The sequence below is a fragment of the Triticum urartu genome, chromosome 2, assembly GCF_003073215.2.
Source record: "Triticum urartu cultivar G1812 chromosome 2, Tu2.1, whole genome shotgun sequence".
In the NCBI taxonomy this organism is placed as follows: Eukaryota; Viridiplantae; Streptophyta; class Magnoliopsida; order Poales; family Poaceae; genus Triticum; species Triticum urartu.
This window is the reverse complement of record NC_053023.1, coordinates 707,144,233-707,214,417: the sequence shown is the minus strand read 5'-3', so window position 1 is coordinate 707,214,417 and position 70,185 is coordinate 707,144,233. Positions and strand designations below refer to the sequence as shown.

Here is a 70,185-nt window from a genome sequence, read left to right as displayed (position 1 = left end):
AGCTGAGGATCGAGAGGAGCGAAGCAACAGAGGGTCGATCGGAGTGAAGCAGCAACAGAGGATCAATTCGAGAAGGACGTACGATGGGGACGGACCTGGGGCTCTCGATTGGAGCGGAGGAAGGCGGCCGGCAAGGGAGCTATGGAGGGGGGATGGACGCCGGAGGTGCAGCGGAGGGTGAGGGAGCTGCGGACGGCGGAGGGGCGGAGGCTTGCGGAGGGGACGAGCGATGGAGGAAGACGAGGTACTTTTCCTCGTTTTCACCTAGTCGGAGAAATGCCCAAGCGACAAGTATTGTGGTACAGAGGAAGTAGAATGGTGACCACTAATTAGAGCATAATTATTTCCACCGACTCGATTTTGTATATTGTAATTAAAAAAACAAAAAAGTTTATGTACATGTAACTATGGAAGAAGTCATCGATAGTCTCGTTGATTCGATGCGGAAGGAGAACAAAACATCATTGATACCACTGCTCACCCCTCTCGGGCACAACAATGTGCGCTCTCCGCCGCCATAGCCTCACTCCAAAACACTTTCGGCTAGCCGTAGTGGAGCCAGAATTCAGTCCATCATCAGCCTCCCCCACCTTGGTGCTTCTCCTTGCCTTACCTTCATATTCTTCCAGCGTGGAGCGACTGCGGTGTAGGCAGGTGGAGCACGTAGTGGTGTCAAGGAGATGATTGGAGGAGAATGCAACATGGGCCAGCCTAGCATTGCCCAGGGCAGAGGGGCAGGCGGTGCACAAACAGTTAGGTCGATGGCCTTGCATGATGATCCAACAGAGGGAAGGAAAGCGGCACCATCTGATAGTCAGGGAGCGGTGAAGATCCTGAGAGGGTCACAATCTCCCAACCTTGACTCTTTGAGGGATATGTATGATGCATTGTCAAGGACCCCGAATCTGACCAAGCAGACCCTCTAACGGTACCGTAACTCGGCCCTGGGTTAGCACCTCCTCCTCACATAAACTCCGCACATAAGTATCTAGGAGGAGCACCCATTACAGCTGACTGCCTTGGTTGAACCACCTCCTTGAAATGAGGCCAATGTAGTAAGAAATTCTGAGAATGCAAACAATGGCATACACTCCCCTAGATCTACTTCTGTCGCATCCACGTTCTCTACCTTTAGCAACTAGAGATATAAGTCGGGTATCCTCACTGAGGAGCGAATGAGAGAGGAATATACCCGATCGGATGACCACCTTAAGACTACAAACGGGAAAGCCAAGCTCCCACTCAACCGATACTAGAACCCAGTCCAACACCATCCTAAGCAGTCCCATACGGTTATTTGTTCAAGTGTATCAGACACTGACCCTGGTAAAATCTCCCTAAGCATGTGATCTCCAAAATGTGGTTATTGAACATGCGCATACGAGGCCATCAATGTTTTTTTAACATTGATGGGCCTCGTATGCACATGTTCAATAGATGAGCTTTTTTCATGTCCAGGAACGAATTTAGGAGGGTGGGGGCTAGCCCCCCCTCCATTGGAGCTTTTGCCATCTCCATGAGTAAACCGCCCCCTCTATGCATGAATCTCACTAACAATATACTTGGCCTTATTACCCCTTTCTTTGCAAGAAAACTTCTGATCTATTCATCATCAATCATGGCAGTATACCGAACTCTAGAAATAATAATAAAATACATTTAGATCCGTGGACCACCTAGCGACGACTACAATAACTGAAGCGAGCTGAAGGCGCGCCACCGATCGCCCCTCCCACACCAGAGCCGGGCAGGACTTGTAGTAGATAGTCGGGAGGTCGTCGTGCTAAGGCCACATAGGACCTCATCAGAACAGCAACCTTCGCCGATGACTAGTAGCATAGACCGGAAAGATCCAACCTGAAGACATACGAACGTAGACGAAGACACACCTACACACGCCCGCCGATGATGCTAGACGCAGCACTAGGACGGGGACTAGGCGGGGAGAACTTTATTCCATCTTCAGGGAGTTTCCACCCTCTTGTCTTCCTGAACGGAGTAAATTACATCTATAGTACCTGAACTTGATCCTAGGGTTCACTTTGGTCACTGTATTTAGGAAAGGTTAAAATACGGTTACCGAGGTTACCAGGACGTGTCACTCTACGGTCACTAGTACCGTATCCTTTGTATTTCGCTGACGTGGCAAATACTCCTCTCTCGCTCTCTCTACTTCCACTCCTCTCTGAAATTCTGTCGAACGTCTTATCTGCATTCACCGTTGAATAGCACGCTGAGCTCCAACCGCTGTTGTAGCTCTCCAGCGCCGCGTTCTAGAGCTCCCGAAGCCTCGTGTGGTCCATGAACGATTCTAACTTGAATCCCCAACTCCCGCGCCATGCCCAACTTGAAGTTCATCGGCGTCATTGGCCGACTGCCGGCGCCATATTTGCAAGTGCACGGGTGCGTGGCGCCGATCGGCCCCATGTTTGCGATTTCGTCAACACAGGTCGTCCACCCTACCATGCTCCTTCGCATATGCTCAACCTTCATCGCCGGTCTGACGTGGCTGTCGACATGTTCTTTCCCCACCTCTCGTCTAGCTACACCCCCACACCTCACAGGCATACTCCCGGTTGGTGTAGTAGTCGGCACGCCGGATGCCAAGTTGGGCGGCGTCTTTGTTGAAAAGGGATTACAGAGCGTGATGTTGTACATGCGCGGGGACTTGACGCGGAGAGCTGCGACGATCTCGGACTTCTCGCGTATGGCTTCGCTCCGCGGAACATCATGTCCGCCTGTTCTTTCTTCCGCCGACGGGCGACGGTGTCGAGCTCCACGGGTTCGGCGAGGCTAACCATCGTATGCCTCCCATTGAGCACGGCGGCTTGCTCTGTATTCTGAACACCACAGATGAGTTTGGCAACGCTGGAGGGGACGTAGATTGCGGCGACAGCGGCGACATGGCCTACGTGAGTGATGGCCGCTCGCAGGAGGTTCCCGGGTGGGAGAAATGCTCTTTGTGGCGCACTAGCTAGGCAAGCAGATGAGGTACATGTGAGGGGAACCGGCTTTCCAGGAGGCGGAGGCGCGCAGGAGGCCGAGGTGCGAGCAGACCTCGTAGTCATCTCGGAGCATGTCGAAGAAGGCGAGCTCGTCCGGGTGCAGCGAGCCGCCGTACTGCTTGAGGAAGAGCGAGGCGTCGCACGAGAGGAGCTCGAGTAGGGCGGTCTTCCGCCTTAACAAGGATGGCGCGGCGTGAAGAAGGGCGGTGGGGAAGTAGAGGCTGTTGACAGAACAGAGCCGAGCAGCCATGTGGTACATCGTCACGGGCTCCACGGCTGGTGGACATACGCGGCAGCCAGTGCTCAGGTTCATTCATCGGATGCGAAGAGAGATGAGAAGGATGAGCTTGCCACGTAAGCAAGTCAACCGTTAGGACAGGTGAACATGTATCACATCAGTGAAATACGTTGGATACGGTAGCAGTGATCGTAGAGTGACACATTTACGCAACTTCAGTGACCGTATTCTGACACTTCCTGAATACAGTGATGAAAGTGAACCCTAGTGTCAAGTTTGAGTACTATAGATGTAATTCACTCTCCTAAACGGGACAGAAACCCTAATAAAACTCAAAGAAATTTCTAAAAACGAAAACCCTCCCTCCGGCAAGGGCCGGGATCCACCGCGCCCCCATGGCCCTAAGGCCATCGGAGACGAGGCGGACCGGCGGCGGCGTCGGTGAGAGGCAGAGGAACCCCGATCTCCTTTTTGGGAGGAGGTAGCGGCTGCGTCCGAAATCACTTACCCGATGACTATCCTCATGGTTTTTTTAGCTTCATACAGCATTTAGAGGTAACAAAACTGATTTTTCAAAGCTCTTTATTTGCACCAATTATTGTCACTAACCAACATGGACATTGCAAACCAACATGTGGTTGGATGATTAGGTGGACTGTGGTATCCTCAATCCATCAGGGTTTAAATCCTGGTGTTTGTATTTATCCTGAATTTATTTCAAGAATTTCGTCGATGCGTATTCAGTGGGAGGAGACGCTCTCATCAATTACGAGGCGCCTACGATGACTTCGTAAAATCTATATGCCGGCTCAGTCTGTCGGACGTGCTCATACGAATAAGGTGTGTGCGTATGTGCGTTCACAAGGATGAGTGTACGCGCATATATATGAGCGTTTCCGTCTATACTGTGCTAAAAACCTACTCCCTCCGTTCCAAATTACTCATTGCAGAAATGGATGTATCTAGAACTAAAATACGTCTAGATACATTCATATCTGCGATAAGTAATTCGGAACGGAGGGAGTACGTGACAGGTGTTGTACACTTTATATACACACGTGTTGTACACTTTACATACGGACGGTGAATGCCCGCCTAGTATACATATAGCTATCAAAAAGCCCGCTCCCTCCGGCCGGCCGGCCGGCAACATTCCGCGCGTGCAACGAAGCAAGATCATGAACGAATGACGACCGTCAGCTAGACCGCACAGTGACGGCTACCGAACCCCTCGTGGCCAACCACCGTCCCTTGGCCAGTCACGCCGGTCGGTGCACCACAATCTGCAGCTCAGCCTCACCGGCGTGGAGCTCGGGGTCACGGCGAAGGCACCCTCCTTGCCGTGCCGTGCGGGTTCTCATGCATGGTGACCCGGAAATGCATCCGTGGAATGCCGCTCCCTCGGTTGGTCACGCCGGTCGACGCACCACGATCTGCATCTCCGCCTCGCGGGCCGGATACCACTCCGCGTCACCGTGATCCGCGCCGGCCTCCAGCTTGGGGATCACGGCGAACGCGTCCTCCTTGCCGACGCGGCGGCGGCAGACGGGGCACGTCGAGTGCGCCTCCAGCCACGTGTCGACGCAGCCCGCGTGGAACGCGTGGCGGCACTTGGGCAGCACCCGGAGCAGCTCGTCGGCGGCCGCGTCGAACGAGCCCAGGCACACCGCGCACTCCGGCTGCGCGGCCGCCGCGGCGCCGCCCATGTCCCCGAACCTGACGATCGGGAGCGCGTCGACGACCGAGAGGCTCAGGCCGGAGCGGCACCGGTCGCACGTCGACGACGCCCGGAACCCGAGGCCGAGGCGGCCGGCCGCGCCGCGGGCGCCGCGTTGCCTGCAGTGCTTGGCGTAGATGAGGAAGAGGAAGAGCCCCAGGAGGACGCCCGTGAGCACGCCCACGATGACGGACACGTCCGCGCCCGGCGGCGGCGGCAGCGGGGGCGGCACGCCCAACACGTCGGCGGCCGGCGTGAAGGACGCCAACGACGGCATCGCCATCATCTCGTGTCGGTCATGGCCGGCGCGCCCAGGTCAAACCATTCGAGGGAAAACGAAAAGGTTGTTGCCTGGCGCGGCGTACGAGCGGTGCAGGGCGTGCGAGCTGGTGGCGCCAGGGAGGTCAGCCGGCGCCTTAAAAATAGAGGAAAGCTATCTTTGATCTGTAGCTAATTTTCGGCACTTCCTTTCGGAAATTGGATTGTGAAATGGTGTGATCAAATGGTTGTATCGTCTATCTACCACGCTAATTTCCCAATAATAATACAACTCATTATTCATGCATCGAAACTACCCGATGTGCACTGCAACGTCGAGCAACTGTACTATAATAATGACGAGCGAATCAACTGATAGAGATGTAACGAAACAGTGTTGACAGTATGTTCGTTTGGCATTGAAAATGTGCAGTGGCTGATGTTTGGAGGGCGTCGAAAGGGGTCACAGAGAAGCTTTATGCTGAGAAAATAATGAGGTGAAACGGCACCAAGGTATTCAGAGGTGCAACGGAGGTATCTAGGGCTTAAAAATAGATGGAACTATATTTGATCAGGTTAATTTTTAGTAACTGTTCTCGAATTTCAATTGCTTAGTGCAAGTAAGTTTGCCGCGATATTGGCTTCGGAGACTGCAACAACATGAAACTTCTTTCACAGATTCCGCGATATTGGCTTCGGAGACGGCAACTACATCCATCTTCAGCACGGCAGGTCACTGGATCATCAGACCACTTCTTGCAGCTATTCAACAGTCTGCGGTTTTTCATCCAACTAGAATAGATCATGTTAACAGGTGCTTCAATGTAAAAGCTCATCATCAGGCCCAGTTAGCTGTCAAAATTCAGTCTACCGGTTAGGTGCCTCACTTCAGGTTCAGGTCAATGTCCAGGGAGAGATGTTCTCCCATTATTCAGTGTGAATCCCTTCACACTCCTCTCTGTAAAATGTTGCTAGATGAATAAAATCCTTTTCATGTTAAAAAAAATAACTCAAAGAAAGATACTGTAACAAACTAGCTTTTCCCTATCATTAAGAATGACAACGAGACTATGATTTTGTCACCAGCAGCACTGAAGCTCAGGCTGAAACAACACCCTGCAATGGCAAGCAGTAATTTTGGAGGACTGAAAGTTCCAGCTCAGAGATGATCAGCAACAGACACAGAAATTCGGCGCAATCTTAGACAAAAAGTCTGAACACGGAAAAGACAATGCATACAATTGCTAGTCACACGACTGATACAATAAACCGACACAATTTAGTCACCAAATTCAACACTAAGCTTGTGAGTTCTGAATGTAAGATTACATAGGTACTCCACCGTTCACAAATATAAGATGTTTTTGATATCTCAATATGTACTACATACAGACTGAAATAAGTGAACACAATAAAACGTGCCTATATTACATCCAATTCAGAAGAAAAAAAAGTTAAAAGAACTTGTATTTGTGAATGGAAGGCGTACATCCTGGCCTGAGTATTTGACAAAATAACCAAAGAAATTATTGTTCATATTATCCAAGTAATGCAGTCTGAATTGCAAGATGAACTTTACAGGTGCAGATTAAATTTACCCTAAATTGAACCAAAAGTTGCAGAAGCTATCTAGTTCCTCATTCTTTGGGACCAGATCAACACAGATGCACGCCCCTTAACAGTGATTAAACTACTTACCACAAAAAACTCATACAATCAGGGGAGGGGGAAAAGTGGAAGGAGAGGGGAGGGGGGGGGGGGGGGGGGGGGGCATCGCCCAAGATGCATATGATTGTTAGTCACCAAATTTGACAATGAGCTTGTGAGTTCAGAATGTTAGATTACATAGGAACATCCTGGGCTCAGGGTATTTGAACAAAATAACCTTACTACCTAGACATATCATCATTCATACAATCCAATTAACTCATATTGAATTGCAGGACGAACTACACAAGTATATAGATTTAAATTACCCATGAATTGAACCAAAAGTTGCAGTCTTGCAAAAGACATCTAGTTGGTCACCAGGTCGAAACAGATTTACGACCCGTGAGTGATTTAACTACTTAACACAAAAATCTCATTTAAGAACATACATCCAAATATATTAGACAGAAGCAAAGTATAATGACAATCAGGGGATATGGCAATTAAAGTATATACTGACAGAAGCAAAATATACTGACAATCAAGGGGCATGGCGATCAAAGTATACTGACAGAAGCAAAACATACAGACAATCAGGGGCCATGGCAAACAAAGTATACTGACAGAAGAAAAACATATCAAGGGCTATCTTCATCATGCAAGGCTTCTAGATTGTGACGTCTAATCTAACTTAAAAGGAAACATCAAGGCACAAAGAGAACAATCAGCCTGATTCACCACTACCAATACAAGATTGCGCCTGCAGACTGTAGAAAGCAGCCCATGAGTATTGCCCATCAAAGTATACCGACAATCAGGGGGGCATTGCCCATCAAAGTATACTGAAAGAAGCAAAGTATATCAAGGGCTATCTTCATCATGCAAGGTTTCTAAGAATTGTTATGTCTAACTTCATCCAAAGGAAACATCATGGAACAAAGGGAACAATCAGCCTGTCTTCAGCACTAACAATACGACATTGCACATGCAGTTTGTACTTTGTACGAATCAGCCCATTATAAATCATGAACTGCACTAAGCCATTGCTGCCATGATGCAAATGAAGTTAGAACCAAACGGGGATTATCAGAGAGCGAGAAATCAAAAGGGCTCTGCTACCACAAAACAATAATTATCACAAGATTATCAAGAATGCACTATGACAAGACACATAATTAAGCAATCCATAAATAATGCAAAGGTAGCAGCAAGCCAACAGTGTATAAGACTACCTAATGGAGAAGAATCAAGTTACGATGAGAGCACAATTTAAAAGGCAGAATGGTACGGCCGACATGCCATCATACATTCAAGAGTTTCACGCGGAGAAGGTTTGCAACTTCCGCAAGCGCTTCACAGCAGAGGAAGGGCTCTTCTTCAACAACTTCTTTGCAGACTTTGCTTTTGCCTTGGCCTTCTTCACCGGCGTGGAGCTTTCCTTTATAGGCCCAGGCCGAACTCCACTTTTTAGTGCACTCCCTCTTGGAGTAGCAGATGGTGGGAGCCTCAAGCACTGTGGTGGTAAAGGAGTAGGAGGGTTCCAAACTAGATTACTCTTCATTGAGAACCTCACTTTCTTACCACTCTTATCTCCATCCTGAGCAGGAACATTACCTTGGCTGCCAACACCTCCACCAGAAACTTCTGATGACCTATCGGAAGATTTTGAGCGCTTCCTCTTCTTTGCCACTTTAGCAGTAACTGGTGTCACCGGCATCCCGGCTTCTGCAGCAGCCTTCTCAAACTGCTTTTGAAGATTGGACATCAAAGCCTCATCAAATGTAATGGCATCAGTGGCATCGCCCATCTGCTGGTCCTCTGATGTGGCATCTATACTCTGCTCACTGCTATCCCCTCCATCACTATCCTCAACCTTATTTTTCTTCTTCTTTTCTTTTTTCTCCTTCTTGTTCTTGTCTTTCTTCACCTTCTTCTCTTGCTTCAGAGCCTTGACCTCCTCCTCCTCCCCACCTTCAACTAATGCAGCCTTCTTTGCCTTCTTCTTCTTCCTCTTCTTTTCCACCTTTGCCTCATCCAAATCCATGCCATTTTCTACCACTGCCACCATTGGCACCTGAGTGCCCTGAAACTCTGGCTCAGAGATCTTAACACCAGACAGCTCCAATCCCTTTTCGAGCTTAACAAACGCATCCCTCAGCCCAAACACCACCTTCCGATTTCCCTGCACGGTCTTAGCACTCGCCCCGATATCCAGGAATCTCTTGCTGAATCCAAACAACAGCCCGACCTTCCCAAGCTTCTCCTCCACGCTCCCCTTCTCCATCTCTTCACCTTTCCTCGTCATCTCAAGCAGCTGACTGCCGCTCTCCAGAAACCTCTCAAACAAGCTGGACCTAACCTTACTCACCAGCACCCTGTCGGTCGACTTCTCCAGCACAGTGAAGAAGGGGGCCAACAGCAGCTCCATCGACTTCAGGCTAACCGGGAGCACGGGCAAGATCTCGTCGAGGAACACATCGGCGACATGGTACCCGAGTCCACGACCGGTGGCGTTGTCGGCCTCCGGTAGGACGGCCTTCTCCGAGATGACGGAGACGATCTGGGCCGTGACGTCGGGCGCGAAGGAGCGGGCGCCGAGGAAGAGGAAGGCGTGGTGGAGGAACCGGCGGTTGAGGAGGTAGAACTTGTCGAGGCGGTGGACGTCGATGGCGGACCACTCGCGGCGGATGGTGGCGAGGTAGGCGGCGAGGAAGTCGGCGGCGACGGCGGGCGTCGCGGCGGCGGAGACTGCGGCGGCGAGGCGGGAGGCAAGGTCGGCCTGGTAGAGCGGCTTGTCGGCGTGCCAGAAGCAGAAGAAGAGGCCCTTCCAGAGCTTGAGCAGGTCGGTGGCGGAGAGGTGCGGCGCGGAGGCGGGGAGGAAGTCGGCGAGGAGGTGGCGGACGGCGCGCTCGCGGGCGCCGGCGTTGCAGGAGGCCAGGCGCCGCGTGATGGCGGCGGCCTCCGCGGAGGCGGCGGCGGCGGCCATGGGGGCGGGCGGGGGCGGGGGCCGGGGGTGGGGAGGAAACAGGGGACGGTGGAAGGAGCAAACCCTAGCGTTCGATTCGGGGGAGGGTCTCGGCGTTTGAAATGACCTCGTTTCGTTTTTTTTATTTTCCGGTCCGGGCCGGGTGCCCGTGTAGGTCGGAGTCTGACAGGCGGGCCTGGACGTGGGGTCAGTTTAGGAAAGAGGGGACGTCAGGCGGGGAAAGGATATGAACCATGGATTTTTCGGTGCACCCCCTTTCGGCTCTAGACCGCTTTAATTTGATTCGGGTTTGGCTCCCTGTTCATGCGAATTTCCTTTGATTCATATATAAACCATCGTCCTATACAAAGTTACCGTTGCCACACCGTCTATCGAAAGAGAGAAAATGTCGGAGATTTGGACTATATACATATTTCTGTTGTTTTCCTAAAGCTCTCGAAATGCAGATTTCCTCAAAGATTTTTTTTTATTTTTTGATAAAATTGTGTTTAATTTGAGCAAATCTTATAAGAAATGAAAAATACCGGTAGGTGTTTGGTTCTAGCGGTGGTGGCCGGAAAAGCATCAAGAGTTTGTTGTGCAGTGATGTGTGAGAGGTGGGAAGGAACATAAGTACTTGTGCCAGGTTACATGTAATACCCCCTTTGTTCATATATATAGGGTCTAAAGTGTTTTTTTAGGCTAACTCTTTAATCACATATTAAAGCAATAAATATATGACATATAAATTACACAAAGCATATCAATAAATTTGTACGTGAAAGAATCTTTCAATCAATTATATAATTTACACATTATACATATCATATACTATTAATCTTATTAAAAGTCCGTCACTTGTGTGCAAACAATTAGAGATGCTTTTTTATACTTGCGCTTGTCCCTAATGCCTCAAATGAAAAATATTAATATTATAGATGTTTTTTTATATGAGATCTCATTAGAATCTACTGTCTTCGATTAAGAAGTTTCAGCTAAAAATAGAAAAGGTGCTTACGGTGGAGAAGGAGAAAACTAATTGGAGAAGACATACCTGATGATTGAAAGTTATAGCTAGCTGGGCAAAGGATCAATGGTCAAGACCACCACCACTATTGTGATTATGGGCCTTGACATGCACATCTATCACGTCTGAGTTCGAGGTCGACATGTTGCCCGGCGTGTTGTCCCGCCACAAGCATGTACAGTACCGCATCACGTCCGGCTGTGTGTGAGTGTGCCATCATATAGCTGAGTGTATTCACGACGGTAAAGACCGGTGTCACGGTTGGAGAACCTGGTCCATGGTGTACATATGCGTAAGGCCATCTAGTCTGGCATGATGCTCACACAGTCACACCAAGTAATCATGTGCTTTTCACGATAGGAAAGACCGGTGTGCAGTCCCATGTCGAACACCTCAACGGCCATCTCAAATAGCTCGATGACAATCTGGATGTCACGCTCATAGCTTTGATATGCAATTAAGGCCCGAGGCGTACATGGAGGAGGCGATGGCATCATCGGCCTGAAACGCCTGGAGCGCGTGGGGAGAGGCGGCGGTTAGGGGACGATTGGGTCGAGGTTATGGGTATATATTAAATATAATAGCTAGCCTCACTGGTTGATTATTTCGGTCCAAGCCAGACATGGAGGACGTAAGTTTCGGTAGCAATGTTTTGCATGCATCTGTTACCAATGCGTTTTGATGACTCGATTACTTTTTGCGGGCACACGACAGCTCACATGGGACTGTTGACAATTTTTGAAAAAAGTGATCAAATTTTTGAAACACATGAAGAAAATTTTCAAATTATGAATATTTATTGATTTTTTATATATGATGTGCAATTCTTACATATATATATATTGAAAAATTTTGTAATATACACTGAGAAATTCTAAAATACGCACCATTTTTTGATATACACTGAAAAATATTTAAATACACACTGAACATTTTTGTGATATACACTGAACAATATTCTAATACATATTGAACATTTTAGTGATATATGGAGAATAATTTTAAAATACAAAATGAACATTTGATGAAATGTGATGAACATTTTCATAATATACGGTGAGAAATTCCTTAAATACGATGAATATTTTCGTCTATAAACACGCAATGAATTTTGAATAATACACAAAAATAAGAAAAATAGAAAAGAAATAAGGAAATACGGAAAGCAAAAGGAACAAAAAAGATAAAGCAGAACAGAAAAGAAACAACAGAGCATACGTGGGCCAGACCAAATTTGGGCGTCTGGAGGTCAGCCCAGTTAAATTTTATCTTTGCCTAAAAAATGTTAAATTATAGCAGACCAATCTGGGCCTGAGGCTGGACTTTCCTAACTTTTCTCAAAAGCATTGGCTGGGTGTGAGTTGGCTCGTGCAATGCGTCGCATGGCTCACCATCCTTGTTCGACTCCCGCTGCGTGCAATTTTTTTTTTTTTGAGGTAATATCAGTGACAGTCATATAACTTGCATTTAATATTCAGTTTGGTGCTAAAAATCGTAAAATACGTCATTACGGTTACATAACTTGCCTATGGGTGCAGATACGGTCACTTCTTTCATATTCAGTCGTATCTTGTGGTCACGTGTTGTGTCAGCATGAATACATCCTACATGTCCCGGTGAGGCGTTTGGTGAGCCATGCATTATATTTCTTTTGCAAAAAACATCCTTATTTTTTATTTAATTACGCACATGTAAGCACATAGTATCTTTCAAGACCGAGGAATAAAAAAATAACGCCAGTGGACTAGAACGGACGTCCTGCAAACTAAGAGATAACTGCACTAACCACTCGAGTACTCGACCAAGAATAAATTGATATCAAACTTACATATGTGTTCACTCAGCCCAACAAAGGAATAAACGAAAACTAAAAACTTGTTTGTGTATTCCCTGCAGGAATAAAATGATGTAAGAAAACAGCTTATATTTTTTTGTTTGTGACATTTCAAAAATGTTCATACGTTGTAAAAAAAGTAATCATTTAAAAATATATTTGTGTAACTAAAAAAGTACTAAGTTGCATTTTAGAAATATTCACGCATTTCAAAAAATTATTCATGCGGGGAATAGAAATGTTCGTGTGTATGTTGTTATTAATCTTGTTCTATTTAAGAAAACTACGCAGGTAGAAATTTATGCACATTATCACGGGGAGAGTGGGATCATTCTGTTTGAGCGATCAATTTTTTTTCAAACATAAGTTTTTTCAAATTTTAAAATTCCTTTGGGCAAATCAGCTGAACTATTTTTTATCTAGATTTTCAAATTTAAAATTATTTGAATTCAAAAAAACCTCACTAATTTGCCTGAAAGAAATTCACGTACATTTATTCTTCACTATATCTTCTTTTATCTAGATTTTTAAATTTGCAATTATTCGACTCCTGAAAAAATAGTTCATTTGTCCGAAAAATTTACGTACAAGCATTCTGACGTATATTTTCCTTTATCTAGATTTAAAAACTTAAAATTATTTAAATTCGATAACAATTTCTGTTGATTTGTCCAAAAAAATACGTGCATTCATTCTGCACTAGATTTTTTAAGTTAAAATTATTCGAATTTAAACAAAAATTTAGTTGATTTGTCTAAAAAAAATGTGTACATTCATTCTGCACTGTATTTCTTTTATCTATATTTTTCAAAGTTAATATTATTCGAATTCAAACAAAAGTTTAGTGATTTGTCCGAATAGTTTATCTAGAATATAAGCTATTTTCTTACATAGAAAAAAAGAAAGAAGAATACAGAAGATAAATTTTGTATATCTCTTTAATTGCACATGCGGCGAGCTAGCCAGGAGGTCATAGGTTTGAACCGGGGCTATATCTGTTTTGCACAGCTTTTCCCGTTTTAATTTCTACTTTCTTCGTACTGTCCATATTATATGCAGGATGCAGCTAACTGTGCGTAGTAATCACCAAAAATCAGGTTGGTCGAGTAGTTCGAAGCCCAGCATGTACCAGCGTTTTCAATTTCATTTAAGAAATGTCCGTGTAAATAAAATGGAAGGGTTCAGAAAAAGTTTGGTTTTAATTTTATTTGAGATTTTTCTGCATAAATAAATAAAATGCAAGGGTTAAAAAAACACTGACAATGGGCCCCCACAACGTTGGCACGCCACATGTGTGTGTGGGATACGGCCAATGAGAGGACAAGTTAGATGACCAGAAACACGTATTTTACAAGTTTATGCACCAAATTGAACGTCGCATGCAAGTTTTATGACTCCCGATGTATTTACCTTATTTTTTTTATAGCAGATGAATTTTTTCTGAGTCTATTCATAAGGAAACAGTGGATGAACCAAAGAGATTTCAATCTCAGCCGTCAATCTCTATAATTAATATAAAATCAAGGGATATAAAGGGATGATGTATGGAGAACTATGAACGCCTCTGTCCTTCAATATTACGCGAGAATCACAACTTTGCTTTCACGGGAAGCACATGTTATGCTTCTACGATTTTCCAAAAAGAAAAGCGCATATATGCTTTCATCGGAAAATATGAAAAGCACATCTATAATAAGAGTAAAAATACCCCTAGGAGTTGTTACTGTTTGAGTTGTCATATCGCATTTCAACTTTTATCCTTTATTATTCGTAAAAAAACGGTCATCCTTTATTGTCGGCTAGGTTCTAGCAGTACAACCTAGAGGAAAGCACAAGGCTACATCTCCAGATCCATGATGAATCAACAGGTTTCCAAACAAGTGTAAATTGGCATACAATCCACCAATAAGATGCTCCACCAATAAGCTAGAAATTCCAAAGTAGGCTTACCTAGCTCAACAACAACACCATATATGTGCATAACAGCAATATATACATAGGCTTTGTCTTGTATCATAGTACACACAAGACCATAGTTAAGAAAAACGAGCATATACTAGTGTTGTACTCCCTCCATCTGGAAATACTTGTCGCTCAAACGGATGTATCTAGGTAGTATATCATAGTACATGAATTAGCAGACAAGTTCACGATGGAACAGTAAACACGATATCAGATGCATGGCTTCATCATCACCGAGGGCCTCTATAAAGCTTCATGACGGGTAAAGGTGGAATTAATTCTTCTGCGTAAGGCGCTATATATCCCATCACCGAGATATCATGCTGGTTTTCAACAAGGAGGGACCAAGCAACAGTTATCTCCACTTCACAATCACCAAGACGACATCTTTCTCGACTTATGCTGCTGTCTTCAGCTTTGAAGACGACACTTCCACTGATTTTCCGGCCTGTATGAGAATTTCAAGTCTTCCTCTTGATTTTACGGATACAGCTTGCCTTGACAGATCTAGATAACCACCCACAGGCACTGTCCCAGCTTGTGAACCAAGCAGCAAAACACGCCCAGATGGGCACTTGACACTGCCTTCAGTTTTACCTTCAGGTAGAACGGGGCAAGCGACCTTGATGCCATTGCCACAACGCAATGGGCCCTTTACAACACGAGCACCGACGATAGTGGCTTGGACTGACTGTTCAAGATGCTCACAGCATAACTCTATTGAACAAAGGCCCTGGAGAAGACGCGTAGAAATAACATCACCACTACCAAGATCATCTTCGTCATAAACGAAGGCTTTACTGATCAATGTTCTATCATTAGACTCCACTGTGTCCTTTAGTGTTAGGTGGACTTCAATAGTAACATTGTTCTCCAATATGCCACCAGACATAATTGCACGAGAAGGGCCAGTCAAGTGCAAAAAAGAATCCTGCAAACATCAGTATTCTCCATTAACTTGTTAACAAATATGCAAGGAATAAGAAAAGGAACAGGTGCATACCTTTCTCGTGAGGATTTGGCAGTCATCCCTAGCGCGAAGGAAGAGAATGTTGCGACGATAGTCGACAACATCTCGTGCAGCGACTACACCGTATACCTTCAGTGGCCACTCAAGGGCATAGCCTTCTGTTTCTGTGACTTTAATAGAGTAGACCTGCATAGTCCTCCCGACTTGAGCACCCAGTTGGGTGTGGCCTGGTATGTAGTGGGTAAAGAGCAAGGGGCTCAATACCGCTGCATGCAACCAAGTGAAGTATGTGTTAGAAATCTAACGTGAACTAACTAAAGAGTGCACAGATTGCTTTTACTATACATTCAAGAAGAATAAAGAAGAGTCAATCTGAGTAGAGTAAATCCCTATGCTTACAGAACGAATTCGCTTGCTTGAGACATGCAGTAAGTGGAAGAAGAAAAGCATACTAACTACGACCATATCACTAGCACATTTACTCACTTGGGTCTTCAAAGCTGCCAAAGTTGCTGCAACTAAATTCCCAGTTTTCACGGTGGGCATTGAAATAGAACTCCTCAGCCTTCTTCTCCTCCTCATACTCATTCACAACCTTCCTATCCTTATCCCCGTCCTCTATCTCCTTGTGTTCCCTTATCGATCCCATTGCCGATGTCAAATCTGGCACCCATTGACAAAGCCGGTTGAAAACTGCAGAGATAAACTTCAGTGTGGAGCAATAGCATGCGAAGGGCTCATGAATAAGCATGCATATCGCTAGAAATTTTGCTTCTGTTGAGACTAGCTGGCCCATGTTGTCCCACAACTCATCAAACTGCCTGGAGAGCAAATGTAATTTGAAGCCGACCATCGGCACCACCCCTGCCGCCTCGGTCTCTACCTCCTCCTCAATCATGTTTCTGACAGATCTGGCTACAGACATTGAGAAATTGACCAGCGGCTCCATGAACTGCTTGGAGACCAATTTGCCCCCGTCACCAATCTTGCTCAGTGTCTTCAACATTCTGCCTTCGTTGCCAATCCTCAACAATTCAACATCGCCACTCCTTCCCTGCAAAGGCTTCTCCTCCCGGGCCTGGACCCAGCGGATACTCTCCTGCATTAAGATTCCAGCCTTACATACCTCCTCACTTAACATGGACCCGCCAGTCCTTTCCTTTGAATATCGTCCGGTCACCATCCCACTGTCCTCACGACTGTCACCTGACTGTAGCATCGTCGAGGGAATGAGGGACCAAGCAACAGTAATCTCAACCTTAGAGCCATCAGGGAGGTAACATTCACCTTTACTTATGTTGCATTTTTCGGGTGTGAAGAGGAATTGCGCAGCAATCTCAGCATTTTGTGATGGTGATTCAGCCATTATGAGGACTTGCAGCTTTCCTTTTAACTCCACAGAAACTACACATCTTGCCAGACTAAGGTAGCCATTACTAGTCAGAGACATTCTTCCACCTTCCGAATCAAGCAGCAAGACTTCCCTAGATGGAAGCCCAGCGATATCTTCATTACCATCCTGAGGCAGTGAAGAGCAAATAACTCGGCCACCATATGGAAAAGGCAATGATTCCTGTTTGGGTGTAACAAACACACCCATGATAGTGGCCTGGACCGACTGTTTAAGTTGCTCATAGCATAACTCCACTGTGCACAAACTGTTTTTCAGGAGATAGGTACCAGAACTGTCACCATTGTAAAAGCCGAATGTACTGATCAATGTTGTATCTTCAGATTTTGTTGCGCCCTTTACTTTTAGTTGGATTTCGATGTAAACAGTATCCGTCGACACAATTGCACGAACCGGGCCAGTCAAGCGCAAAAATGAATCCTGCAAGCATCATCATTTGCCATAATCAACAAGGATGCAGGCAACAAACAAAGGATCAAGAACACGAAAATACCATACATACATTTTCTTCAAGGATTTGGCAATGTGTTCTTGAACGAAGAAATAGAGGGTTGCGATGACGGTCCACAGCATCTCGGACTGCGACCACTCCATACACCTCCAGTGGCAATGTGAGCTCTTTTGCTGTTGAGATTTTGATGGAGTGGATCTGCAAGGTACTCCCGGCGACAGCTTCACTCGGGATGCGGCTTGCTGTGCAATGTGTAAAGAGCATGGGGCTCAATAATGCTGCATCCAAGTTAAGTATGAGTTAAAGATTGAACATGAAGTAACTATATAGCGGCCAGAATCCTTTTACGCATACAAGAAGAATAAACTAGAATCAATATGGTACTACAAGTGGAGTAAATTCCAACTTTTAAGGAATCAGCTTGCTTGAGACATGCAGTAAGTATAAAGAAGAAAACTACTCCACTTGAAGTATGCAGCTTGCTTGAGACATGGAGTAACTAAGAGTAGATAAGTAGGAGCATGCACGTTTTACTCACTCTGGTCTTCGAAGCTGCGGTCATTGCCCCATAAACGTTCCCAGCAGCGGCGGTAGGAAGCGAATCTCTTCTCCTCCATCTCCATGGAAACTTCTTGGTCTCCACGACCTTCTCCGGCGATTCCTTCCCTACCGCTCTCCTCCTCCTCCTCCTCCTTCAACTCCTCCATGGCTAACAAGAAGGATTCCGATTTCAGCTTGATGATTGTTGACTTCACTTTGGAGTCGAAGTCTGGGTCCATTCGCTGGAGCATACTGACACGTTCAGAGATCCACTGCAATTTGCAGATACGGCCTAGGTACGGCTCGGAGATAAACTTGATCATGGTGCTCCTTATATCTTTGTTTTCCGGCGAGAACGATCTCAGCAACTTGCACATCTCGTGCCGCAGCTCGTCGATCTGCTTGGAGAACAACTGCAGTCTGAAGCCGAAGCTCAGCGCCGCCAGTGCCTCTTTCCGGGTCTCCTCTGCTTCGAGCACTGAAGAGACGTCGCCGACCTTTGCTTCGAATTCCGGCATGATGTCGCTAACCAATCTGTGCACGGTCTCCTCCAGGATGAACACCGAGTTCTCGTCGGAGTCGCCGGTGGTCCTCCACTCGGTCTCGACTGCGGCGGCAAGATGCAGGGACTCGCCGCTGCTCCTTCCCGTCGAAAGCTCCCCTCCGGTTTCCATCTCGTCGTCCTCGTCGCGAATCTTGCTCTGGGGCTCCATCGATTCCCCTTTATTGCCGATCCAACCGGCGGACTGCAACGCGCGGATCCTCTCCTACATGCAGATTGCGGCCTGATAGAGCTCCTTGCTTAACTCGGACTCGCCACTCCCTGTCTTCGAACTCCCAGCGGTCGTCATCTCACTGCCCTCACCGCCGTCCTTTCTTCTCCGGCTGCCGCCGCCGCCGCCGCCGCTATTTTCCTTTTTTGGGGGGAGAACACGCTATTTTCCTTCTTTTTTTTTTGAGCAACACACGATATTTTCCTTCGTTGGGGGGAAGGCAGAGGACCCAACTCTCCGCTCAGCCCGGCCCAGTAGAATCGCAGGCGCACCGGACCTCAAAGCCTTATTCGGCACGGTCCACTAACAGCACAATGTTTTTTCATCACAAACTCCAAATTTATATTGACTTTGTAATAATTTTACAATTTAGTTAGAAAATGAAATTATTGCTGTAAAGAATAATGTTCATGCATAACAAAAAACTAAATTCATGTATCTGAAAAATGCTCATGCATTCGAGACAAGATCATGTGATAATTCTACTATCTACCCCATCCACCACACATATGTTCTATTCTCTTTTTTCTCCATTCCTACCCGCCGAATGCTTCTCTTCGTTCCACACACATTCGGCGGGGGCTTCTTGGAATTGATTTCTCAAATGAGGAACTGGACAAAGCGGAGACGAACCAGTGCCCCAAAGGTAACATCTGTTTACATGCTAGTACCTCGCATTCGTTTCTTAATATATTTTTCTCTCTTTATGAGGTGATCAATTATTAGAAGTGGAAGGCAGCACTACTACCTTGTGCATTCATTCTCGCCATTTTGCTAAGATGGGTGTGTGTGTGTCACTACGTTTGTATATCTCCATCCATCTCTATAATTTTTTGGCATGGTCACAGTTGGAGTAATTAGCTTCTCGTAGGCATATCCATATGGTATTAAAAACATCTTTTATTCCTTTGTATTGATTGATTTTTTTAATCTTATGATTTTTTTCCTCACAATTATCAATGGTCTTCATCAGTATGACAAGAGTTAGTTATCTGAAATGTTTGGTAAAATACACAAGACACCGAGTTTCCAGAGTATGTTCAAAGGAATAAAATAACTCAGCTGTTCAGTACATCTAGTTGCCCTTTTTGTGTGCAAGATGCTTATATATTAAAGTTTTCAGTTTCTTGAACAAGAAAATTACATGTCATATCTAATGAATTATTAATAAAATTTATTTTATTTATTTATTCAGTAGCAACACGCATGTTATCCTTAGTTTTCATGAGGTGGTGTGTTCCTCCGACACAACGATGCGGTATTTTACCCTGATAGCAATGCTTAACCGCAATGGCACGGGTGCTTGTGGCGGCAGACTCAGGTCATTGCGGATCTGGCGTGCGGCGGCTCGCGAGGCGGGCGGTGGCTTATTCGATTGTGGCAGTGGCGATGCGATAGCAGCGGCAGCAACTCGAAGCGGTACATATGGGACGAGCGTATCCTATTCCGCGCATAGGTCGCCACGAAGCGACCTAGTGCGTACCTCGTCAAGCGCAAGTTTTTGAATGGGCCAACCCATTTCTGAATCGGGGTTTTTGTTTTTTCCTTTCGATTTTTATCTTTATTTTTTCTTATTTTCATTATTTTTTTTCTATTTTTTCTTATTTTTCCTTTTTCCTTTTTACTATTTTTATTTTTTCAATTTTCGAACATCTTTTATATTCAAGAATATTTTTTAAATCGTGAACATTTATTCAAATTCATGGACATTTTTCTGAAATCTTAAACATTTTTTAATCCACGAACATTTTCCCAAATTCGTGAACATTTTTTAAAATCATGATTTGTTTTTCAAATTCAAGATTTTTTTTAAATATTCAACATTTTTAAAATTCACAATTTTTTTCACAAATTCGTGAAAAGCGAATTGCAATTATTTTTTGAATTCATGAAGTTTTTTTGAAATTGTGTACATTTATTGGAACTCGTGAATAAAATTTTACCGTCAAACATTTTGAAATTCAGGAACATGTTTTGTTTGACAATCATTTTTTGAATTCATGATTATTTTATGATTTTTTGAACATTTTTTTAATTTATGGAACATTTTGTTGAAAACCCTGAACATTTTTTTGGAATATTTTGAACATTTTGCAAAAAATCACGAACTTTTTGTATCCGTGGGAATTTATCATTTCCTGAACATTTTTTGAATTCGAGATTTTTTTCCACATTTCACAACTTCTTGAAATCCTGAATTATTTTTAAAAAGGAAAAACTTAAACTTAAAAAAACAAAGGGGCTTCCCGCCCCGCACATGGCCCGGCCTATGAGCACGCACGGAGGAGGTGCGGGGGGGGGGGGGGGGGGGGGGTGAGTGCTCCACATTTTTCTGACGCATAGGTCGCTATATAGGAGGTCTCTCTAGGATGGCGTGGTCATGGTTTGCCACATCTTGACACCTCTGTCTTGGCAGACTCTATCAGACTGGCTCTAGACCACATGCACACAAGATGTTGAATCCATTGATGATTTTCGGCGCTCTTCAGAGTATCATGTCTCAAGGAGGGATATTCAACAGTTCGATCTGACGGAAGGGAGGTTTTCCTTTCCAAAGGCATTGTTTTTGGAAAACATTTCTTGTAGTTCCTGTGTTGTCAAGGGCGACATATGGTGTTGTTGCTTGTTGTGTGTCGCTGGGCATGTCAGCTCTCCTTATTTCTTTATCATTGTTATTTTTATATTCTTTTGGCACCGGGCTAGGTTCGGATACTGTGTCGTTGCAGGGACAGACTGTAATTGGTGCGTGAAACATATTGTGCCTGCCTTGGGGCTGAGCATGAGCTCCACATTCACCCTTTGGAACAGTAAAATTAAAAAAAATAGTAAAACGAATAAAAAATGAATTATTTGGCAACAAACACCGATGTGTGCCTTACATGCATGCAAAATTTCATGATTCTTGGAGGTATGAAAAAAAGGTGCTCTAAAAGACTATTTTTTAAAGCATTTTGGAGCTTCCATTTTTTTTGCCGGGACCTCCACAAATGTCATTCCATCGCGAAATTTTGCGCGCATGTGAAACATACATCATTGTTTGTTGCCAAAAGTTTTATATATTTTTTTGAATCGTTCTACAATTTATTTTAATTTTACTATTCCAAATGTGATCTCGTGCTGACACGAGTACTTTCACTAGATATCTTTAAACTCCATGTCCGATATCTAGCTCCTTCTGTAGTGAACAAAAGTACTTCCTCCGTCCCATAATATAAGACATTTTTTAACTCTAGTGTAGTGTCAAAAAAGTCTTATATTATGGGACGGAAGGAGTAGCAGATAGATGAGAGGCGATTTGGATATTCGCAGACAGAGAGCCTGACGATACAATTCCATGTACTGCTTCACTATATTTTCTGCTTCTGTATTAAGTTTTTCTATTGATAAGATTGATGTATAAAAAAATGATTCTTCTTAATATGTTTATACCTTTACAAGGCTGGCAGCGCAAGTTGTATCCAGATTAAGATGCCCATTACAAGCATTACTTTTCAAGGAAGACTGGGCTGTGCTGTGCGATTGAATTTTGCCTGTGCTGTGCTATGTGCATGTGCTGCTAAAACGGTCATGCGAAAGTAATAATTGGAGCATTATTTTTAGCAACTGGAGGAGTACCAGCCCTGGGATCATATATTCATATGCTTGTCAGGCCAAAGGACGCTAGCATCTTCTACACAGAAGATGTAGCGAAAGGCCCTGTTCTTTGCAAACGGAGCAGAGATAATTGTATCAGTAAACGATATTCTTTCTATGTATATACAAAGATACGGTTAATTGTATTGAAGAAACCTACGTACATGTTTGGAATGCAGAATGGTCGCTCATAATCAGGCCTAGCTAGACTTCAATCCTACTGACATGAAAGACTACTCATCCAGTGTGTTTTTCATGGTCCCTATTCTTCCTGTCAAATCCGAATCGCATCCCGGATTATATACTGCTTATATCAGGTAGCACGGTGATTATCTCTGCTTTGCCAAAAAACATTTTCAGAAACTGAACCAGCATCTGACGCTGCCTTGTCTTGCCCATACCTTTTCAGATTACTGCTAGTAGTACAATTAGCTAGCATGCCGCTGCAGAGGATGACTTCATCTTCACCAAGTGAACATCTTCAGCAAGCGCCAACAAGCTTCATGGTAGGCCTACGTGGAATTGATTCCCATGCATAAGGCTGTATGGCTCCCATCACCGAGATATCATACTGGTTTTCAATGAGCAAGGACCAAGCAACAGTTATCTCCACTTCACAACTACCAAGCTCACAACTTTCTCGACTTATGTTGCTGAATTTGGTTGGGAAGACGACACTTCCACTGATTTCTCCAGCCTTCATGAGAATTTCGAGCCTTCCTCTTGATTTTACAGATACAACTTGCCTCGACAGATCTAGATAACCCTCTTCACCCACAGGCATATCTCCAGCTTGTGAATCAAGCAGCAAAATACACCCAGATGGGCGCTTACCACCGCCTTTGGTTTTGTCCTCAGGTAGTGCGGAGCAAACGATCTTGATGCCATTGCCACAAGGCAATGAGCCCCGTACAACACGAACACCGAGGATAGTGGCTTGGTGTGAATGTTCAAGCTGCTCACAGCATAACTCTATTTCACAAAGGCCACGAAGGACACGGGTGGAAATAATATCACCACTATCAAGATCTTTTTCATCATAAAAAAAGGCTTTACTGATCAATGTTCTATCTTTAGACTCCAGCATGCCCTTAAGTTTTAGGTGGACTTCAATCGTAACTGTGGGTTCCATTATGCCGCCAGACATAATTGCACGAGAAGGGCCAGTCAAGTGCAAAAAAGGATCCTGCAAGCATCATTGTTTACCATTAACTTGTCAACAAAGATGCAAACAACAAGAAAAAGAACAGGAAAATACACATGCATACCTGTCTTCTGAGGATTTGGCAGTCATCCCTCGTGCGAAGGAAGAGAATGTTGCGACGATAGTCCACTACATCTCGTGCAGCGACTACACCGTATACCTTCAGCGGCCACTCAAGGGCATAGCCTTCTCTTTCTGCAACTTTAATATAGTAGACCTGCATGGTCCTCCCGACTTCAGTACCCACTTGGGTGTGGCCTGGTAAGCTTCGGGTAAAGAACATGGGGCTCAATAACGCTGCATGCAACCAAGTCAAGTGTGTTAGAAATCTGACGTCAACTAACAAAAGATTGCACAAATTGCTTTTGCTATCCATTCAAGAAGAATAATAATCAATGATTAAAGTAAATCACTATGCTAACAGAACGAATTAGCTTGCTTGAGACATGCAGTAAATGGAAGAAGAAAAGAAACTAACAACCATATCACAAGCACATTACTCACTTGGGTCTTCGAAGCTGCCAAAGTTGCTGTTCCTACGTTCCCAGCCTCTACGGTAGACATTGAAATAGTACTCCTCAGCCGCCTTTGCCGCCTCATGCGGATTCACAACTTTTCCACCCATATTCTTGTCCTCATCATCTTGCCTCATCGATTCTATTTGCTCTCCGAAATCTGGCACCCATTCACCAAGCCGGTTGAAAACTTCAGAGATAAACTTCAATGTGGAGCAATAGCGTGCGAAGGGCTCTCTAATAAGCATGCATATCGCTAGAAATTTTGGTTCTGTTGAGACTAGCAGGCTCATCTTGTCCCACAGCTCATCAAACTGCCAGGGGAGCAAACCTAATTTGAAGCTTACCCTCGGCACAACCTCCTCCGTCATGGTCTCAGCCTGCTTCTTCTCAATCTTATTTCTGACAGACTCGGCTACGGACATCAAGTTACTGACTGGCAGCTCCTTGAACTGCTCCTGCTCATTGAACTGCTTGGAGACTGATTTGCAACCATCACCAATCTTGCTCTGTGTCTGCACCGTTCTGCCTTCGTTGCCAATCCTCACCAATTCAAACTCGCCACTCCTTCCCTTTGACGACTTCCCTCCGGTTTCCATCTCTATGTCGTCGCCAATTTTTGTCTGGGTATCGGTCAATTTCCCTTTATTGCTGATCCAACAGGCATTCTGCATCGTGCTGATCCTCTTCTGGGCCTCACAGTCGACCCGACCGAAGATCTTATTCGACAACTCATACATAACTGATTTCAACCCTAGAAGGTTCTTGTATTCCTCGGAGCCGTAGTGTCCAAACTTCCCCATCTTCTTCTCCAGGGCCCGGGTCCAGCAGATACTCTTCTGCATGAAGATGGCAGCTTGACAGAGCTCCTCGCTTAACATGGACTCGCCGCTCCTTCCCTTCGAATTTCCTGCAGTCGCCATTCCACTGTCCTCACGACTGTCACCTGACTGTGGCATCGTCAAGGGAACAAGGGACCAAGCAACAGTAATCTCAGCCTTAGAGCCATCAGCAAGGGGAAATTCGCATTTACTTGTGTTGTATTTTTCGGGTTTAAGGAGGAATTGAGCAGTAATCTCAGTCTGTGATGGTGAACCGGCCATTATGAGGACTAGCAGCTTTCCATTTAATTCCACAGAAACTACATGTCTTGTCAGATAAAGGTAGTCATTGCTTGCCATAGGCATTCTTCCACCTTTCGAATCAAGCAGCAAAACTTGCCTAGATGATACTTGCGCAGCGATATCTTCATTACCATCCTCAGGCACTGAATAGCAAACAACTCTGCCACCATGAAAAAGCAATGATTCCTGTTTGGGTGTAACAGCCACACTGAGGATAGTAGCCTGGACCGACTGTTTAAGTTGCTCACAGCACAGCTCCACTGTGCACAAGGCGTTTTTAGCGAGATAGGTACAGGAATTATCAGCATTGTAAAAGCCAAATGTACTGATCAATGCTGTATCTTCAGATTTTGTTGCGCCCTTCACTATTAATTGGATTTCGATGTAAACAGTATCCGTCGAGACAATTGCACGAACCAGGCCAGTCAAGTGCAATAAAGAATCCTGCAAGCATCATCATTTGCCATAATCAACAAGGATGCAGGCAACAAACAAAGGATCAAGAACACGAAAATACCATACGTACATTTTCTTCAAGGATTTGGCAGTGCTGTCTTGAACGGAGGAATAGAGGGTTGCGATGACGGTCCACAGCATCACGGACTGCGACCACTCCATACACCTCCAGTGGCAACTTTTGGGGTTCTACTAGTGAGACTTTGATGGAGTAGATCTGCAAGGTACTCCCTGCGACAGCTTCAATTGGAATGTGGCGTGGTGTGCAATGTGTAAATTGCATGGGGCTCAATATCGCTGCATACAAGTTAACAAGTTAGAGATCTACTACATCAAAGTCTCACTAGTAGAACCCCAAATCGTGGAGTAAACTTTAGTAAATAAATAGTCCATTTAAGAATCAATCTGGTTGAGTGGTGTAAATTCCAAAATGCAAGTAATCAGGTAAGTAGCATGCATGCAAGTTTACTCACTCTGATTTTCGAAGCTGTGGCCATCCTTGCCCCATATACGTTCCCAGTAGAGATGATAAGCAGTGAATCTCTTCTCCTCCATCTCCACGGAATCTTCTTTGCCTGCCCTGCAAAACTCGTCCTCCATGGCTGACAAGAAAGATTCTGATTTCAGCTTAATCATCGTTGATTTCACTTTGTAGTCGAAGTCCGAGTCCATTCGCTGGAGCATAGTGATACGGTCAGAGATCAACTTCAATTTGCTGATACGGGATAGGTACGGCTCAGAAATAAACTTCATCATGGTGTTCCTTATATCTTTGTTCTCTGACGAGAAGGATCACAGAAAGTTGCACATCTCGTGCCTCAGCTCATCGATCTGCTCAGAGAATGCCGGCAATCTGAAGCCGAACCTTAGCACTGCCATTGCCTCCTCCCGGATCTTCTTGTTTTCAAATACCTTAGCAATGTCAACGACCACTTCTTCAAAATTCAACAGGATTTCGGTTGTCAATTCGGGCACGGTCTCCCAGCGGAGTTGACTGTCTGACTGGCTAACGATCCACTCCTGGGTCTCCATTGCGAGGAAATCAAGCAGCTCCTCACTGTCTGCGCCTCCGCCTCTGTCTCCGTCGGCAAGGATTCCGGAACGGTGGAGCAGATTCTCGAGTTCGAGGGATGCGGAACTCCTGCTTCCCTTCGACGACTTCCCTCCAGCTTCCATCTCTCCGCCGTCGCCAATCTTGCTCTGGGTCTCCATCGATCCCCCTTCATTGCCGATCCAACCGGCCCTCTGTACCACGCCCATCCTGTGCCACAATTGGAAGATCCTCTCCGTCAAGACGACCATATCCATTCTGAAATCCGGAAGATTATCATAGTCAGAATCGCTATGTGCAATCTCCTCCATCTTGCCCTCCTGGGCCTCGATCCACCGGATACTCTCCCGCATGCAGATTCCAGCCTGATAGAGCTCCTCGGCAAACATGGACTCGCCACTCCTTCCCGTCGAACTCCCTGCGGTGTCCATCTCACCTCCTCACCACTGTGCGGTGTCCTTTCTTCTCCCCGCCGTCGCCGCCGCCGCCGCTCTCGTTTTTTTGTTCGGGGGAAAGTAAAGATACCCTAAGGCCTCCTTTGGTTTAGAGGAATTTTAGAAGATAGGATTCTTATAGAATTTTTTCTTTTAAAGCCCTTTGGTTTATAGAAATGAATTCATATTCCTATATAGGATTGGTTTCTATCCTCCACATTTCATAGGAAAATAAAAAAGAGGCTAGACTTAATGGAAAAATTCCTTTGGTGTCAACCAAATGACATCTTGTTTCCTATTCCTACTCATAGGATTTGAGATACATGTCATCTCATTTCCTACAAAATTCCTATTTCTATGACAATCCTATTCTATGAACCAAAAGAGGCCTTAGGGTTTTCAAGATACGGTGCAGACGGGCGTGCGCCCATATATTTTCTCTCGGGCGTAGCCAGGCCCAGTAGTAGATCGACACGGACCTTCCCAGCACGCACATGGCCCAGGCCCATCCCAGTATCAGTGTCGTGAATTCAAAATAAGATCACGATTTTGGAAAATGTTAGCAAATTCAATAAAGAACATTTCTAAAATTCTGTAAAAAAGGGAGAAAATATTAAAACCCGAATTCTTATAAAATGAGGTCAATTATTGGAAAAAACGAATATGTTTTAAAAAAAATGTTTCATTTTTTTACGATAGCGAAAATTTGTTGAAATTTTGATTAATTTCCGAAATGCAAACAAAATCTGAAATCATCCGGTTGATTAAACGAAAACTAAAGCCGCCCCCACGACCGTTAGATGCGTCCATCACAACCATCGCTCAGATCCCGTATCGCTCGCCCATAGTCCGCATCACACGCCTTGCCCTCAAGCATCCTCCCCCCTTCACATCGGGCAGTCGGTCACCGCTTGTCTCCGACCGCGTCCTCTATTGACTGTCTCGCCGGTGATGCTGCAAAGCAACACGCATCACATCTTCTTGTGTGCAGCAACGGCCGTCGGCGACTCACCGGGACGCCGCCAGCGACCGCTCGATTGCAACAATAGGACCTCCATTGCAGCGTCAGGAGTCGTCGGGAGCGCTCCATTGCAGCGTCGAGGGTCGCCGGCTACCGCTCCATTGCAACGCCGGGAGCTCCGTCACAGCGCCGGCAGCCGCCGCTGAGCGCTCCATTGCAGCGCAGGGAGTCGCCGGAGTGCTTCATTGCAGCGCTGGGGGTCGCCGGTGACCGCTCCGTCACAGTGCCCGGAGTCACTAGGCGCTCCATTGCAGCGCTTGGAGCCGCCGGCGAGCGCTCCTTTGCAGCGCCCACAGCCGTCATCGCAGCTCCGCGAGACGCCGACGAGCGCTACATCCTCGATTGTTGCCCCCTTGCAGCATCTACGTTGCCTCCAGCGACCGTCGTTGCCACGTGCAGCAACTGTGACAAGCAGTGGCCATCCTTTTGCTTTGCAGCAGCGGGCAGGAGTAGCGGATGCAGAAAACAAAACGGTGGTGTTCCTCCTGAAGGTGCACACGAATGAGGAGCAAAAAGCTCCCAACAGGGGCGGCCGTCGACTTGCTGGCGCTTGCCCTGATCTAGAGGGAGGGAAAACGAAGGACGAAGGCGAAGGATAGGGGCGAGGAGAAGAAAGTGAGTGGTTGTGCGGTTTGCTGCGTGGGGATAACGAAGAGGAATAGCGGCACGTGGGCCCAGGCCATGGGACGCGTGTCGATCGCTCGAGCCGACTTACACGCCGTGTAGATCAGCCGGATGAAAAAGAACGTTTCCCTTTTTTTGGAAAACATGAACAAATTTGAAATCCCAAACATTTTGCAAAACCAAATAATTTGTGACATTTTGAATTTCTATAATGATTTTGAAAAACTTTGAGTAAAAAAAAGGAAAATGAATATATTAAAAAGTGAAAGAAAAATACAAAACAGAAAAAATGTAAACCAAAACCAAAAATAAAAAAACGAAAACCAGTAAGAAACAGAAAAACTGCTAGGAACCTTTTGAAAAGTTCCCAAAACCGGCTTGGGACCATCTAGGGAACCCAGTAAATGTTAATATGTAACAGTAGTCCGACAAATATATAAAAGGTCTCATACCATTCAAAATATGTTATGTGTATTTTAGAAATGTTTAACATTCATTTGAAGAAATGTTCAGACATGGAAAAACTGTCATCATGTGTTAGAAAAATGTTCTTGACATTTTACAATAATATTGCCCAATGTACTAAAATCATGTAGTTTACAAAAAAAATTGCGTGTGGGTGTTTTTCATGGTCCCTATTCTTCCTGTCAAACCCGAATCGCATCCAGGATTATATTGCTTGTACTATCAGCTTGCACGGTGATCATCTCTGCTTTGCCAAAAAATACATTCAGAAACTGAACCAGCATCTTTTTTTTTCTTTTTCTTTTTTGAGGGAGAAACTGAACCAGCATCTGACGCTGCCTTGTGTTGCCCATATATACCTTTTCGGATTACTACTACACTAAGAAGTACAACTAGCTAGAATGCCATCTTCACTAAGTGAACCTCTTCAACAAGCGTCAACAAGCTTCATGATCGGCCTATGTGGAATTGATTCCCATGCGTAAGGCTGTATAGCTCCCATCACCGAGATATCATATGAGTAGTTTTCAACGAGCAAGGACCAAGCAACGGTTATCTCCACTTTACAATCACCAACCTCACAACTTTCTTCACTTATGTTGCTGAATTTGATTGGAAAGACGACACTTCCACTGATTTCTCCGGCCTGCACGAGAATTTCTAGCCTTCCTCTTGATTTCACAGATACAACTTGCCTCAACAGATCCAAATAACCCTCTTCACCCACAGGCATATCTCCAGCTTGTGAATCAAGCAGCAAAATACACCCAGCTGGCAGGGGTGGAGGCAGAAAATTTGGCCATTGGGTTCACTCCAGGGCTACATTCCGTCTAACTTTATTTTGGTTTGCCAAAGTATGTACCAACTCTCGAAAAATTTCCTTATTTTTTGACTCTTCTAACTCGTCATGGCCTTGGAAAGTTAGGCCTTAATGCAACAAGTATCTCAGGGAATCAATGAAAGCATTAAGTCAAATTCGATTTGCTTTTTTGTATGATCAGTTTGCTTATCAAGAGCAACCTGAATTGACTGAACTTGATTCATCAACGCAACACATCTTTCTACTATTACATTATGAAAGCTAATAACACTACCCTTACCCTCATGAGTATATAGTCTGCTTTTCTTGTTCCAACTGTTCTAGCTGTTAATTGCAAATGCACCAGTTCCAGCTTGTCCCTCGTCGTAATTTTTGAAAAGGTAGCAGAAGAAGGCCTAATTCACTTTATCATTATACTCAAGTCAAGGACCATACTCATCAACAATCTGGATTAAATCTCCATTGAGTATCTCCAATCTCCCCCTGTGGATAATCAAAATTAGACGATGGCCTATAAGGTCCCCTCGTTAAATATTTGCGCCTTCCCTCATCTTGCTTCTTTGGATTTCTCGTGTACTCCAAAATTCTCATCCGATCATCCGGATCATAAGGCAACTCATCTAAGTTAATTTCTGTATGAATATTAGGCTTTAGGAGACTTAACTGAAGTGAGATTCGACGCACTTTGCCTAGGTCTAATGGGTGACCTCGATGTGCCTGTATCATAATCTTGATCTAGTGACCAAGTTCCCTTTGAAAAATACCGCTCCATAGACTAGATCAATTAAAGTGCATGGATTTCTTTAGAAGACTAGGGCAAAACAATCACCGTTGTATTAGGCTATTAGAGAGAGAGAGAAGATGCGGCAATGTAATCTAACTACCTCAACTTTTAGGATTTAATTGTTGCCGACGTCGATCTGCGGCCGCCTGCTTGCCGCGGTCATGAGGCGGCGGCCGAGTCGCCAAGCAACACGAAGAGGCGAGATGGGAGTCGAAGAAACGAAAAGACGAACAATGAAAAAAAAACAGACGATAGATGAGGCGTGCCGCGTGTGGCTTCATGTTTGCGTGACTCACGGACTCCTGGTTTTTTTTTTGAACATCAGTACAGACGCAAGCGCTCATACATACGCGCATACACTCACCCCTATGAACGCACACACGCACACCCTACCCCTATGAGCACCTCCGAGAGACTGAGCCGGCATGTCATCTTGAAATTTACGAAGTCACCGTAGGCGCCTCGTCGTCGACGGGAACGTCTCCTCCCACTGAAAGCGCACCGCCGGAAATCCTGAAATAAATCCAAGAATAATGCAAGCACCAGGATTTGAACCCTGATGGGCTGGGGATACCACTGTCCCTCTAACCATCCAACCACAGGTTGGTTTGCCGGACTCCTGGTTTAGGCATGTGAATGGATTAGTGGGCTGTTGCTTTAGGGCCCTTTGTTCCACGTGAGGTATTTGTTGGGGTCAGACAAGATATTTTAGTGGATTCACGTCACGTAAATACGTATATATACGAACGTACCAAGCAAAATCCATTGGGTTCACTTGATGCCATTGCAAACAATCTTGATGCCATTGCCACAAGGCAATGAGCCCCGTACAACACGGACAACAAGGATAATGGCTTGGTGTGAATGTTCAAGCTGCTCACAGGCATAACATAACTCTATTTCACAAAGGCCCCGAAGGACACGGGTCGAAATAATATCACCATTATCAAGATCTTTTTCATCATAAAAAATGCTTTACTGATCAGTGTTCTATCTTTAGAATCCACCATGCCCTTAAGTTTTAGGTGGACTTCAGGGTTATATTGAGGCTTTAGTGGGGCTGTTGTGGGAGGGGAAACCCACCATTTGTTTGTCGACTATCGTGATTAGATCCGACGATAAAAATGAATTGACCAGATGTCGATAGTGTTGTTGCACGTCCTCTCGCGCATCTTCTCCCTTAGAGAATCCTTTGCATTGACACTCAGTCTTTCTAAGACAACTCTTTGCACTTTGAGAGTCCAAATTGGCTCCTCTCATGCTTTAAGCAATAGACCCCTTAATGATGAGGCACTTACGAATTGAATCCTCCCACTTAACCTTATCAACATCATAGTCCTTTTCAGGATATCATAATTTTTGTCACTAGGCACTACTATCCTCCCATTTTACCTTCTCAACAACATTGTCCTTTTTCAGGGTATCATAATTTTCACCGCCTTCTTTAGGTGTTTTCGGAGGATTATTAAGAAGAGCATAATTAATATTCAGCAAAGCCAACGTGATCTCAAGCTTCTCCTTATTTTAATTGCTACCATTTAAGTGCATGCCATTGAGCATTGCAACATGATGAGATTAAGAGACATTAAATGTTACTCCCTCCGTTTCTAAATAATATAAGCCTTTTTATTGATATAATCAAATACAAACTTTGGCCAAAGATGGATAAGAACAAAAAAATTATGGGCATGCATTTATGAACCATCTTTGGCCAAAAAAATAAATAGAAGCCACTTTATTAAATACTCATATATAAATTTCTTTATCAACCCGGTCCACATGAGCTTGGGTCAGAAATTGACAAGATTAATAAAATCATGTGGTCAAGATGCCCGTCATTCAACATGAACATAAGCCGCACTCAATTTAGAGGATTTGTAAATTTAATTTTGCAGCGGCGACATTATGGCATGATAATGATAATCATCATCATAACAAAAATGCCATCAAAGAAATAACTAAGCATAACAAAAAGTGTTAAAACAATTAAGCATGGCACATAGTTGCATGAGGAAGAATAGAAACGCTAGAGAATCATCTAACATTAATAAGCATGCAAGAATCCCTAAAATTTATACACATTAGCACTAAAGTGCCATCTCAGTTGTCGCTGTTTTTTCTTTTTTGAGAAACCACTGTTTTTTTTTGGTTTTTGAGGGGGAACCGCTGATTTAGTGTTTTTGAGACAATGGAACCGCTGATTTAGTATAAAGTTGCCAGAAATTGCATTACGGTCCATTACTATAATTTATTTATTTTTGTTATTATTGGACTGAAAATTCCTCCCGAGATGGGCCAGACAAACCGCCTGGGCCTGGGCTAGGAATACGAGGCGCCAGTGGCCCGTCCGCTGGCTACCGCGAGCCGTTGGATGGCGATCGGACGGTCCACAGCGTGCGCAGCTGGAACAAAATCAGCGCAGAGCGGCTGCCCCCAGCGAGCCCTCGATTTCCCCCCTCCCTTCTCTTCTTCACACCCGTGACGGCGACGAGCGAGCGAGAGAGCGGCGACAGCGAGCGCCTGCCGCAGTGGAGGAAGACAACGGCGCCGGCGAGTGTCTTTCGCCGGAGTCGCGTGCGGATTTTTCTAGCGCGCAGCTCCGGCGAGCGGTGCTCGTCGGTGACCTCTGCGACGCGGCCGAGCGCGTGCAGGCGTCCCCGCAACGACGACTGAGGCGCGTCACCAGATCCGTTACGGTGGTGGGTCCCCAACGCCTACAAGCAAGCGAAGGGCCACGGGAACAGCCCGTGCAGCGGGCGGCGTTGCTCCGGCGCCGCCGTGGCCAGCGACGACGGCGAGGTCCGTAAGGTTAACGTCGCTACCTTAATTGTAGGGGGATAGGGTTCTTAGGGAATTTTGTGGATTTTCGCACGAATTTTAAGGACAGGGTTTCGGATCAGCGGATGATTAGGAATAGCACACATTGATCCATTCGCCTTGGAAAATTTGACCCCTAGGGTTTCAGAATAAATGTATACCAGAGATGGTACTGAACTGTATATGTGAAGATATTAGATGAATCATGAATTATTGTCAGATTACATATACTGTACCAGAGTACAGAAGGGCAGCATTACAGTCTTACTTTAATAGATCTACAACTTCTGCTCCTTCCAATTCAATACAAATCACACTGAGTAATAACATTAATAGATCTACTTTAATAGTTTTACTTGATGTACCACAATAATTTTCTCTGCTTACTTCATCATAATAACATTTTTTATTTTGATATTTGTTCTTATTAAATTACTTAAAATTGACGCCCCTGCTCATGCCTCCAGTCAGATCTGACTCAAAGTAGATGCGATGTCGAAGCGGGACAGACACAGGGGAGGTGGAGGAGCTCCACTTACCCCGGAGGAGCAGGAGGACCAGGACATCGAGGATGCGGTGCAGAAGCGCCTGAAGACTGAATTCAGCAAGCTCAAGGGGGCGGAGAATAGGTGCAAGCGCGCTTTCACAGAGGCGGGTATGAGAGGTACCCTTGTCGCAGAGGAGCAGAAAACTATTGTTGTGAGTTATTTTCTACTTATTTCCTCGTAAATTGCTGTGGGCTACCTGTTTCTAGTTTCAAGCCCCGGCTTGCTAAACCTCTATTTTGAACAGAGTCAAAGTCTTCCAAAGTTTGAGCTTAAAGTTGATTGTTCTGCGCAAGAATTTACGGCGTACATTGAGAAAAGGAGAACACACATTAGAAAGGTTGCCTCATACAATTTTGGGGAAAGAATTGTTTCAACACCACCTGATCATATTGTAAGTCAGTGAACATGCCTTGTGTTTCTATAAGTGGTCTACATTTGAATGTTGCCTTGTCTGTCCATGAACATGGGTTCTGTGTATGATTGTGCAGGTTACATTCAGTATGACCGAAATGATGGAAACACCAGACCCAAATTCTCCAGCAGTATCAGTGTTGCAATTGCTTTGCTGTGATTGGAGTGGGTATTTCACCCTCTTTAGAGAAACCCCCGACTACTCACAGGATCCTAAGAAGAGGTATGAGAAAGGTGGTTTCCTGACATTTGCTGGAATGACAAAGAAGATGCAGTTCCCAGATATTTTTGGACCCATCACCGAGTTGCAGCAATATAAAGAATCATACACAGATGTGTAAGTCAACAGTACTTATTTATTGCAAGCTTTATTTTTTTATTTACTGCAACAAGTACTAGCTGAAATAAAAAAGCATGGGGGAACACTCAATAGGATGTTCTCTTTTGTGTGTTTGAAGAAAAATGTTACTTAATAGAATACACGCCATGGTAGTGCTCATGACATTGTTCAACTCTGTGATGCTCAATGCACTCAATCGCATTGCCATTTGTTGTGGTGAACATTTCTGTATTAACGTCATTTGCTCCACAAAGTAATTACATTGTTGGATGTCCAGTACGCTATAAAATGCTCAGTCAGGGGTAGTTAATTGTGGATAGAAAATTGTGTTAGTCTTGATCCAGTACAGTGTTCAGTCTGGCCCCTCATCTTATTTTAAACTTGGCAATACAAGCTTTAAATTTATTTTAAAGCTGTCACCAATATCTGTAGCGGACTTAATAAGAAACCATCGTGCGTTGTTAACTGATTGGATTCATTTTGTTTCTTGTACTTGATGAGTCCTCATGTCTAATTCCATGCTGAATATTTAGTTGAGTATCTATATCAGCTCACTGAAGATACTGATTGCTCCTGCTCAAATAATGAATTTATCAATAAGAATCTCTTAGCCCTTCACCGAACATACATGGCAGTTGAGGCCGGCATGGAATGCAGGTTACAGTTTCTGTGCTTTAGGGTCGCTCATAACTTCTGTAACCACATGATGATGGATGAATCACAAATGAGCATGTGCTTTGGCACATGGGTTGCGGGAAGGGAAAACCTACGGGACCATTTTATGCGCAACACCAGGTCCATTTTATGAGTGTAGGACCTAGGCCCCAAGGTACATACTACTATGCAGTTTATTGGGCTGGTGGTTGCTATTTGAACCCTGGCAAGCTTGGATCAATAAATTACCTGTTTGTGTGAAAAAGTATCATAGCTGCTGCTCTGTTTTCATGAATTCTTACTAATCGTAATCATATTCTTATCTCTAACTAGCAAAAGTTCATTGAGTTCTAATGTTGTCTTTTGTTTCACACAGGACAAAGGTTGAAATATTCAAGGGCTTTCTTAAGAGAATGACCTACGAAGTCAGAAAGCTCAATGTTCTCAATTGCCGAAGCTATTAAAGTTACCTTGTTCCTTTGCTGAACCTGTTGATGTTCATCCTTGGGGAGTGCCCGCGCTTCCCTGAAAGTGAGGACTTTGTGGTTGAGAACTGTGAGTTGCCTCGTTCTCATCTGAAAATGGTGACCCCAAGGCTGAGTGAATTGATCCGTGAATGGTCGAAATTATCAAAACTGGCGTTCATGTTTTTTATTGCTATTATCGAGTTCGACATGGAGTTTAGGGAGAGTCGTGTTAGTTTTGACGAAGCTAGAAAGGAGATGCACAGTCAAATTGATATGAGGGGGGGTGATCTAGTGCTGAATTTTTGCGGATCAGATGGAAACTTCAACTTGAGAACCTTGTTGGGAGGTTATCTTCGTCTGCTAAAATGTGAAAAGGAGGACATTATTAGGATCATCATGCGGACTAAGCATCAAGTCACTAACATTATCCATGAGCACAAACCAAAACTTGAAGAGCAAGACCTGACAAAGATGACAGCAGCCAAGAGGAGTATAGCAGAGCGCAGGAAAGCTGAAAACAATGCTGAGTATGCTCGCTGGGAGAGAATCAGGGATGAGGATGGGCAGAAGGTTCTAGATGTCCTATTGAATGATTTGCCCATCGTGTAGTTGCTGTAAAATGCTTTATATGTTACCTAGCAATTGCCATGAATGTTGTTGCCTGTCACTGAAGCTGGAGAGGATGAGGAAGAGGCTGGGTCTGAGAAGTGTGATGACCAGTGATGTGAAGATGACAGAAGTTGTTTTCTGGAGGTCAAAATGTCCAGTTGATGTTGTCTTGTGGCAATGTGTTTTGGCCCTAGTCTTGATTGATGGGCGCTGAAGTTGTATATGAATGGCAGTTGCTGCCTGTGTAGTTGTTGTCTTGTCGTTTTGGTATTATTATTTGGAACTCGGTTACTTGCTAATTGTGTAGTTGCCTTTCCGTTTTGATATGGTTTGGAACTCGGTTACTGGCTTACTGCTTTTTGTTTTGGACCTTGTTCTGTTAACGAGTACTATAATGGAACCGGGCTCCCAGTTTGGAGCCGTATATGGAGAAACAAAATACTACTGTATTATGTTTGTCTTTCCTTCCGTCATTATCCTCTGCAATATCTTTCCTTTCGGTTACAAGGGCACTGGAATTCTGGAACCGCAAGCAGGCCATCTACCACCTCAGGCCTCATTTGGTTTCAGGCCCAAGACACCTGCGCATTTGGAAGCCCACGAGTAAACCCAGGCATGGGCAGCCCGGCCGACCCGGCCCGAGCTTGGCCGAAAAACCTGGGTCGGGCCGGGTCGAGCTTGACGTTCGGGCCGGGCTTGGGCCTTGTTTTGCAGCCCGGAAGATAGTTCGGGCCAGGCTCAGGCTTGAAAATAGGGTGTATTTCGGGCTTCGGGCCGGGTCCAGGCTTGGGAAATGAAGGTCGGGCTTTTACAAGCTCGGCCCGAAACCCGGCCCGGCCTGACGTTTGCCTGGGTTTACCCACGAGACAGGGGCAGCTCAGCCCTTTCCGTGAAATCACTAATTGAGGAGTATTCGTTGCAAAGATCACTCTAATCCCGCTGGTTGCGACAAGTGGTGCACATGCAGCGTCAGTTATCGCAACCTGTGAGTTTTTCCTTTGTTCGTAGATCCGTTTATTCAAAACGTTTTATCTCTCAAACTGTGCGTCCAAATCTCGAACCGCTTTCGTCGTTGGATTCCTCACGTCGAGATCTTCAAAACTAGATCCCATGTTGATAGGTTTTGACGAACTTTTTTCACGAAGAAATCGGACAAAAAAATCGGATGAAAAAACCGAACCGGGAGCACAAGTTTTTTCTCTTTCCAAAAAGGCACGCCCGTGCCTCTCGCGAAAGCAAAACCGTGACTGTCGCGGAAGGAAAAAAAGAGAACGCGTTTTTTTCGTTTCCGAGGAGGCACGGCCGTGACCCTCGTGAAAGCACAACCGTGCCACTTTACGGAAGCAAAACCGTGACTCTTGCGAAAGAAAAAACAAAAAACATATTTTTTCCTTTCCGAGAGGCGCGGTCGTGACTCTCGCGAAAGCACAACCGTGCCTCCCGCGGAAGCAAAACCATGACTCTCATGAAAGAAAAAAAACAGAAAACATGTTTTTTTTCGTTTTCGAGAGGCACGGCCGTGACTCTCGCGAAAGCACACCCGTGCCTCTCGCGGAAGCAAAACCGTGACTCTCGCGAAAGAAAAAAAAGAAGAAAGTGTTTTTTTCGTTTTCGGGAGGCACGGCCGTAACTCTCGCGAAAGCAAAACCATGCCTCTCGCGAAAGCAAAACCATGACTCTAGTGAAAGGGGAAAAAAGAAAACGCGTTTTTTCACGCAAATTTTTTTTCAAATATATTTTGGTTGAAAAGCTAAGGAAGAGCGGTGGAAAACCAAAACGTCGAGAAAGCACGGAAAACCCGTTTAAAAAACTGAAAACATGTGCGGAAAAATAAAAAAACAAGATCCGGGAGAAGCGCCCAGAACGCGACACGTGGCGAATGGCTGAGAGCGCGTCAAGTGGCGCTGATCGTTGCGAGGCTCTCGAAGGAGCGCTCGTTAACTAGTTGCTCTCCCTTTCCGCGGCGGCGAGATCGAGCGCTCCACCTCCCTCCACCTCCACGCTCCGTCCCTCTAGCGGGGGTGATGGCGACGGAGGTCATCACCTTCTGGATCTCTCTCCCCTGCCTTTAAGTTCCTCACCTCCGACGAAGACGCGGCCGGGAGGTCATCCTCCTCTTTCACCAAGGTATGCCCTCCTCCTCCTCTTCTACCCGAGTGGTTTTCTTCTCCATGGTGATGCCTTCACTGCCACACGAGGACACGAGACCCAAAAACCTCCTCTTTGGTCTACTTCTTTTGTTTGCAGCGCCCCCGAGCCCCTAGCGTGATTGGTTTGTTCTCATGGCCCCAACAAATTATTATGGAAGAAAAATTCTTGTTCCTTGCCACTAGATGATTGGTGTTTTTCTTTCTGCCATCGTAATGACAATTGGGAGCAGCAAGATTAGATAATTATATTTAGACATACTAGTACATAGATTGACATAACTTGGAAGAATTAGTGATGGGTAATCGCTGCTAACTTGCGTTCTGGCGGATTGCCAAAGTGGAAGTGGTAATTACTATGTCGTTCAGGACATGAAAAATTTAGCGTTGAATGCCAGCTTTGTGTAGGTCTAGTTCAGTGAGCTTCCTATTGGTTTGTTTTTCTCTCCCTGCATAGCTAGCTAGCTTACTGTTAACATGTCATCTGCTGGATATTATATTTTTCCATGGCAAGATTAAAAATATAGAACTATCTATGATTACCTGGCACATATGTAGCTTATGTAGTTTCTTGTGCACTCTGTACTACCAGCATTTGATAGGTTGTACTTGGTGTGAAATTCATTGATGTTGATTTACACACACAAGTTTCATATGCATTGGTTAATAGTAGTTCTTCCCTAGTGCAGAGAGAACTAAAATGTAATGTAAGTCATGGTACTACGTTTATTCTGTTTCTGAGAAGTATTTTATTGTGTGTCAAATGCAGGTGCTCTGACATTAGAAGTTTGCCTTATCCAAAAACGCCGTGTTCAGTTGTTGGGTGCCTTTTGGTTCGTCGATCATGGAGAAGATTTCACCCGGAGCAAGAAAGGTATGTGAGCCATTCCCTTGACACGAAACTGCTGTAGACATCGTATTCATCAAATCTGATTCAATGCCACCAAGCAAGTACCAACCTGAAATAAATTGCTTGATGCATATAGCAACTTGCCTACTGCTGATCATTATGTCTCATTGTTCATTGATAGTTGCTCATATAGTGCTCTTCTTTGTTAAAACTGATTATCAGTTGCAGCGCTCTGACATTAGCAAGTGTTTTGCTTGATTTTAGTCTATGAGAAAATGTTGCTCTTAATTTTGTAGAATACCACTATGTTTGTATTTACTCTATTCCTAGGCTCCTACCTACTGGTATTGTTATTGCTTAGCAATATGTTCTGTAATATGTGGTAGCTAGTGCATATTCATGCGCTTCTTGAATGTATTGTGTGTTCTAAAATTGTTTAGCAAAAATACTATATGCATCTTTTGTGCCATAAACTGATAAGTATTCATTCGTGTGTCGAATGCAGGTGCTCTAACATTAGAAGTGTTTTGCTTTACCCGAAGAAGTTGTGTTCAATTGCTTGGTGCCTTTCGATTCGTCGGTCATTGAGAATATTTCACTCAGAGGAAGAAAGGTGTATGACGCAATCATCCCTTAGACACCGTCATTGAGGAAGCTTAATTTCTGCAAAACTACTACTCTTAACTATGTGTTTGTTCTGTTACTGTTATGCAGACTGTTCTTAATTCTGTTTATACACAATGAAATCTATTCAGAATACTCTTTATAACAAAACTACTACTCTTAACTATGTGTTTGTTCCGTTACTGTCATGCAGACTGTTCTTAATTCTGTTTATACACAATGCAATCTATGCAGAATGCTCTTTCTAATAAAACTACTACTCTTAACTATATTTCTCTGCCTAGTATTGACAGTGGTCTTATTTCAGTATATAAGATTTTTTTTTTGAAAAACTACTACAGAACTTGGTTCCACAACCATGTGTCCACGGTGATGGGTTGGATGAGACTTATCATGTAATCGAGTTAGTTTTGTTACGGTTTGATCCCTAGTATCCACTATGTTCTGAGATTGATGTTGCTATGACTTTGCTATGTTTAATGCTTGTCACTAGGGCCCGAGTGCCATGATTTCAGATTTGAACCTATTATGTTTTCATGAATATATGTGAGTTCTTGATCCTATCTTGCAAGTTATAGTCACCTACTACGTGTTATGATCCGGCAACTCTGGAGTGACAATAGTCGGGACACTTCCCGGTGATGACCGTAGTTTGAGGAGTTCATGTATTCATTAAATGCTAATGCTTTGGTCCGGTTCTCTATTAAAAGGAGGACTTAATATTCCTTAGTTTCCATTAGGACCCCGCTGCCACGGGAGGGTAGGACAAAAGATGTCATGCAAGTTCTTTTTCATAAACGCGTATGACTATATTCAGAATATATGCCTACATTATATTGATGAATTGGAGCTAGTTCTGTGTCACCCTAGGTTATAACTGTTGCATGATGAATGCCATCCGACATAATTATCCATTACTGATCCATTGCCTACGAGCTTTTCACATATTGATGTTTGCTTAGTTATTTTTCCGTTGCCACTGTTACAATTGCTACGAAACTGCTACTGTTACTTTTGTTGCCGTTACCGTTACTTTCATACTACTTTGCTGCAGATATTAAGTCTTTCAGGTGTGGTTGAATTGACAACTCAGCTGCTAATACTTGAGAATATTCTTTGGCTCCCCTTGTGTCGAATCAATAAATTTGGGTTGAATACTCTACCCTCGAAAACTGTTGCGATCCCCTATACTTGTGGGTTATCGTCACTGCATGATTCCATTGGAATGGTTAGTTTTGTTAGAAACAAGGTGCCATCTTCTATACAATTTTTTCTGCTTGTTCTTTTTTTTTGTGGTCATCAGCTACAGTCCTAGTTGGTTTTCGCCTGGGCATCTAAACAAAGTGCCATGTATTGGTTTGTGAACTGGTTCTTAGGCTGCCTTCCCTCTTTTTTTTAGATAATAAGACTTCACTTTTCATAAATCTATGTTTGTTTTATCCTTAGTTTTCCAATTATACAATTCTCTTCCCAGTAATTATTACTGAAATTTATGCCACAGTAATCGCAAATAGTAGTTTGTTTTGTGTTTTTATTCTTTTTATCAACAATTCATGTTGCTCATTACTAGAAATCCAAGCTCTGGTCATACACTTGTCAATTGGATACATGATTCTAACTTTCTTACTTTTTTCATAGTTCAGGCAACATCAAGCTGTGTTACCTGATGTCGAAGCCAAGTGGGGAGAAGATCGCCTTGCTTTATCACCTTGCAGCTCATCTTATTTAAAAGTGTCTTTGCCTCGGACATCACAACTCCTTGGACATCACAACTTGATAATTTAGAACTGTTTGTAGTGACCAAACTTGAGCAATGATGTATCAATGCCGGCTGTAATTATTGCTTTCGTGTCGGCACACGAAAACAATTTTGGTCCACAATTGATCGCCGTGAAATGTGAACCGATCAATATTAAACCTTTTTGAAGTGATGGATTTCAGTTCTAATATTTTTCAAACTTCTACTTTAGATGGATTCTGAATTCTCTTGTGTTTGTATTTTATAGAATTCTTTCAGAATTATTTGTGGAATATTTACCTATGACCTGTGTCTATTTCATGTAAATTCTTTGTTATATTTGCATTAGCATGTGTGGGGGTTCTCCTTCCCTGCCGTTACCATTTGGGCAACAGGGACAGTGGGGTTATCTTCCCCATGGTGAGAGGGATCGGGGATGCACAAGGAAAATCCACGCTGGGGGATTGGTGGCCAGGGCTGTATTCACCTGGGAACGATAATCCCCCATGGAAGTGTGGAGAAAATCACACCCGTGCTTATTTTTACCCTGGAATTTCTCTCCCGAGCAACCAAACATAGCCTAATAGGAAAAGTGGTCATTGCCCACAACGGGGTAAGAATGACTTCCCATCTGGCTCGACGAGCATGCACAAAGTGTACTGCAATTTCACCGCCAAAAACAATAAGCAGCTCCACCAATAAGCTAGAAATAAGATCTACGTATATCTCCACCAATAAGCTAGAAATGACAAAGTTGGCTTACCAAGCACAACAACATAAATATGCATAACAGGAAGATGAAATATAGACCTTGTCTTATACTACATCATAATAGTACAGGAACAATTAGCATAGACACAAGACCAAAGTTATCAGAGAAGAATGCCTTGTATCATAGTGGTAGGAACAATTAGCACACACAATAAGCTAGAAGTAGCAGACAACTTCACCAGGCAACAGTTCACATGATATCAACAAGCGTCAGCAAGCTTCATGATGGGCATACGTGGAATTGATTCCCATGCGTAAGGGTGTACAGATCCATTCACCGAGATATCATGCTGGCTTTCAATGAGTAAGGACCAAGCAACAGTTATCTGCACTTCACAATCACCAAGCTTACAACTTTTTCGACTTACGTTGCTGAATTTGGTTGGAAAGACGACACTTTGACTGATTCCTCCAGCCTGCATGAGAATTTCCAGGCTCCCTCTTGATTTTACAGATACAACCTGTCTCGACAGATCTAGATAACCCTCTTTACTCATAGGCATTTTTCCAGCTTGTGAATCAAGCAGCAAAACATGCCCAGAGCCACTGCCTTCAGTTTTGTCCCCAGGTAGCGTGGAGCAAATGACTTTGATGCCGTTGTCACAAGGCAATGAGCCCTTAACAACACGGACACCGAGGATAGTGGCTTGGTGTGATTGTTCAAGATGATCATAGCATAAATCAATGTCACAAAGGCCACGGAGGAGACACGTAGAAACACCGTCATAATCATCGAAGGCTTTACTGATCAATGTGGTATCTTTAGATTCCACTGTGCCCTTTAACTTTAGATGAACTTCAATTGTAACAGTGTCCTTGGACATAATTGCACGAGACGGGCCAGTCAAGTGCAAGAAAGGATACTGCAAGCATCATTATTCACCATTAGCATGTAAACAAAGATGCAAACAATAAGAGAAAGAACAGGAAAAATACCCATGCATACCTCTGTCGTGAGGATTTGGCAGTCATCCCTAGTGCGAAGGAAGAGAAGGTTGCGACGATAGTCCACAACATCTCGGGCAGCGACTACACCGTATACCTTCAGTGGCCACTCAAGGGTGAAGCCTTCTCTTTCTGCAACTTTAATAGAGTAGACCTGCATGGTCCTCCCGAGTTCAGCACCCACTTCGGTGTGGCCTGGTATGATTTGGGTAAAGTACATAGGGCTCAATAATGCTGCATGCAACCAAGTTAAGTATGTGTTAGAAATCTAACGTGAACTACCTAAAGATTGCTTTTGCTGTCCATTATGAATAAAGAAGAATCAATGATTAAAGTAAATCACTATGCTAACAGAATGAATTAGCTTGCTTGAGACATGCAGTAAATGGAAGAAGAAAAGGAACTAACAAAAACCATATCACTAGCACATTTACTCACTTGGGTCTTCGAAGCTGCCAAAGTTGCTGCGCCTACATTCCCAATCTCTACGGTAAGCATTGAAATAATACTCCTCAGCCACCTTCGTCGCCTCATACACATCCTCAACTTCCACATCCTTATCCCTGTCCAGGTTTAACTTTATCAATTCCAATCCCTCTCTGAAATCTGGCATCCATTGACCAAGCCGGTCAAAAACTGCAGAGATAAACTTCAATGTGGAGCAATAGTGTGCGAAGGGCTCCCGAATAAGCATGCATATCGCTAGAAATTTTGGTTCTGTTGAGACTAGCTGGCACATGTTGTCCCACAGATCATCAAACTGCCGGGAGAGCAGAGCTAATTTGAAGCTGACCCTCGGCACCACCTCAGCCCTAACAGTCTCTGCCTCTGCCTCCTCAATCTTGTTTCTGACAGATTCAGCTATGGGGATTGAGTTATTGACCGGCAGCTCATTGAACTGCTTGGAGACTGATTTGCCACCGTCACCAATCTTGCTCTGTGTCTGTACCATTATGCCTTCATTGCCAATGCTCGCCAATTTAAACTCGCCACTGCTTCCCTTCGACGACTTCCCTCCAGTATCCATCTCAATGCCATCGCCAATTTTGCTCTGGGTATCTGTCAATTTCCCTTTATTGCTGATCCAACAGGCATTCTGCATCGCGCGGATCCTCTTCTGGGTCTCATAATTGAAAAGACCAAAGATCTTATTCGACAGCTCATACATATCCAATTTCAACACCTGAAGATTCTTGTATTCCGCAGAGCCGTAATATCCAATCTCCACCATCTTCTTCTCCTGGGCCTGGATCCAGCAGATACTCTTCTGCATGAAGATTGCAGCCTGGCAGAGCTCCTCGCTTAAAATGGGCTCGCCACTTCTTCCCTTCAAATTCCCTGTGGTCGCCATCCCACTGTCATCTGACTGTAGCATCTTTGAGTGAACGAGGGACCAAGCAACAGTAATCTCAACCTTAGAGCCATCAGCAAGGGAGCATTCACATTCACTTGTGTTGTATTTTTCAGATTCAAGGACGAATTTAGCAGCAATCTCAGTCTGTGAATCGTCCATTATGAGGACCTGCAGCTTTCCATTTAATTCCACAGAAACTACATTCCTTGCCAGATCAAGGTAGCCATTTTCAGTCATAGGCATTCTTCCACATTTTGAATCAAGCAGCCAAACTTGCCTACATGATGCTTGCTCAGCGATATCTTCACTACCCTCCTGAGGCAATGAATAGCAAACAACTCCACCACCATGTAGAAAAGGCAACGATTCCTGTTTTGGTGTAACAGCCACACTCAAGATAGTGGCCTGGACCGACTGTTTAAGTTGCTCACAGCACAACTCCACTTTGCAAAAGTCATTTTTGGCAAGATAGGTACCGGAATTGTCAGCATTGTAAAAGCCAAATGTACTGATCAATGGTGTATCTTCCGATTTTTTTGTGCCCTTTACTATTAATTGGATTTCAATGTAAATAGTATCCATCGAGACAATTGCACGAACCGGGCCCGTCAAGTGCAAGAAAGAATCCTGCAGGCATCATCATTTGCCATTGACTGTTCAACAAGGATGCAGGCAACAAGCAAAAGATCAAGAAAACAAAAATACCATACATACATTTTCTTCGAGGATTTGACAGTGCTCTCTTGAACAGAGGAATAGAGGGTTGCGACGACGGTCCACAGCATCACGGACTGCAACCACTCCATACACCGGCAGTGGCAAAAAATCGGGTTTTACTAGTGATACTTTGATGGAGTAGATTTGTAAGGTACTCCCAGCGACAGCTTCAGTTGGAATGTGGCCTGGTGTGCAATGCGTAAATTGCATGGGGCTCAATAACGCTGCATGCAAGTTAAGTACGAGTTAGAGATCTAACATGAAGTAACTAGTCTATTCAAGAAGAATATATCCGAATCAATCTGGTTACATAATAAAGTGGACTAAATTCCAATTTGGAAGGAATCAGCTTCCTTGAGACATGCAGTATGTCAAATAACTACCATCGGGTAACTAGCATGCATGCATGTTTACTCACTCTGGTTTTCGAAGCTGTGGCCATCCTTGCCCCATATGCGTTCCCAGTACAGACAGTATGCAGCGAATTTCTTCTCCTCCATCTCCATGGAGTGTTTTTGGCCTTCCCTGGGGCTGTCGTTCTCCAACTCCTTCATTGCTGACAAGAAAGATTCTGATTTCAACTTGATAATTGTTGATTTCACTTTGAAGTCGAAGGCTGGGTCCATTTGCTGGAGCATGCTAATACGTTCAGAGATCAATTGCAATTTGGAGATACGAGATAGATATGGCTCAGAAATAAACTTCTTCATGGTGCTCCTTATATCTTTGTTTTCTGGGGAGAACGATCTCAAAATGTTACACATCTCATGCCTCAGCTCATCGATCTGCTCGGAAAACAACGACAGTCTGAAGCCGAACCTAAGCACTGCCATTGCCTCCTCCCTGATGGTTTTTTCTTCAAATACCTTAAGAATGTCAGCACCCACCACTTCTTCAAATTTCAACAGGATTTGGACTGTCAATTCTTGCACAGTTTCCCATCGGAGTTGACTGTCTGCCTGGCCAACGATCCACTCATTGGCCTCATTTGCAAACAGATCAAACAGCTCCTCGATTTCTGTGTCTCCGCCTATCTCTCCACCGGTGAGGATTCCGGCACGGTAGAGCAGATTCTTGAGCTCTAGGGATCCGGCACTCCTGCTTCTCTCCGACGACTTCCCTCCGGCTTCCATCTCTCCGCCGTCGCCAATCTTGCTCTGGGTCTCCATCGATTCCCCTTCATTGCCGATCCAACCGGCGCTCTGCATCGCGCCCATCCTGTGCCACAATTGAAAGATCCTGTCCGTCAAGACGGCCATATCCACTCTGAAATCCGGAAGATTATCATAGCCAGAGTCGCTATGTGCAATCTCCTCGATCCTGGCCTCCTGGTCCTGGGCCTCGATCCATCGGATGCTCTCCCGCATGCAGATTCCAGCCTGATAGAGCTCCTCGGTAAACATGGACTCGCCACTCCTTCCCATCGAACTCCCTGCGGTGTCCAACTCGTTTTTTTGCTCGGGGGAAAGCAAAGATCCCCCAGCATAGGGTTTTCAAGATACGGTGCAGACGGGCGTGCGCCCAGATATTTTCTCTCAGGCGTAGCCAGGCCCAGTAGATCGAGACGGACCTTCCCGGCAGCCCAGCCCAGTATCACTGTCGTCATTTCAAAATAAGACCACGAATTCACCTAAAAGAATAAGATCACGAATTTGGAAAATGTTAGCAAATTCAATAACGAACATTTCTAAAATGCTGTAAAAAATGGAGGAAAAAATTAAATCCCGATTTTTTTATAAAAATGAATATTTCTTGAAAAAAATGAACATTTATTTACGATAGCAAAAATTTGTTGAAATTTTGATTAATTTACGAAATGCAAACAAAATCTGAAAACATGATTTTTTTTGGAAAACATGAACAAATTTTAAATCCCAAACATTTTGCAAAACCGAATAATTTTTGACATTTTGAATTTCTTTAATGATTTTGACAAACTTTGAGTAAAAAACAAGGAAAATGAATAAATTAAAAAGTGAAAGAAAAATACAAAACAGAAAAAATGTAAACCAAAACCAAAAATAAAAGACCGAAAAACCGCTAGGAACCTTTTGAAAAGTTCCCAAAACCGGCTTGGGACCATCTAGGGAACCCAGAAAATGTTAATATGTAAAAGTAGTCCGACAAATATATAAAAGGTCTCATACCATTCAAGATATGTTACGTGTATTTTAAATATGTTTAACATTCATTTGAAGAAATGTTCAGACATGAAAAAACTGTCATCATGTGTTAGAAAAATGTTCTTGACATTTTACAATAATATTGTCCAATGTACTAAAATCATGTAGTTTACAAACAAAAATTGCGTGTGGGTGTTTTTCATGGTCCCTATTCTTCCTGTCAAACTCGAATCGCATCCAGGATTATACTGCTTGTACTATCAGCTTGCACGGTGATCATCTCTGCTTTGCCAAAAAATACATTCAGAAACTGAACCAGCATCTTTTTTTTCTTTTTTTTTTGAGGGAGAAACTGAACCAGCATCTGACGCTGCCTTGTGTTGCCCATATATGCCTTTTCGGATTACTATTACACTAAGAAGTACAACTAGCTAGAATGCCATCTTCACTAAGTGAACCTCTTCAACAAGCGTCAACAAGCTTCATGATCGGCCTACGTGGAATTGATTCCCATGCGTAAGGGTGTATAGCTCCCATCACCGAGATTTCATACTGCTTTTCAACGAGCAAGGACCAAGCAACGGTTATCTCCACTTCACAACTACCAAGCTCGCAACTTTCTCGACTTATGTCGCTGAATTTGGTTGGGAAGACGACACTTCCACTGATTTCTCCAGCCTTCATGAGAATTTCAAGCCTTCCTCTTGATTTTACAGATACAACTTGCCTCAACAGATCTAGATAACCCTCTTCACCCACACGCATATCTCCAGCTTGTGAATCAAGCAGCAAAATACACCCAGCTGGGCGCTTACCACCGCCTTCGGTTTTGTCCTCAGGTAGTGCGGAGCAAACTATCTTGATGCCATTGCCACAAGGCAATGAGCCCCGTACAACACGGACACCGAGGATAGTGGCTTGGTGTGAATGTTCAAGTTGCTCACAGCATAACTCTATTTCACAAAGGCCCTGAAGGACACGGGTGGAAATAATATCACCACTATCAAGATCTTTTTCATCATAAAAAAAGGCTTTACTGATCAATGTTCTATCTTTAGACTCCACCGTGCCCTTAAGTTTTAGGTGGACTTCAATCGTAACTGCGGGTTCCATTATGCCCCCAGACATAATTGCACGAGAAGGGCCAGTCAAGTGCAAAAAAGGATCCTGCAAGCATCATTGTTCACCATTAACTTGCCAACAAAGATGCGAACAATAAGAAAAATAACAGGAAAATATCCATGCACACCTGTTTTGTCAGGATTTGGCAGTCATCCCTAGTGCGATAGAAGAGAAGATTGTGACGATAGTCCACAGGATCTCGGGCAGCAACTACACCATATACCTTCAGTGGCCACTCGAGGGTGAAGCCTTCTCTTTCTGCGACTTTAATGGAGTAAACCTGCATGGTCCTCCCGACTTCAGCACCCAGTGACGATGTGTGTTGGAAGTAGTTCCAAGATTGATATGATCATCAACGCACACTCCCTATACTTTCGGGATTAGTGTTGAACCTAAATAAGTGTTATTTGGTGTTTGCGTTGAGCATGAATATGATTTGATCATGTTTATTGCAAACGGTTATTCATTTAAATTAGAGAATAATTGTTGTTATGTTTACATGAATAAAACCTTCTATGGTCATACACCCAATGAAAATGGTTTGTTGGATCTCGATCGTAGTGATACACATATTCATAATATTAAAGCCAAAAGATGCAAAGCTAATAATGATAGTGCAACTTATTTGTGGCACTGCCATTTTAGGTCATATTGGTGTAAAGCGCATGAAGAAACTCCATACTGATGGACTTTTGGAATCACTTGATTATGAATCACTCGGTACTTGCGAACCATGCCTCATGGGCAAGATGACTAAGACTCCGTTCTCCGGAACAATGGAGCAAGAAACTGACTTATTGGAAATAATACATACTGATGTATGCAATCCGATGAGTGTTGAGGCTCGTGGCGGGTATCATTATTTTCTGACCATCACAGATGAATTGAGCAGATATGGGTATATCTACTTGATGAAACATAAGTCTGAAACATTTGAAAAGTTCATATAATTTCAGAGTGAAGTAGAAAATCATCGAAACAAGAAAATAAAGTTTCTACGATCTGATCGTGGAGGAGAATATTTGAGTTACGAGTTTGGTCTTCATTTGAAACAATGCGGAATAGTTTCACAACTCACGCCACCTGGAACACGACAGCGTAATGGTGTGTCTGAACATCATAACCATACTTTATTAGATATGGTGCAATCTATGATGTTACTTACCGATTTACCACTATCGTTTTGGGGTTATGCATTAGAGACAACTGCATTCACGTTAAAAAGGCACCATCTAAATCCGTTGAGACGACACCATATGAACTGTGGTTTGGCAAGAAACCAAAGTTGTCGTTTATTAAAGTTTTGGGTTGCGATGCTTATGTGAAAAAGTTTCATCCTGATAAGCTCAAACCCGAATCAAAGAAATGTGTCTTCATAGGATACCCAAAGAAGACAGTTGGGTACACCTTCTATCACAGATCCGAAGGCAAGATATTCTTTGCTAAGAATGGATCCTTTCTAGAGAAGGAGTTTCTCTCGAAAGAAGTGAGTGGGAGGAAACTAGAACTTGACGAGGTAATTGTACCTGCTCCCTTATTGGAAGTAGTTCATCACAGAAATCTGTTCCTATGACTTCTACACCAATTAGTGAGGAAGCTAATGATGATGATCATGTAACTTCAGATTAAGTTACTACCGAACCTCGTAGGTCAACCAGAGTAAGATCCGCACCATAGTGGTACGGTAATCCTGTTCTGGAGGTCATGTTACTTGACCATGACGAACCTACGAACTATGAGGAAGTGATGATGAGCCTAGATTCTGCGAAATGGTTTGATGCCATGAAATCTGAGATGGGATTCATGTATGAGAACAAAGTGTGGACTTTGGTTGACTTGCCCGATGATCGGCAAGCCATAGAAAATAAATGGATCTTTAAGAGGAAGATGGACGCTGATAGTAGTGTTACTATCTACAAAGCTAGACTTGTCGAAAAAAGATTTTGACAAAGTTCAAGGTGTTGACTACGATGAGATTTTCTCACTCGTATCGATGCTTAAAGTCTGCCCGAATCATGTTAGCAATTGTCGCATTTTATGAAATCTGGCAAATGGATAATAAAACTGCAATCCTTAATGGATTTATTAAAAATAGTTGTATATGATGCAACTAGAAGGTTTTGTGTCAATCCTAAAGGTGCTAGCAAAATGTGCAAGCTCCAGCGATCCATCTGTGGACTGGTGCAAGCATCTCGGAGTTGGAATATACGCTTTGATGAGTTGATTAAAGCATGTAGTTTTATACAGACTTGCGGTGAAGCCTGTATTTACAAGAAAGTGAGTGGGAGCACTACAACCTTTCTGATAAATATATGTAAATGACATATTGTTGATCAGAAATGATGTAGAATTTTCTGGAAAGCATAAAGGAGTTCTTCAAGGAAAGACCTCGGTGAAGCTGCTTACATGTTGAGCATCAAGATCTATAGAGATAGATCAAGACGCTTGATAAAGATTTTCAATGAGTATGTACCTTGACAAGATTTTGAATTAGTTCAAAATGGAACAGTCAAAGAAAGAGTTCTTGCCTGTGTTGCAAGGTGTGAAGTTGAGTAAGACTCAAAGCCCGACCACGGCAGAAGATAGAAAGAGAATGAAAGTCATTCCCTATGCCTCAGCCATAGGTTCTATAAAGTATGCCATGCTGTGTACCAGATCTATTGTATACCCTACACTGAGTTTGGCAAGGGAGTACAATAGTGATCTAGGAGTAGATCACTGGACAACGGTCAAACTTATCCTTAGTGGAACAGGGATATGTTTTTTGATTATGGAGGTGACAAAATGTTCGTCGTAAAGGGTTACGTCGATGCAAGTTTTGACACTGATCCAGATGACTCTAAATCTCAATCTGGATACATATTGAAAGTGGGAACAATTAGCTAAAGTAGCTCCGTGCAGAGCATTGTAGACATAGAAATTTGTAAAATACACAAGGGATCTGAATGTGAAAGACCCGTTGACTAAGATTCTCTCACAAGCAAAACATGATCACTTTGGGTGTTAATCACATAGCGATGTGAACTAGATTACTGAATCTAGTAAACCCTTTGGGTGTTGGTCACATGGCGATGTGAACTATGGGTGTTAATCACATAGTGATGTGAACTATGAATGTTAATCACATGGTGATGTGATCTAGATTATTGACTCTAGTGCAGGTGGGAGACTGAAGGAAATATGCCCTAGAGGCAATAATAAAGTTATTATTTATTTCCTTATTTCATGATAAATGTTTATTATTCATGCTAGAATTGTATTAACCGAAAACTTGATACATGTGTGAATGCATAGACAAACAGAGTGTCACTAGTATGCCTCTACTTGACTAGCTCGTTGAATCAAAGATGGTTAAGTTTCCTAGCCATAGACATGAATTGTCATTTGAATAACGAGATCACATCATTAGGAGAATGATGTGATTGACTTGACCCATTTCGTTAGCTTAGCACTTGATCGTTTAGTATGTTGCTATTGCTTTCTTCATGACTTATACATGTTCCTATGACTATGAGATTATGCAACTCCCGTTTACCGGAGGAACACTTTGTGTGTTACCAAACGTCACAACGTAACTGGGTGATTATAAAGGTGCTCTATAGGTGTCTCCGAAGGTACTTGTTGAGTTGGCGTATTTCGAGATTAGGATTTGTCACTCCGATTGTCGGAGAGGTATCTTTGGGCCCTCTCAGTAATGCACATCACTATAAGCCTTGCAAGCATTGTAACTAATGAGTTAGTTATGGGATGATGTATTACGGAACGAGTAAAGAGAGTTGACGGTAACAAGATTGAACTAGGTATTGAGATACCGATGATCGAATCTCGGGCAAGTAACATACCGATGACAAAGGGAACAACGTATGTTGTTATGCGGTTTGACCGATAAAGATCTTCGTAGGATATGTAGGAGCCAATATGAGCATCCAGGTTCCGCTATTGGTTATTGACCGGAGACGTGTCTCTGTCATGTCTACATAGTTCTCGAACCCGTAGGGTCCGCACGCTTAAAGTTCGATGACGATTATATTACGAGTTTATGTGTTTTGATGTACCGAAGGTAGTTCGGAGTCGCGGATGTGATCACGGACATGACGAGGAGTCTCGAAATGGTCGAGACGTAAAGATCGATATATTGGACGACTATATTTGGATACCGGAATGGTTCCTGATAAGATCGGGATAATACCGGAGCACCGGGAGGTTATCGAAACCCCCGGGAGGTATATGGGCCTTAATGGGCTTTAATGGAAATGAGGGGAAAGGATCAAGGGAGGGGGCGCCCCCCCCAATCCCAATCCGAATTGGGAGGCCCCCCTTTCCTTCCTCCATCCTTCCTCTTCCTTCCCTCTCCCTCTCCAAATAGGAAAAGGAGGAGTCCTACTCCCAGTGGGAGTAGGACTCCCCCCTTGGGCACGGCTCCTCCCCTTGGCCGGCCGTCTCCTCCCCCCTTTATATACGGTGGAGAGGGGCACCCCATAGACACAACAATTGATCTCTTAGATCTTTTAGCCGTGTGCAGTGCCCCTCTCCACCATAGTCCACCTCGATAATATCGTAGCGGTGCTTAGGCGAAGCCCTGCGACGGTAGAACATCAACATCGTCACCACGCTGTCGTGCTGACAGAACTCTCCCTCAAAGCTCGGCTGGATCAGAATTCGAGGGACGTCATCGGGTTGAACGTGTGCAGAACTCGGAGGTGCCGTGCGTCCAGTACTTAATCGGTTGGATCGTGAAGACGTACGATTACATCAACCGCGTTGTGCTAACGCTTTCGCTTTCGGTCTACGAGGGTACGTGGACACACTCTCCCCTCTCGTTGCTATGCATCACCATGATCTTGCGTGTGCGTAGGAATTCTTTTGAAATTACTACATTCCCCAACAAAAAGATTTAGGACCTCCGGTGCATTTAACTCAAAAATAAAAATTAGTCAAAAGCTTTCCAAAACCATTCCAGGAGGGCTCCACTCCTACTAATGGGACGGCCCACCAAGAGCAACCGTAGTGAGCAAGCACTATCATACGGGTTATTATAAGTAATACTTATAAATTACGGAAATAAAAACGGGGTTGACGGCTTCACACATTTTTGGACCCCATTTGAGGCGGTCCACTAACAAAGCACAACATGCGTGTTGAGCCTTAGCCCGAACAACCCGAACATTCCGGCTTCATTTGCCACCCTACTATAACCAAGATGTCTCAAGTCGGACGGTCCGGATGAATTGCTCGATCAGTCAGACTTGTGTTTGAACAAAGCCGCTAACTATGTGGCTTCATTTCTAGTCTTATGCAGTACCAAGTGTTGGGGAACGCAGTAATTTCAAAAAAATTCCTACGCACACGCAAGATCCATCTAGGTGATGCATAGCAACGAGAGGGAAGAGTGTTGTCCACGTACCCTCGTAGACTGTAGGCGGAAGCGTTATGACAACGTGGTTGATTAGTCGTACGTCTTCACGATCCGACCGATCCTAGCATCGAAGGTACGTCACTTCCGCGATATGCACACGTTCAGCTCGGTGACGTCCCACAAACTCTAGATCCAGCTGAGGTCGAGGGAGAGTTACATCAGCACGCCGGCGCAATGACGGTGATGATGAAGTTACCGACGTAGGGCTTTGCCTAAGCACTACAACGATATGACCGAGGTGGAAATCTGTGGAGGGGGGCACCGCACACGGCTAAACAATCAACTTGTGTGTCTATGGGGTGCCCCCTGGCCATGTATATAAAAGAGGGGAGGGAAGAGGTGGCCGACCCTAAGGAGGTGCGCCAGGTGTGAGGAATCCTACTAGGACTCCCCAGTCCAAGTAGGATTCCCCTCCTCTTTCCTATTAGGAGTAGGAGAGAAGGAAAGAGAGGGAGAGGGAGAAGGAAAGGGGGGCCGCGCCCCCACCCCTTGTCCAATTCTGTTTGGGAAGGGGGAGGTGCGCGCCACCTCTTGGCCCTTCTCCCCTCTCTCCACTAAAGTTTAATAAGGCCCATTACTTCTCCCAGTGAATTCCCGTAACTCCCCGGTACTCTGAAAAATACCCGAATCACTCGGAACCTTTCTGATGTCCGTATATAGCCTTCCAATATATCGATCTTTACGTCTCAACCATTTTGAGACTCCTTGTCATGTCCGTGATCTTATCTGGGACTCCGAAAAACCTTAAGTACATCAAATCACATAACTCATAATACCAATTGTCATCGAACGTTAAGCGTGCGGACCCTACGGGTTCGAGAACTATGTAGACATGACCGAGACTCATCTCTGGTCAATAACCAATAGCGGAACCTAGATGCTCATATTGGCTCCTACATATTCTACGAAGATCTTTATCGGTCAAACCGCATAACAACATACGTTGTTCCCTTTGTCATCGGCATGTTACTTGCCCGAGATTCGATCATCGGTATCATTATACCTAGTTCAATCTCGTTACCGGCAAGTCTCTTTACTCGTTCCATAATACATCATACCGCAACTAACTCAATAGTCACATTGCTTGCAAGGCTTATAGTGATGAGCATTATCGAGAGGGCCCAGAGATACCTCTCCGATACACAGAGTGACAAATCGTAATATCGATCTATGCCAACCCAACAAACACCATCGGAGACACCTGTAGAGCATCTTTATAATCACCTAGTTACGTTGTGACATTTGATAGCACACTACACTAAGTGTTCCTCCGATATTCGGGAGTTGCATAATCTCATAGTCATAGGAACATGTATAAGTCATGAAGAAAGCAATAGCAATAAACTAAACGATCATTATGCTAAGCTAACGGATGGGTCTTGTCCATCACATCATTCTCTAATGATGTGATCTGTTCATCAAATGACAACACATGTCCATGGCTAGGAAACTTAACCATGTTTGATTCAACGAGCTAGTCAAGTAGAGGCATACTAGGGACACTCTGTTTGTCTATGTATTCACACATGTACTAAGTTTCCGGTTAATATAATTCTAGCATGAATAATAAACATTTATCATGATATAAGGAAATATAAACAACAACTTTATTATTGCCTCTAGGGCATATTTCCTTCAGTCTCCCACTTGCACTAGAGTCAATAATCTAGTTCACATCGTCATGTGATTTAACACCAATAGTTCACATCTTTATGTGATTAATTCACATCTCCATGTGACTAATACCCAAAGGGTTTACTAGAGTCAATAATCTAGTTCACATCGTTGTGTGATTAACACCCAAAGAGTGATCGTGTTTTGCTTGTGAGAGAAGTTTAGTCTACGGGTCTGCAACATACAGATCCGTATGTATTTTGCAAATTTCTATGTCTACAATACTCTGCACGGAGCTACTCTAGCTAATTTCTCCCACTTTCAATATGTATCTAGAACGAGTCTTAGAGTCATCTAGATCGGTGTAAAAAGGTTGCATCGACATAACTCTTTACGACGAACTCTTTTATCACGTCTATAACCGAGAAATATTTCCTTAGTCCTCTAAGGATAATTTTGACCGATGTCCAGTGATCTACTCCTAGATCACTATTGTACTCCCTTGCCAAAATCATGCTAAGATATACAGTAGGTCTGGTACACAGCATAGCATACTTTATAGAACCTATGACTGAGGCATAGGGAATGACTTAGTGATATGCTCCAAAGCCGTCAACCACTTTCGCAAATCTCAATATGTCGTAAACCTAAAGTCAAACTCGGCCCCACCGATTTGATCCATCCGGCGCCACTGAGTTCCTTTGACATAGCCATAGCCATAGCCAGAAACCCTAATCAGTTCGGTCTCACCGAGATGGGATTGCAAACTCTCTGTTTCCCTTCGTAACGTTTTGGTCTCACCGAAATGAGCGATCAGTCCCACCGAGTTTGCCTGACCAACTCTGTGTTTACTTATTACTGGAATTGGTCTCATTGAGTTCATGTAATTGGTCAAACCGAGATGAGGTTTTGCCCTAACCCTAGCACATCGGTCCCACCAAGTTGATCATGTCGGTCCCACCGAGAATCCCAATGTTCACATTTTGAACTGAATCGGTCTCACCGAGTTGGGTCAAATGTGTGTAATGGTTAGATTTCGTGTGGAGGCTATATATACCCCTCCACCCCCTTCTCTATTCAAGAGAGAGCCATCAGAACGTGCCTACACTTCCAGTACTCATTTTCCGAGAGTGAACCACCTACTCATGTGTTGAGACCAAGACATTCCGATCCAACCACAAGAATCTTGATCTCTAGCCTTTCCCAAGTTGCTTTTCACTCAAATCATCTTTCCACCATAGCCAAATCTGCGAGAGAGAGTTGAGTGTTGCGGAGACTATCATTTGAAGCACAAAAGCAAGGAATTCATCATCAGCACACCATCTATTACCTTTTGAAGAGTGGTGTCTCCTAGATTGGTTAGGTGTCGCTTGGGAGCCTCCGACAAGATTGTGGAGTTGAACCAAGGAGTTTTTAAGAGCAAGGAGATCGCCTACTTTGTGAAGATCTACCCAAGTGAGGCAAGTCCTTCGTGGGCGATGGCCATGGTGGGATAAACAAGGTTGCTTCTTCGTGGACCCTTCGTGTATGGAGCCCTCCGTGGACTCGCGCAACCGTTATCCTTTGTGGGTTGAAGTCTCCATCAATATGGACGTACCATAGCACCACCTATCGGAACCACGCCAAAAATCTCCGTGTCTCATTGTGTTTGCTCTCTCCAAACCCTTCCCTTTACCTTCATATGCAATGTTTTACATTCTGCCGCTACACTCTTAGAATTGCATGTGTAGGTTGATTGCTTGACTTGTGCTAAGTGGCTATAATCTGCCAAGACTTAAAATTGGGAAAAGGCTAGATTTTTATTTAGTCAAGTAGTCTAATCACCCCCCTCTAGACCTACTTTCGATCCTACATAACCTATAAGTATGTGACATCAATATTGCAACATGGTTAATGGTATGATTGCATTTTTACCTGGTAGTAAATTGTAAACTATTATTAAGATAGTTTCTAGGGTGTATGATTTGGCAGTATCTACCATGATATTTAATGATGCTAGAAATATATACGAACACACGCACATTCATATAAATATATAATTTTTACCAATATGTAATTTATGTAATATTCAAAGAAAAATTTCTTACAGAGAGCAGTTTAAAATTTAGCATAAACAACGTTTCATTACATACATTACAATTGTATGCAATCCACACTATAACTACTATTTAACAATATTTTCACATGTTTAACTATAATAGATAGTAATATAATTTTATACTTATTCCAACTATTTTATATTTTTTGTTAGAAACTACAATATGATACAATTAATTTCGATAAGTACAAAAGTTTAGCATAGAAAACTTTGTGTGGAATCATACGAAACCTCATCCAAAAATGGTGAGCAAGATAGTAGATGATCTCATCCATTAATGGAATACCCTTTCAAAAATAGGCTTAATTTTTATCGCAATAGTATAATTTGACATGGGGATCTATGAGTATAAACCAGCTTTGACGAAACTAGAAAAAGAATATACTCCGCAATTAAGGATCTATTTGGTTGATATTTTGCAGCCAACTTCTGCTTTTTTGAAAATCTATAAGCTAGCCAAAGGGAGAAAACAAGAAGGAGAATTTACAAAAGTTGTAGCTTCTATGTAGTGCAATTTTCAGAGCAACTGAACACCCTCCTCAGCTTCAGCAAGGCGGTTTTAGCTAAGTTGTGTGGTATTGACCCACCTCTGCACTTGTAAGTGGAAAACTATTACTCCTGAGCGAACACTGATAACCCACAAGTATAGGGGATCGCAACAGTTTTCGAGGATAGAGTATTCAACCCAAATTTATCGATTCGACACAAGGGGAGCCAAAGAATATTCTCAAGTATTAGCAGCTGAGTTGTCAATTCAACCACACCTGGAAACTTAATATCTACAACAAAGTATTTAGTAGCAAAGTAATATGATAGTAGTGGTAACGATAGCAAAAGTAATATTTTTGGGTTTGTAGTGATTGTGACAACAACAACGGAAAAGTAAATAAGCGAAGAACAATATATGAAAAGCTCGTAGGCAATGGATCGGTGATGGAGAATTATGCCGAATGCGATCGATCATGTAACAGTCATAACATAGGGTGACACAGAACTAGCTCCAGTTCATCAATGTAATGTAGGCATGTATTCCGAATATAGTCATACGTGCTTATGGAAAAGAACTTGCATGCCATCTTTTGTCCTACCCTCCCGTGGCAGTGGGGTCCTATTGGAAACTAAGGGGTATTAAGGCCTCCTTTTAATATAGTACCAGACCAAAACATTAACACTTAGTGAATACATGAACTTCTCAAACTACGGTCATCACCGGTAAATATCCCGATTATTGTCACTTCGGGGTTAACGGATCATAACACATAATAGGTGACTATAGACTTGCAAGATAGGATCAAGAACTCTCATATATTGATGAAAACATAATAGGTTCAGATCTGAAATCATGGCACTCGGGCCCTAATGACAAGCATTAGGCATAGCAAAGTCATAGCAACATCAATCCCAGAACATAGTGGATACTAGGGATCAAACCCTAACAAAACTAACTCGATTACATGATAAATCTCATCCAACCCATCACCGTCCAACAAGCCTGCGATGGAATTACTCACGCACGGCGGTGAGCATCAAGAAATTGGTGATGGAGGAAGGTTGATGATGACGATGGCGACGGATTCCCCTCTCCGGAGCCCCGAACGGACTCCAGATCAGCCCTCCCGAGAGAGTTTAGGGCTTGGTGGCGGCTCTGTATCGTAAAACGCGATGAATTCTTCTCCTGATTTTTTTCTCCCCGAACACTAATATATGGAGTTGGATTTGAGGTTGGTGGAGCGTTAGGGGGCCCACGAGGCAGAGGGCGCGCCCAGGGGGTAGGGCGCGCCCCCACCCTCGTGGACAGGGTGTGGGCCCCCTGACGTGGATCTTTCTTCCAGTATTTTTTATATATTCCAAAAATAATCTCCGTTGATTTTTAGGTCATTCCGAGAACTTTTATTTCTGCACAAAAATAACACCATGGCAATTCTGCTGAAAACAGCGTCAGTCCGGGTTAGTTCCATTCAAATCATGCAAGTTAGAGTCCAAAACAAGGGCAAAAGTGTTTGAAAAAGTAGATACGACGGAGATGTATCAAACGCCAAAGTAGTCCACCACGAGAGAGAGCCTCATACCCGTAAAAATCTCTGTTCTATCCCCATCATCCCGAGCGGGCGGCTAGGTTTCCTAGCCGTCCCAGCATCGCTGGCGCCCCTCCATCGCCATGCAGCCTGCCGCATCCCGCGTTCGCCACCCCGCCTCGACCTCCTCCCTCCCTCACTGCCCTCCTCGACTTCCTCCCTCTTGACACTAAGCGCCGTGAGCTCATGCATAGGACCAGCAAGGTGCGACGCCCAACCGCCGAGCCATGACCTCCTCCCTCCTTACTACTCCCTCCTTCCTACCCTATCCTCCCTCATTCCTGCCTCTTCCCTTACCCCCCCTTCCCCCTTCATGTACCATGTATAGTCTTTTAGCTCTGTTTCTAGGGACCAAAATTCACGTGAAGTGAATAAACAGTACTTTATTGTATTAAGCTTGTTGCACACTTGTTGATTTGTCTGGTCGGAAAACTTTATTTTTTTATGCAACTTCATGTACCCAAGAAACATTAATGTACCATGTTTGCACTTTTGCATCCCATATGTTCTAGAATTTACCATTGAACCAAACATATTCACATTCTTGTGTAGATGGATTAAAGGATGGAAGAAGCGGCCAAAAAGGGACATGAGGAAATGAAACTTCTAGTTGAACTTGGGAAGTAGACTGCAATCATGGCAAACCTGGGTGACCTTTATGCTGAGCGGTGCATGAACAAAACATACAGATTGCCTCAGCAAAGTGGACTTGAACAGGTCATGGTGTGTTATTCAACTTAATGTAAACAATATGTTGGTGCATTTAAAATAAAGTAGTGCATCGTACTTTAACTTAGTTACAACCATGAGTATCACACTGTAGTATCATTAAGAAATGATAAAACATTTTACTTATGTTATACTTTTCACTGTTGGTATTCACTTCCTAGTAATGTTGCTGAAGTTGTCTTCAAGGTTTAGGTGTCAATCGATTGTCTTTATTCTTCTTTTTCCTAGGCTTTTCTTGTTTGGTTGGTTGCTTCAGGTCCTTGTTCACCCCTTTTTTGCAATTTCTCCCATGAATGAAAAATTATGAATATTTTGTAAACAATAGTAATTCAGTGTATGTTTTTCCTTGTTTTCCTTGTACCTGTTTAAATCCCTTCCTTGATATTTGTGTGTGTCTGTATATCGTGTCCTTTAGCCCACACCTTGAGCAAGTAACTATTGTTTTTTATATTATTTGTTCTACTAATCCTTTTTTGTATCTATGTTTTCTTTGTTCTTCTCTTACGTTTTATATAATCAGGATCAAGGATTTGTGTTCTTTCATATTGTACCTCATATTTACCTTGAGATTGAGCTATTTATTTTTCCAGAAGCTTCATCTTAAGGTATAGCCAACACAAACTTTTCTATCATGTCAATCTCTACATCAAGTACATCATATCTCCATGTATTCTTTGCAGCTTCTAATGCTAGTTCTATCAACCTTCTTGATAACAGTAAGAACCTAGTTTGTGTACTTGATTATCCCGCTTTTGTAGATTCATATTTGCATTGATTTACTCTTTTCTCTTTAGGTCTCCATTTGTCAATGAAGTACTTGTTAGGTAATTTATCAATATTGAGAACATGTCGTACCATTAGTACATGGCAGCATAGCATGCCATCTTTCATACGTTTACAACAAATGCATCATATGTTCTGTTCTTCAGGCTCAAACAACACTAGGAAGGTTCTAGGATCGCAATCATATTGCGGATGTAGTGGTGCCTTGTATAAATTGTATGCCCCGAACCTTCCAATTTCAATCATCTGGAATTTGGTCATTTTCATCAGTTCGTCTCAAATCTTGTAGAATATGCTTTAGTTGTATAGTCTGCTTGCTTGTCGTTCTATAATGCCCAATCTGACCACCATGTAGGGTTTGTGTTTCTGGTAATTGACTCATTTTTCCTTTTATTTTCTCTATTGCTTTAGATACTATGGTATATTTTGTCACGAATCTTATGGCACTGAATGTTGATCCTACATTTGCTTTGAACACTGATTTTGTTCCTTCACTTCTTCAAGTTGTTTGAACTAATGGATAAAATTGTATCTTGTAGTACACATGTACAACTCTTCTCCTCATTTTCCACATTGCTTTGAAATACTTCACTTCTTGCACTTCATATTTCTCTATCATTTGTGGCAATTTAGTTTCAATTTCAGCAACTATTTGATAATTTATTATGATGTCATGAAATTCAGCATGTAGGCCTAATCTTGTTGCAAATGCTTTGCTTACTTTGTCTTGTGCCTTTCTTACAATGTGGAATAGACAGTTTCTGTGATTTGCAAGTGGGAAAATATGTTTAACCACTTCTTTCATTGCTTTATCCTAATCTGTGATTACTAAATTTGGTATTTTTTCTGACATGCACAACAAAAAATTCTCAAACAACCACTTTGAATGTTCCTATGTTTTCATTCTACATCATAGCGTACACAAATAGGCAGTTGCCCCATGTCCATTAGTGCATACAAATGGAGCAAAGTTCAACTCATATTTGTTTGTCTTGTAAGTTCTATCAAAGCTCACACAATCTCCATATTGCTGGTAATATCCAATTCCAGTTCCGTCTGCCCAAAATATGTTTCTTACCTTGCCACTTTCATCCATATCAATTTTGTAATAGAACATGGGGTCTTCTATATGTTCAAATTACTATTGTACATGCATCATGTCACTCAGGCCCAATTCTCTTCTTATCTTTGTCCTTTCATTGCCGACATGTTTATATGTGTATGCTAGGTCTTTAAGTTGTCCCCTCATGAATGACAGTATGGCCATAATCTTACTGTTTTGGATATTTACTGAGTTGCATGTCCTTATCATTAATTTTTCATCTCATCTCATGAACTTGCGCGACCTTACAAGTCTCATTTCATAAGGTGGACTCAACTCAAGGTTGTGGTCTAACCTGATTCCTGTTATAATCTAGACCCTATTTTCTAGCAATCATCTTAGCTCTGAAGTCTGTCCTTGTTATTAAGTTTCTTCTTCCTTTTGCCATTTCTTTGTTTTCAGGTACTTTTCCGTCTTTGTTGTATTCCCTGCTTTTAATCCCAACATATGTTGGTTTGTTCTCACTGCTTTTTTTATTCTTTTGCTCTCTTTGTTTGCCTGATCTGTTGTACCTCAGAGTTATTCTTGCGACTGAGTGGTCACTTCCTATGGCCCTCGATCGGTAATTTGCTTGCTTAATGACTGAAAAACACGTTATACTTGCAAATGCTTGTAGAATCCGTGTGCTTCATTCTCACTTTGTAAAGTCATTCCCAACATTGGCACATGATTGCTATATGCTTCTTGACTTCATCTAAGAGCTTTATGTATACTTTCATTCTCAATATACTAGCAATGTCATCTTCATCTAATTCTTCTTCATCTCTTTACATTCTTCACTTTCAATTTTTTGCAATGGAAATGTTGCATTCTCTACTGCTTTTGATGACTTTACTTTACTGTTATTCCTAGTTGAGCTTTGATTTTTCTCGGTGTGAAGATGTTTCTGCTGATGTAGTTCCATTTAACTCAACTGTTATATCTTCAAGGAACTCCTCGTCATCTTCAGTTGCACTATAGTTACCGGAATCTGTTGTATCTGCTAAGGAATATGTGTTGTCTTCCTGATGTTTCTCTGTGAACTCAAAATTCAAATTGTCTGCTGCCTCTTCATTTCTCTGATTTGATTTGCACTGATTTCGTAGATGCATTTTTTAGTTTTAGTTGAATGTTCCTTTGATAGTTCCTGCAAAACAACAATAGTAGAATTATTTTTTTAGTGTTGTTTATCTATATTTTGATATTTATTTAGCATATATTTGTGAAAGTACTTGTGATAGCATTGTGCTTTGCAGTAGCTCCATATACAAAGGTATGCTTGTATCTAAGTAGTTGTTTTGTAGATTAGTTGTTGTGCATATCTGTTGCATCAATTTAGTGTGTGATTATCTCATTTCTAGCTTGTCATGTGCAAATCGTCATTCCACATGTATGAAAATTCTTATTTCACTCGGCTATTTAATTGAAACTGATATTTAGTTTTTTTTTGTACATACCTGATATGCGGCAGGCTATGCATTTGTTGTCTGTGACCCAATTTCCTGCATATAATTTAAGTTGTCCATCTACTTTAAGGATCATATATAGTTCTTGCATTTATCAATCATCAGCAACTATTATCGGCTGAAACGCATAGGTGCTCCCATTTTTTTCCTTTCAGCCGACAAACAGAAGCTCACAGAAGTCACCTCCAATGGCGCCATCCCGCCAAAAGGAAAAGCTCCAACGGGCCAATGGAGCCATAGCTGATTGGGAAAGAAGTAAGCAACCACGACGGGGAGTTGGGGATATTTCAGCCTGGAACGAAGCTAACTGGCGGATTCGCCGTCGCCCCTGCACGCACGCTCCCCCGCCACCGCCGGCGCCACGGTCGTATCGTCGTACTGTACGAAACCTCTCCGGTCAGTGGCACCGGCCGTCCGTTTCCAACGACAGCTCCTCGTCGCCTTCGCCGCCCGCCCCAAACATTCCTCGGGCGATTAACTTAACCAGTCAATCCCGGCCGGACGCCAAAAACCCGGCAATTAACAACGCCGGTCGCTTTCGCCCAGGCGCGCATCGCCTCCTGTCGCCGATCAACTATAGTCTATTCCAGCCCCTGATCGCTTTCGTCAGCCCGTTAGCAGCTAGCTAGCACGGCCGGCAGCGCCAGCCAGCGCCCCGCGTGGGCGGATCGGACGGGACACGAGCCGCTCCTCGGGGGCACCGATGGACCGCGCCTTCACCTCCGCATCGGAAGCCTCCACCCTCTCGCCCGCTCACTCGTCGTTTCCGAGCGCTCACTGGTTGTGCGGAACAGAGAGGCGCGCGCGTCCATGCTGCTAGTGCTCCGGAGGAGGCGACCGGCAAGGGTGACTGCTCGTCGTCGTTCGCGAAGGATCTGAGCTCCGAGGTACGCACGACGTATTCTCTCCTCGCTCCTCTGCAAGATCTAGCTTTGCTAGGATATACTGTGCAGAGTAGTAGTAACATTTTCTGAATTTTAGAAAGCCCAAACTCGTATGATACAAGTCAGCTTGTGATTTGCCTGTATTTGTTCATCCTTTGCAACTCCGAATTACACCCCAGCATTATGTTAGCGTGGCTGGGCCGAGTTGATTTGTGATTGCTGTTCAACAATTGGCAAAATTACTTCAAGAAAACCAATGTTCAGACTTCAGATTCTGACATTGTTGATGCATATGCCTGCATACGAATATGCAGGGACGGGCAGACGGCAGCAATGGCAGCCCGAGACACCAGTTCAATCTTCCTCATCCTGATCATCTCCCTCGTCATAGTCATCGTCATCCTGCTCGGCATCTGCTGGAGGTTCCTCGGACCGGGCATCATGAGGAGACTGCTCAGGCCCAGGAGATGTCCTTCAGGTGAACGTGTTGCCATTTCTCATTTGATCATGCAGCAGATTAATACGAAACCAGAAGTCTCATAAGAAATGGTGTGCTAAGCCATGCAATTATGTTTGTGCCCGTAATCAACAGAGGTGCCGGAGTACTTCAGCGGCAACATGAGCGGCAACCTGCGTACCATCACCTACTTCGACTACGTGACGCTCAAGAAGGCCACCAAGGATTTCCACCAGAAAAACCAGCTGGGGAGGGGAGGATTCGGCCCTGTTTATCTGGTACAATTCCATTTCAATCCCAGCAATCTTAGCAAGATAGTGTTCAGTTCAATTTGTAGTAGCACAACTGAACAGAGGTGTTCTGAATTTTGATGTTGTGCAGGGGAAGCTGGACGACGGCCGGAAAGTGGCGGTGAAGCAGCTGAGCGTGGGCAAGTCGGGGCAGGGCGAGTCGGAGTTCTTCATGGAGGTGAACATGATCACCAGCATCCAGCACAAGAACCTGGTCCGCCTCGTCGGCTGCTGCTCCGAGGGCACGGAGCGCCTGCTCGTCTACGAGTACATGAAGAACAAGAGCCTCGACAAGATCCTCTTCGCGGCGGCCGACGCGCCGGCGCCGACGCCGCCGTCCCTGGACTGGCGCACCCGGCACCAGATCATCATCGGCATCGGCCGCGGCCTGCAGTACCTGCACGAGGAGTCCAACCTGCGCATCGTCCACCGCGACATCAAGGCCAGCAACATCCTCCTCGACGACAAGTTCCAGCCCAAGATCAGCGACTTCGGCCTCGCCCGCTTCTTCCCCGAGGACCAGACCTACCTCAGCACCGCCTTCGCCGGCACGCTGTAAGCTTAGCCAACCGGTGATCAACATCACCGTCGAGTCACCTACCTCTGATCGCCTGACGACGAAACGGTTCTTGACGCGCTGCTCCTACGGTGTTGTCACTTGTCAGGGGGTACACGGCGCCGGAGTACGCCATCAGAGGGGAGCTCACGGTGAAGGCCGACACGTACAGCTTCGGCGTGCTGGTGCTGGAGATCATCAGCAGCCGGAAGAACACCGACCTCAACCTCCCCAACGAAATGCAGTACCTGCCCGAACACGTACACTGAACTGCCACTCTCTGAAGAACCGGACTGAAGAATCGCACTCCTCCTACTCTGCTCTGAACTTTTTATGTTTTTTACATTCAGGCATGGAGGCTGTACGAGCAGTCCAAGATCCTGGAGCTGGTGGACGGCAGGGTGCAGGGCGGCGAGGGGTTCGAGGAGAAGGAGGTGATGCAGGTGTGCCAGATCGCGCTGCTCTGCGTGCAGCCGTACCCGAACTCGAGGCCGGCCATGTCGGAGGTGGTGCGCATGCTCACCATGAAGACCGACCAGTCCATCCCGGCGCCCGCCAAGCCGGCGTTCCTCGACCGGAAGAACCTCAACGGGGACAGGGACGCCGCCTCCTCGGACACCGCCACCATGGAGATGATGAGGTCGCCGGCGGGCTACTGGATGATGACGCCCTCGCCCATGCTCGAGGTCGACAGGCCCTACGACATGAGCTTCGGCAAATGATCCATGGCGCGGCGCACCGCGCACGCAGCACCGTGAAATCTGTGACCGATGATTCCATGCTAGCTTTACAGAAGTACGAGTATATGTTTATTGCCTTTTCTTGTAGATACCACGAACATTTTTTAGACGACCCAACAGTATGTATACGGTATACCGACGCATTAAGCAAAGCGTGCTGCTTTAGTTCTGAAATAAACGTGTGATCATTTTGCAAGTTCGATTCAGAGAACAATAAAGATGGTAAGATTTTCTCTTCTCTCAAACGTGACTTGATCTAACTATGTCAGTTCTATTCTAGAATAAACTCCCCCGTAAGATAAAGTTATATCCCATTTTAAGAAAAATATTCAAAACTCGAAAGTATCATCCTAACAGAGCTCAAATACTCCTGATATGAAAAACAAATCCAAAAATGTAGCAAAACATTGAAAACCTTTTTATTTTTTACAACAAACATTGCTTAATTTTCTACCAGCGTGTATATTTTCATGATGAAATGACATTCGTAGACATCTGGGCAAAAAAAATTCAAGCTTCAAAGAATAGTCTTCTTGAAGCTTTTTTTTTCCTCAGAACATTACAGATGTTTTTCTTCACGAAACATCGCATGCAGGTGAAACATTATTGCAAAAGGCTTCACGCCCCGCTTTATAGATAAAGCCGCAACCACGGTACAAAGACAACCGAAACCGAAGGTCCACACACCAGAATTGTAGAGGTACATAAGAGAGGAGAAAAAGGCTCCAGCTGCGGGCAACAGCACAGCACGCCCGAAAATTAAAAGATACACTCAAGGAGGATAAGTGACCATGAGAAAGTGCTACGCCAGCTCCTTGACCATCGCATGCCGGTGAAACATTCATCTATGTTTGTCAGAAACATCCCATTCTTTTGTATTTTGTTGCTATTTTTTTAACAAATCACAGTTCATCTAGGTGTACACCGGGGATCCAAAACTCTTCAGAACTACCTTATTTAGCAAAGTTTCTCCTGCTCTTTGCATTTGTTACATTTAACCTTGTTCTGCAAGGTGGGCTCTCTTGTGAGGCTGACATGATGATGTCAAAATGGTCAGGGATTTCTCCTCGACATGTCTTATGGCATGTCCAACAGATGATGCAAAATAGAGAACCCAATAAAAATTAGGCAGGAAAAAGAAGATTTTAGACCCCATACATTTTCCTGTTGCAGCAGATGATGTAGAAGTGGTGCCCTAAAATACTTCAAGCTGTGTTTTTGCATATACATCACCGGTTGGAGCAACGTTTTTGGCACAAAGTGATGTAAAATAGCTGTTTTTCTTGTAGTCCCGTGTGGTTCCCGCTGCCCTAAATTTGCGGCAGCCGTGTGGCTGCAGTATTGTTGGAGCACTTGGGGGCAATTTCTTGGGCTGCCATAAAAAGATTGCATCAAGATTTGGAGACAAAACATCTGTTGGAGCACTGTTTTGGGGTGCAAATGCTCTAAAACGCAGTTTTTTGGGCACTTGCCCCATTGTACATCATGTCTTGGGGATGCTCATAGTCAGCAAATCGACAGGGCAGGGTGCTGAAGCCTGAGCCGGTTATGCGACTGTGATCGAACCAAAATTAGAGGAAGCCCAAGCGACGGTTGTAGGCATTGGAGGAAGCTTTGGCAACGGCATGGCTGTTGAAGTAGGTATATGTGTTGGTTCTGTCGTTCCTTTGGTTTTTTAGGTAATTGGCAGCAACCTTTTATTCATACATAAGCTTGTTCATTACAGCTAATGGTACAGGTAACATCATGAGTCTCCTTACATCAACATGGTCTAACATCATACCCTGTCGACTTACCAAGAGTGTGAGCTGCCACATTATATGAACGATTAACATGGATAAAATCGCAAGATATAAACTTCGTAGTCTAGTTCTTGATATCATGGACTATTGCTCCTGTAGGTAGGGGGGGGGGGGGGGGGGACATGTCCAATTTGGATTCTTTGATCTTGTTGATCGGTGACAAGTGGTCAGAAGCCACCATGATTCTTTGCATGACCATGTCTCCAGCAAGAAATAAGGCTTGAAGTAGCGCCGCGGCTTCTGCAGCTTCAGTATTTTGAATTCGAGCAAAGTAGCCCCTGCTTGCCGCTTGCACCATCCCCCAATGACCACGAATCACCATGCCAAATCACGCTCTTTTAGATTGCCAAAAGATTGTTGCATCCACGTTGACAAGCATCCACCCTTCAGGCAACGGAGACCAATTTTAGTTTGACTTCACAGACTCGCGTGTGATGGAATTGGCCGAACTGCAAAAATGCAAGTTGATGAACTCAATGCAGGCTTGGATCTTTCCCACAACACGAAGTGGATGAATAAGACCTTACCGTTATGATAGGCATTTCCATGCTCCCAGATATGCTAAATTATCACGACAAAAATCATGGCATGAAAATCAGTACTCCCTCCATTCCAAAATATAGTGCGCCCACGCTTCCCGAGGTCCAACTTTGACCATAAATTTAACCAACGAGACCAACTGCGACGGGAGAAAAAAATATATAATTGAAAACTTCTTTCAAATACGAATTCACTGATATAATTTTTGCTCCCGCCGCAATCGGTCTTGATAGTTAAATTTACGGTCAAACTTGAAGCACGAGGATAGGGGAAGCACTACATTATGGAATGCAGGGAGTAGCATTTATCATACACGAAAATATTCATTGCCTAATATGGGCAAAGCTTTTCAGCTTCACGCAAATTCCATAATCCTTTTAAAGTCTTTCCAAGATTTCTTTAACATGGTGACAATGCCAAAAAATAATGTTCAACAGTTTCCTCCCTATTGCAAAAGTAACAATTATACCTAGTAGGTATCGATC

General features: G+C 43.9%; 8 protein-coding genes and 1 pseudogene across 9 annotated transcripts; 2 read left to right on the top strand and 7 right to left on the bottom strand.

Moving 5' to 3' along the window:
* Window positions 1–4,327: 4,327 nt before the first annotated feature.
* LOC125534251 (RING-H2 finger protein ATL43-like) lies at window positions 4,328–5,358 on the bottom strand. Its single transcript, XM_048697518.1, has one exon. The coding sequence runs from the start codon at window positions 5,244–5,246 to the stop codon at window positions 4,653–4,655; it is 594 nt and encodes a 197-aa protein (XP_048553475.1). The 5' UTR covers window positions 5,247–5,358; the 3' UTR covers window positions 4,328–4,652.
* Window positions 5,359–7,984: 2,626 nt separating this feature from the next.
* LOC125539959 (ribosomal RNA processing protein 1 homolog) lies at window positions 7,985–9,887 on the bottom strand. The gene has a single exon (XM_048703513.1). It carries the CDS (start codon window positions 9,852–9,854, stop codon window positions 8,187–8,189), a length of 1,668 nt encoding a protein of 555 aa, XP_048559470.1. The 5' UTR covers window positions 9,855–9,887; the 3' UTR covers window positions 7,985–8,186.
* Window positions 9,888–14,872: 4,985 nt separating this feature from the next.
* On the bottom strand, window positions 14,873–18,959 carry LOC125539957 (annotated as a pseudogene).
* Window positions 18,960–22,915: 3,956 nt separating this feature from the next.
* On the bottom strand, window positions 22,916–26,489 carry LOC125538063. The gene is made up of 5 exons (XM_048701367.1): window positions 26,207–26,489; window positions 25,804–26,030; window positions 24,143–25,721; window positions 23,703–23,935; window positions 22,916–23,620 (listed from the first exon to the last, which is right to left on the bottom strand). Exons 1-5 carry the CDS (start codon window positions 26,487–26,489, stop codon window positions 22,916–22,918), a joined length of 3,027 nt encoding a protein of 1,008 aa, XP_048557324.1.
* LOC125539958 lies at window positions 26,285–27,305 on the bottom strand. The gene has a single exon (XM_048703512.1). It carries the CDS (start codon window positions 27,213–27,215, stop codon window positions 26,526–26,528), a length of 690 nt encoding a protein of 229 aa, XP_048559469.1. The 5' UTR covers window positions 27,216–27,305; the 3' UTR covers window positions 26,285–26,525.
* A 6,076-nt stretch (window positions 27,306–33,381) lies between these two features.
* On the top strand, window positions 33,382–37,251 carry LOC125539956. Of its 2 annotated transcripts, none has more exons than XM_048703509.1 (5): window positions 33,382–33,731; window positions 34,217–34,448; window positions 34,542–34,688; window positions 34,786–35,045; window positions 36,079–37,251. In XM_048703509.1, exons 2-5 carry the CDS (start codon window positions 34,242–34,244, stop codon window positions 36,164–36,166), a joined length of 702 nt encoding a protein of 233 aa, XP_048559466.1. In that variant the 5' UTR covers window positions 33,382–33,731; window positions 34,217–34,241; the 3' UTR covers window positions 36,167–37,251. The 2 variants fall into 2 exon arrangements, with proteins under 2 accessions (XP_048559466.1, XP_048559467.1); XM_048703510.1 differs by having other exon boundaries at window positions 33,382–33,740.
* Window positions 37,252–42,883: 5,632 nt separating this feature from the next.
* Window positions 42,884–48,327, bottom strand: LOC125538062. Its single transcript, XM_048701366.1, has 7 exons — window positions 48,274–48,327; window positions 47,495–47,554; window positions 46,343–47,381; window positions 45,922–46,148; window positions 44,292–45,834; window positions 43,855–44,087; window positions 42,884–43,771 (listed from the first exon to the last, which is right to left on the bottom strand). Exons 1-7 carry the CDS (start codon window positions 48,325–48,327, stop codon window positions 43,109–43,111), a joined length of 3,819 nt encoding a protein of 1,272 aa, XP_048557323.1. The 3' UTR covers window positions 42,884–43,108.
* Window positions 48,328–48,499: 172 nt separating this feature from the next.
* On the bottom strand, window positions 48,500–49,455 carry LOC125534250. The gene is made up of 2 exons (XM_048697517.1): window positions 49,297–49,455; window positions 48,500–49,214 (listed from the first exon to the last, which is right to left on the bottom strand). Exons 1-2 carry the CDS (start codon window positions 49,453–49,455, stop codon window positions 48,510–48,512), a joined length of 864 nt encoding a protein of 287 aa, XP_048553474.1. The 3' UTR covers window positions 48,500–48,509.
* A 16,183-nt stretch (window positions 49,456–65,638) lies between these two features.
* Window positions 65,639–67,465, top strand: LOC125534249 (cold-responsive protein kinase 1-like). The gene is made up of 5 exons (XM_048697516.1): window positions 65,639–65,793; window positions 65,908–66,050; window positions 66,154–66,617; window positions 66,728–66,878; window positions 66,969–67,465. Exons 1-5 carry the CDS (start codon window positions 65,649–65,651, stop codon window positions 67,338–67,340), a joined length of 1,275 nt encoding a protein of 424 aa, XP_048553473.1. The 5' UTR covers window positions 65,639–65,648; the 3' UTR covers window positions 67,341–67,465.
* Window positions 67,466–70,185: the final 2,720 nt, after the last annotated feature.

Excerpts from the sequence above, each read along its gene's own strand:
- LOC125534251 (XM_048697518.1), bottom strand. The coding sequence starts at position 5,246 with ATGATGGCGATGCCGTCGTTGGCGTCCTTCACGCCGGCCGCCGACGTG.
- LOC125539959 (XM_048703513.1), bottom strand. The coding sequence starts at position 9,854 with ATGGCCGCCGCCGCCGCCTCCGCGGAGGCCGCCGCCATCACGCGGCGC.
- LOC125538063 (XM_048701367.1), bottom strand. The coding sequence starts at position 26,489 with ATGATGAAGTTTATTTCTGAGCCGTACCTATCCCGTATCAGCAAATTG. Across the intron at positions 25,722-25,803 it reads GCCAAATCCTTGAAGAAAAT|GATTCTTTATTGCACTTGAC; the intron begins GTACGTATGGTA and ends TGATGCTTGCAG. Across the intron at positions 23,936-24,142 it reads TGGCAGCTTCGAAGACCCAA|CGTTATTGAGCCCCATGTTC; the intron begins GTGAGTAATGTG and ends GGTTGCATGCAG.
- LOC125539958 (XM_048703512.1), bottom strand. The coding sequence starts at position 27,215 with ATGGACACCGCAGGGAGTTCGACGGGAAGGAGTGGCGAGTCCATGTTT.
- LOC125539956 (XM_048703509.1), top strand. The coding sequence starts at position 34,242 with ATGTCGAAGCGGGACAGACACAGGGGAGGTGGAGGAGCTCCACTTACC. Across the intron at positions 34,449-34,541 it reads AGGAGCAGAAAACTATTGTT|AGTCAAAGTCTTCCAAAGTT; the intron begins GTGAGTTATTTT and ends TATTTTGAACAG. Across the intron at positions 34,689-34,785 it reads CAACACCACCTGATCATATT|GTTACATTCAGTATGACCGA; the intron begins GTAAGTCAGTGA and ends ATGATTGTGCAG.
- LOC125538062 (XM_048701366.1), bottom strand. The coding sequence starts at position 48,327 with ATGATCACCGTGCAAGCTGATAGTACAAGCAGTATAATCCTGGATGCG. Across the intron at positions 47,382-47,494 it reads TGGGCTGGGCTGCCGGGAAG|CAAAAAAACGAGTTGGACAC; the intron begins GTCCGTCTCGAT and ends CTTTCCCCCGAG. Across the intron at positions 46,149-46,342 it reads CCACAGCTTCGAAAACCAGA|CGTTATTGAGCCCCATGCAA; the intron begins GTGAGTAAACAT and ends ACTTGCATGCAG.
- LOC125534250 (XM_048697517.1), bottom strand. The coding sequence starts at position 49,455 with ATGCAGGTTTACTCCATTAAAGTCGCAGAAAGAGAAGGCTTCACCCTC. Across the intron at positions 49,215-49,296 it reads GCCAAATCCTGACAAAACAG|GATCCTTTTTTGCACTTGAC; the intron begins GTGTGCATGGAT and ends TGATGCTTGCAG.
- LOC125534249 (XM_048697516.1), top strand. The coding sequence starts at position 65,649 with ATGGCAGCCCGAGACACCAGTTCAATCTTCCTCATCCTGATCATCTCC. Across the intron at positions 65,794-65,907 it reads GCCCAGGAGATGTCCTTCAG|AGGTGCCGGAGTACTTCAGC; the intron begins GTGAACGTGTTG and ends CGTAATCAACAG. Across the intron at positions 66,879-66,968 it reads TGCAGTACCTGCCCGAACAC|GCATGGAGGCTGTACGAGCA; the intron begins GTACACTGAACT and ends TTTTACATTCAG.